General features: G+C 45.2%; 2 protein-coding genes and 2 long non-coding RNA genes across 4 annotated transcripts in view; 2 read left to right on the top strand and 2 right to left on the bottom strand.

The window, feature by feature from the left end:
- Positions 1–22,915: 22,915 nt before the first annotated feature.
- Positions 22,916–29,241, bottom strand: LOC113581798 (uncharacterized). Its single transcript, XR_003411104.3, has 5 exons — positions 29,161–29,241; positions 28,134–28,235; positions 27,505–27,635; positions 26,123–26,253; positions 22,916–24,737 (listed from the first exon to the last, which is right to left on the bottom strand). It is a non-coding gene; the product is annotated as an uncharacterized LOC113581798 (long non-coding RNA).
- Positions 29,242–29,532: 291 nt separating this feature from the next.
- Positions 29,533–32,155, top strand: chst1 (carbohydrate (keratan sulfate Gal-6) sulfotransferase 1). Its single transcript, XM_027017190.3, has 2 exons — positions 29,533–29,647; positions 30,462–32,155. Exon 2 carries the CDS (start codon positions 30,525–30,527, stop codon positions 31,785–31,787), a length of 1,263 nt encoding a protein of 420 aa, XP_026872991.1. The 5' UTR covers positions 29,533–29,647; positions 30,462–30,524; the 3' UTR covers positions 31,788–32,155.
- A 1,163-nt stretch (positions 32,156–33,318) lies between these two features.
- zgc:101566 (Transmembrane protein 263-B-like) lies at positions 33,319–51,669 on the bottom strand. The gene is made up of 3 exons (XM_027017188.3): positions 51,473–51,669; positions 50,946–51,045; positions 33,319–35,276 (listed from the first exon to the last, which is right to left on the bottom strand). The coding sequence occupies exons 1-3, from the start codon at positions 51,476–51,478 to the stop codon at positions 34,996–34,998; spliced, it is 387 nt and encodes a 128-aa protein (XP_026872989.2). The 5' UTR covers positions 51,479–51,669; the 3' UTR covers positions 33,319–34,995.
- Positions 51,670–67,210: 15,541 nt separating this feature from the next.
- LOC145651759 (uncharacterized) overlaps positions 67,211–72,089 on the top strand; it is a 10,067-nt gene continuing 5,188 nt past the window's right edge. The window contains exon 1 of the long non-coding RNA XR_014117718.1: positions 67,211–67,397. This is a non-coding gene — a long non-coding RNA (uncharacterized LOC145651759). The remainder of the gene's footprint in view (positions 67,398–72,089) is intronic.

Raw genomic sequence — 72,089 nt, 5'->3', positions numbered from 1 at the left:
AAAACTGACTGGGATGCCTTATTTAAGAGTTTGTGGGTTGGTAGGCACTGAAAATACTCAAATATACGTACACAAGCTTGGAAATTGAAATGTTCGTAATATGCCACTTTTGAACCAATGGAACAGTGAAGTGGTGAAAAATAAAGCTGAGCAGAATGTGCAGTTCTAGGTCAACAAATATTCAATATTCAGTATTTTTCCTTACCAGTGCTGATCCTAGAATCTGTTGGGACACTAGGCAAAAATACACAGGGCCCCCTTATGGAATTCAGGTCTCATACTCTCACTTTGGCACTTCTGTGCTTTTAAAGTTTGTCGGTCCTCGGGGGGCCCCCCACTGGCTTGGGGTGCAAAGCAGTTGCCTGCTTCGCCTGGTGGCAAGTGGAGCCTCTGTTCATTTTTTGTAAAAGTATATTTGTAAACGTACTTTGTGTAAATTAGGTAATTTAAGGTATATACTTCGCTGAAATATTGATCCATGTAAAGAGAGTACACTATGGAATTAATTTGGTGGCACATTTAAAATAAAATAAAGTTCAAAGGCAAAGTATTATCAAGCATACAGTAAACACAAATAATGAGAATACAGTTAAAGGGAGAGTTAATGTAAATATAGGAGGGCCTAATAAACTAGGCAATCAGAATATGTTAACTACCTTTCCTGACAGATACCTAAAACATGCTAACTAATAGATTAAAAGAATTAGCTACATGCTAAATATAGTAAGATACATAACCAGAAGATTTATAACATAGGTAACATTTTGACAAAGCAGATGTGAGAATTTTATCTTTTAATAAACATGGTGGCAAATGTTCGATTCATCCACTCTTTCTTCCCATTTTAAGTGTCTTTTCCCAATTATCTAACTGGTAGAGGGCGTGTCTGCACTGCAAAAACCTCACGCTCCAAAATCACTTGACCAATAGAGAGATAAGGTGAAAGTCTTGTGATACGCCCCAGCCCCGCCCCCCCGAAAACGTGTGCCAGAAGTCAGGCGGAAAGGAAAGAGGGCAGAAATAGAAAATAATGCGGAGAAAAGATCATTGTCAAAATCCAGGATAATTTTCCATTTTTAATGGGGGAAAGATCATTGTGAGTGTGAATGAGTAATAATTTCTCTAAAAAACTAAACTAGATTTTACTATATACTATAATACATTTACCACCACGTTTTGATAATTACTAGTTTAATATATCGATGTTATTACTTTATTTGAAACATTTGGCACAAAATTGACTTTGTAGTGTGGATCATGCCGATTGCTCTATCACAAATGTTTTAAATGACATAAAAAAGCAATATGTAAGTAGGCAATGTTATTACCGACGTTTGAAACATTTTCCCGGTACGTCAACACAACACAGCAAAATAAGACAACAGCGCCTGTGATTGTAAGGCAACAGAACAAGCAATGGGACTCTCATTGGAATCCCAGTAAAAGGAGGAGCCCATGCACATCTGGTCGATACCACATTTCCCGCAGTGAACTGGAGCTGGTATGGTGGTCTCTCTCTCCGGCAGGTGTGGGCCCCTGGGCTGCTAATAGCGTTTGTCATAAAAAAATAAATAAAGCGCAGAAGCTCACGTTAGCAGAAACGGCTGAATCCCCGCCTGTGTTTGTATCTGTCCACAGGCCATGCATTCTGCAGCTGTGCTGTTTGGTGCCTTTACTTATTTATTTATTATTCGCGCGAATGTGTTCGTTACCCGTCCATTACCGGTCCATTAGTCTCGTGCGATGGACCAGACGATATGAGTACGCACTCGCTGTGTTGGGGGTATTTGCAGTACTGTTTCTTAAAAACAACAACAACAACAACAAAAACTTAAATAAACAAATAAATCAAATAAGCAAACAAATACATGAGATGACTGATTAGTTAATTGTGAGAAATACTTAGGTGCTGCCTTATGCTGGCTGTGTTTAGACATATCAGTTCAATTCGTTTCAAATCCCTTTTTAAATTGTCTTAAATAATCTTTCAATCTTATTACAGTGTTTTAGGCATCAATAGCAGTTACAATAAAATTTGTTCAAAGACACATCGTAATTCTCTTTGATGCATGCCTACAGGCTATTTATGGAACACATTATGGGACTATAACTGTATGGAACTAATGTCTGAAGACGGTTTAGCTCTCCAGTGGTTTTATAGGCTGTCTCTGATGAGTGTTGTTAAGTGTATGGGATGTTTTGAGCTAGAAAGTGATGAGTTCTCTTTATTTCACATCTCAGGGGATAGTGGTACACACACACACACACACACACACACACACACACACACACACACACACACACACAAAGAGTGAGTGAGAGAGAGGGAGCAACATTTTATATTCAGCAGACAATCTCTGTTTGGTTCATTACCAGAATTTTACATTTACATACATTTATTTCTCAAAATGTATTCTATATAAATCAAAGATAGAAAAACAGTCTGACATAAAATGTTTTATGTTTAATATACTTGGTATTGACTAAATAGACAGAACTAGTAAGTAGACAATAGGTAGCATATAAGGGTGTTTGGGCATATACTGATACTGCCCAGATTTCTAGTAAGTCAATATAAAGTACAGATTGTTGCTTTACAGGTTGGGACATTACAAATGGGGGCAGTGGTAGCTCTGGTTAAAGTACTGGGCTTGTAATTGGAAGGTTAAAGCTCCACCGTTGCCACTGTTGGGTCCCTGAGCAAGACCCTTAATCCTCAATTGCTCAAATTGTATTCAGTCATAATTTTAAGTTGCTTTGGATAAAAGTGTCAGCTAAATGTCAAATTAAGCATTCAACCAAACCTAGCAAAAAGAAAACTAGCCCCAAACAAGTCGTCATTCTCACTTCCTCGTCCCATGCAACATTTCCAGGTTTTTATTGCAGACTGGAGACATGAGTGAGGTTTCAGTTTTATCTCCAGGTGCTGAGAGTGATTACATCACTTCCTATATTAGCTTTCGCCTCTTTAAAAAAGCTCGATCACCAAGGCTCTGTTCTTCAGACTCCTCATGACAGATGTCATCTTCATCGTCTCCTCCTCACTCTTCATCAGTATCCCATCCTGGGGCTGACTCCCAAGGGTGGAAGCTCCACGGCAGAGTCTCTCAGAACACAGCGACACACCGGCGCGCTTCGGTGCCTGTTATTGACCTACTGGGCACTTAAAGGAAAGAATATAAGTTCCAATGAAATTATTGAGAAAAGATATTGTGGTGGAAATAGCAGCACAAAATGATCAATAACTTCCTTTGCTACTATGGGAAACTAACCAGAAATGCTTACAAAAAATGTTTTGAATAGTGTCTGGAAAGAACTGGGTAATACTGGAGGCTTCCTGTTCCAGTTTCCCAGAAGCCTTTCAGTGTTGTGGCTGTATGGAATTTTCAAAAGAGTTAGGGATCATAATGATTATAAATAATGATATAAACAATATAATGGTTTTGTTTTCAGTTTTCTTTCTGTTCTTTATGAGGGATAGTAGCTAATTTTGCTTATGATCTACAGGTAAACAGCTAGTCTACTAGCTCACTCACTCACATACACACACACACACACACACACACACACACACACACAATTGGGGGTGGCTCTCTGTTGCCTGTTCAGTCATGGTTCTCACATGACCACCTTACAACCAGATCACCGTCTGACACAAGCTAGTTGTGGGTGTTTGGTTTTTAACTTCGCCTCTGTGTAAGTGAGAACCTGTGAAAATATTAAATAGGTATGTCACATGTTTCAATTTCAAGTAGTCTACAAGTTTATGTACTGCATTATTCAGACGTTATTCAGATTTATTCAGACTTTATTCAGATCAATTCAGACTTTGTTCAAATTCATTCAGATGTATGTTTTATAAATGCATTTATAATTTTTGTATTCAAATGTTTGCACTCATGCACAAATAGTGAACTTCGAGTTTCATTGAGCATGGTGGGTGTGGAGATGCCGTAAGGAGGGTGCGGGGCAGAGAGATTAACAAAAGAGCAAAGCTAATCATGTGATCACACACTACCTCCATCACCCACGTCAAGAGAAACTCCCCCTGTGCCTGCACACTCACTGGCCATTAAACCGGGTGCACATGTCTGTGGGCACGCACGGTCTGTGCCCCCCTACCCCCATACACAATTCTTCACAGGTCAGTGGAAAAATAAAACAAAACAGGAAACCAAGGTGAAATATATCACATGAACCATACAAAAAATCTAAAAACTGAGAGAAATGCCACCACGTATTGGTGTGACCACAATGAAACTGATGTTACATGGTAAAATCTGATTAACAATGAACAGTCCTGTCAAGGTTTGCGGGTCTCCTAGCCAGAGGGACACGCCCACTCTGGTTCGGGTTCATAGCAAACACCTGCTTCGCTCCAAATAAGCCACTTATTGATTCGTTCACCTGTTCCTTGTTTTGTTTTTCATTATTTAAACCCGCAGGTCCCTGCGGACAGTGCTGCGCATTAGCGCACTAAACCTGAAGGTATCCAAACAGACTACTTTGTTTTTGTCTTTGTATTTGTTTTCCTTTAGTCGTTGCACCATGTGGTTCGCTTTTGCCATGGAGAAAAAGCTGTATTCTTTAGACACGCCTCTTGCTCCCTCCGTCTTGCCAATTTCACAAGCCTCTCAGGTCTCTGTGTCAGAACGATGTGCTGATAATGAAGCGCTGGGTCCCGTTCACACTCAAGCGTGCAAATGAGCCGTAATAATACATCCATTTTAAATGCGTCATTAAATGATGAGCAGAAGCTGCAGCTGTGAAAATGGGCTTCTTGACCTTTCTGACCTTTCTGACCTTTCTTCATTCTAGTCTAGGAGTTGACAAAGCTGTCACCGTCGGGGCAATCGCATGATGTCAGCATCTTGCTATCTATAAATGAGCTGTAAGCAGTGTGGGGGAGGGGCACATTTCCAGGGTGGGGGAGGGGCACGTTTGTTGGGTGGTGGTTGGACACAGGTACAGAATGGGGGTTGGGCATAATTACAGGGTGAGGGAGAGGCGGATACACAACGAGGTTATTATGCCTGCTGCTGCCGTGGCCCATGTGCTATCACAACCAATTTGGGAGTACAGATTGCAGTGCAGGGATGACTGGATGGCCTCCCTGCCCTGTGTGTGTGTGTGTGTGTGTGTGTGTGTGTGTGTGAGTGAGATTACCTCCCTGCGCTGTGTGTGTGTGTGTGTGTGTGTGTGTGTGTTTGTGAGTGAGATGACCTCCCTGCCCTGTGTGTGTGTGTGTGTGTGTGTTTGTGAGTGAGATGACCTCCCTGCCCTGTGTGTGTGTGTGTGTGTGTGTGTGTGTGTGTGTTTGTGAGTGAGATGACCTCCCTGCCCTGTGTGTTTGTGTGTGTATGTGTGAGTGAGATGACCTCCCTGCTCTGTGTGTGTGTGTGTGTGTGAGAGAGAGAGAGAGAGAGAGAGAGAGAGAGAGAGAGAGAGAGAGAGAGAGAGAGAGAGAGGAAATGCATCTAGTCTTGCCTAGTTTCATTAGTTTCTTCAAAAGACACTCACATACACACCCACACACATACACACACTGCATCAAAGGTACCACTGTAATTCATCTCTTCTCCCAGCTGCTGTTAACTGCTTGGTCAAAGGATTGTACAGCAGTCACACTGTAGAGTAGAGAAAGAAACACACACACACCCAAACACACACACCACACCCACCCACACACATCCACCCCCCCCCCCCCACACACACACAAACAATGAAACATGGCCACATTTTATTTGGAACTGCTCTGAAGGAAATCATTCACACTGACATGAAAAATGAGAGGTAGCTAAAAAGTGATCAGTAACTGAATTGTCTCTTGCCAATCAGAACATCAACTACGCACACGTTCCTGATTGAGTCCCAGCATGTGCGGCCCACTGGACCCACTGGAAGTGCCCAGATCTTCTGTGTTCCACAGCACCTCCTGAGCAATGCCATCCTAGACTGTGTCACGCTGAAGATGCAAATGATCTGAATGATTTAAGATGCGTAGCCAAGTCACTGAAGTAGAAATTAGTCAAACTTAGAGAAATTAGTGGATATTAGTCATCCTGTGTGTGTGTATGTATGTGTGTGTGTGTGTGTGTGTGTGTGTGTCTTTGGGCTCTATGTGAAATGCCATTTTACTGTCGTGATTTGAAAACAGTTGTTCTGAGTCATCGCATTTGCTGTGAATGTGTTTGCAGAACATTTTAATAAACAATTTATAATGTTTTTTACCTCCCGCTGGTCACAGTGGGGAAGGTACTCAGTCTCTGCTAACTCATGCGTTATAGTTGGTTGTGGGTGAGCCATTTCACTGCTTTTTCACTGCTTTTTTGTGAGGAGCATTGATCAGATTTGAAATCCATATTTTCATAAGAGCTTCACATGCCATACATGTCAGCCCTCTGTGGCTGCTGAACGTAATTTATTTGTGGAACCTGATACTAATTAGTTGAAGAGGCACAAACAAAGTAATTCTTGTCTCCAAAGTGTTTCTTTTCAAATAGTTTAACAGTGTAGTGGGTAACATTTCCACCGCTGCCGTGAGGAGCACTGGTTCAGTTCTGCACCAGTAAGAGTCCTTGGGCAAGACACCACACCACTGACTACCTGTGTAACATGATGGAAATTGTAATTCCCTTTGGAAAAGCGTGTTTTCACAAATGTAAACCAAACCTTTAATGTGCTAATAAAGAGATAACATCTTCTGATTAGACAATCAGACAATCAGCTGTTATCTTCTCCACCTGAGCGTGGGCTGCCTTCACTGCAGCGGCTCTTTTCAAATGTGCCTAAATGCATCAGTGTGTGTGTGTGAGTGTGTGTAAATGTGTATATGTGTAATTGTGTGAGTATGTGTAAATGTGTATGTGTATACTTTTTGTGTGTGTGTGTGTGTGTGTGTGTATGTATATGTGTGTGTGTGTATATGTGTATGTGTATACTTGTGTGTGTGTGTGTGTGTGTGTGTGGCACTCACATACAACTACACGGGTGAACATTATTAAACATTCAACACTAACGATATTCCCTTAACTACAACACGGTGGGAACAAACACAGACGTTACGTGCTACAGCTACTGTTTACATTAACGACTCACAAAGAGACACAGGTAGCGACAATGACCAACCAAGGGAGCACACGGGGGCAGGGCTTTAAATGGACACACAAGACCTTAACATTAAACCCTATGCACGCGTGTAATCCCAGGGGGTGTGGTTACAAAAACAGAGACACAGTACATTTGTGAATCCCCCTGCATGCGGCGGGCCATACCACATGACTTATGGGGGGAGCAGCAGTCCATGACAATATTGTATGTGTGGATCCTCATGGTGCCAACCCAAGCTGGAACATCCTTCTGTTCTGTGCATTGACAGACCATGACTGTACTCTGGTACAATTCTACAGTATTTCTGAGATTCTGTGCACATTTCCTGTTTAAAATCCAGCACACCAAAAGGCCTTGATGACAGCCTGCTGTTTTAATGAAGCAGCCATTTAAATGGACTCAAATCCACCAACCTGCTCTCCGGGACAGGTACCGGTCTTACATGTGCAAGCCTGTCCTTTGGTTCCCGATCTCGAATCTGAATATGCAAACACGTTATAATTCTGCCACGGCTGCAGCTGACAGGCAGCACCTTGCTTGACTCACCTCTGGCACCTGAGCCAATTTTGTGCTAACCTGCCTTCCCACAGGCCGTAATGGACAGAGATGCATTTAACTCACCTGGAACTATGGCGGCTGCTTTAATGGCAAACCTCAAGCACTTTGCCTGGCTGTTTTGCGGAGACTAAATTTCAGATGCTTTTGTAGGCCACCGTGAGTCCCAAGACAGGAGTATAGCACAGCAGGGACAGGTTCCAGCCTCACCAGGCTCTTCCAGGACTTTTGTAATTACTGTATTCTTCCTTCTCTGGAAAAAAAATAGCACAGATTACAGTTAAAATGAAGCCAGTTTGATTAGTGCTTCGAACAGCCTGATTGCAATCTTGAATGTTCTTTCATGGGTAAATTCCTTTGATTGAGTGCCATACTGCGATGATAATAGCAATAAAAACAGATTATAATCACAGATTCTTTTGCAAAAAAGAATCAGTATCATTCATACCGCCTAGTGACCAGGTAGCTCTGCTTGTCGAAGGAGAGGTCCTCTTCACCTGAAAATCTTCACCTAAAGCTAAGTGGAAGCAGCTTAGCATGATGGCATTGGGATAATGCTAAGAAGGCCCTGCTAGGTTTGGGAAAATATTAAAAACATTACATTAGCATTTTTCGGAAGGGTTTTGTGAAGAGTGCCCACATGCTCACACTGCTTATTGGTGTCAATTGGTGTCAAAGGAGAGGTTGCATTAGACATGGGGCAGCCATATTGCCACTTAAATGCTTGATTCGGTGATGGTTTCATCTTCGTACTGATGATTTTGGGCCTTGTGACACGTATTTCTATGTTTTATGGGGGGTGGAGTGTGTTTGTATTTCTCTGTGATGCTGATGACCCACATAGAGCAAGAAGAGAGAGAAGGAGAGGAGAGGAGAGGGGAGGAGAGGAGGGGGGAGGAGAGGGGAGGAGGAGAGGAGGGGGAGGGGAGGAGGCGGGAGGAGGGGGAGAGGGGAGGAGAGGAGGGGGAGGAGAGGAGGGGGAGGGGAGGAAAGGGGAGGAGGCGGGAGGAGGGGGGAGAGGGGAGGAGAAGAATAGGAGAAAAAGTAAAGAAAAATAAAACGTGTAAATGATGTTTGGGAGACCGAGTACAGAGTAAGGGTTTGATAATGACTGGACAAACAAAAAATTAATACCTTTCTTCTGAAAACACAGTGAATAAATAAGAAAAGGTCAAATAATTCCATGATGGGAATTTACACATGACCTACTGGGGGGAAAAAATTGTGAAAGTTTAACAAGGTCACCTTTCTCCTCTGTGCTGAGTCATTCTGCGCTGCACATCCCAAAAGCCTGACAGGCTTAGCACCATCCTGGCTGCCAGAGGGAGATGGTTTAAATGTAACTCTCTCCGCCAGCATGAGAACACCTCCTCTGCCGTGATGCTTCTGGGAAAATCATTCCCCATTTACCATTCCTGGCAAAATAATTCCTGAGTATTTACCACTTCTGTGAAATGTGTGAGATGTTTCGGTGCAAACGGGTGGCTGATGATTAAAGCTTCAATCAGAAAGAGCCAAAACCTCATCACCCCCCTGGATTAACACTATGCATTTAACAGTGAGATAGCATTATACATGTATATAAAGCATATTTAAACATACAGTATATATAAATGTACATGTAGTATATTTAACTAAAGGGCTATTGTTCTTAGATGAAAGCCTACAGAGTTGCAGTCATGGCTTTAAGTGTTTACCGCTGGACTAGGCTGTTCTACACAGAATGATACACACACTAGCGATGTCTACAGGTGTATGAAACTGCCATTCTGTAGGACCAGTTATTACTGTGCATTAGTTTTGTTACTGCAGCTGCTAGCAGTAACAAAAAATAAGTGTGCCGACACCTACAGTGTCGAATAAACACCTACAGTGGTGAATGGTTACCTATAGTGTCGAATGAACACCTACAGTGTCGAATGAACACCTACAGTGTTGAATGGTTACCTATAGTGTCGAATGAACACCTACAGTGTCGAATGAACACCTACAGTGTTGAATGGTTACCTATAGTGTCGAATGAACACCTACAGTGTCGAATGAACACCTACAGTGTTGAATGGTTACCTATAGTGTCGAATGAACACCTACAGTGTTGAATGGTTACCTATAGTGTGGAATGAACACCTACAGTGTTGAATGGTTACCTATAGTGTCGAATGAACACCTACAGCATTGAATGGTTACCTATAGTGTCGAATGAACACCTACAGTGTCGAATGAACACCTACAGTGTTGAATGGTTACCTATAGTGTCGAATGAACACCTACAGTGTTGAATGGATACCTATAGTGTCGAATGAACACCTACAGTGTCGAATGAACACCTACAGCATTGAATGGTTACCTATAGTGTCGAATGAACACCTACAGTGTTGAATGGTTACTTATAGTGTCGAATGAACACCTACAGTGTTGAATGGTTACCTATAGTGTCGAATGAACACCTACAGTGTTGAATGGTTACCTATAGTGTCAAATAAACACCTACAGTGTCGAATGAACACCTACAGTGTTGAATGGTTACCTATAGTGTTGAATGAACACCTACAGTGTTGTATGGTTACCTATAGTTTTGAATGAACACCTACATTGTTGAATGGTTACCTATAGTGTCGAATGAACACCTACAGTGTTGAATGGTTACCTATAGTGTCAAATGAACACCTACAGTGTCGAATGAACACCTACAGTGTTGAATGGTTACCTATAGTGTCGAATGAACACCTACAGTGTTGAATGGTTACCTATAGTGTCGAATGAACACCTACAGTGTTGAATGGTTACTTATAGTGTCGAATGAACACCTACAGTGTTGAATGGTTACCTATAGTGTCGAATGAACACCTACAGTGTTGAATGGTTACCTATAGTGTCAAATAAACACCTACAGTGTCGAATGAACACCTACAGTGTTGAATGGTTACCTATAGTGTTGAATGAACACCTACAGTGTTGTATGGTTACCTATAGTTTTGAATGAACACCTACATTGTTGAATGGTTACCTATAGTGTCGAATGAACACCTACAGTGTTGAATGGTTACCTATAGTGTCAAATGAACACCTACAGTGTCGAATGAACACCTACAGTGTTGAATGGTTACCTATAGTGTCGAATGAACACCTACAGTGTTGAATGGTTACCTATAGTGTTGAATGAACACCTACAGTGTTGTATGGTTACCTATAGTTTCGAATGAACACCTACAGTGTTGAATGGTTACCTATAGTGTCGAATGAACACCTACAGTGTTGAATGGTTACCTATAGTGTCAAATAAACACCTACAGTGTCGAATGAACACCTACAGTGTTGAATGGTTACCTATAGTGTCGAATGAACACCTACAGTGTTGAATGGTTACCTATAGTGTCGAATGAACACCTACAGTGTTGAATGGTTACCTATAGTGTTGAATGAACACCTACAGTGTTGTATGGTTACCTATAGTTTCGAATGAACACCTACAGTGTTGAATGGTTACCTATAGTGTCGAATGAACACCTACAGTGTTGAATGGTTACCTATAGTGTCGAATGAACACCTACAGTGTCGAATGAACACCTACAGTGTTGAATGGTCACCTATAGTGTCCAATGAACACTTACAGTGTTGAATGGTTACCTATAGTGTCGAATGAACACCTACAGTGTCGAATGAACACCTACAGTGTTGAATGGTTACCTATAGTGTCGAATGAACACCTACAGTGTTGAATGGTTACCTATAGTGTTGAATGAACACCTACAGTGTCGAATGAACACCTACAGTGTTGAATGGTTACCTATAGTGTCGAATGAACACCTACAGTGTTGAATGGTTACCTATAGTGTCGAATGAACACCTACAGTGTTGAATGGTTACCTATAGTGTCAAATGAACACCTACAGTGTCGAATGAACACCTACAGTGTTGAATGGTTACCTATAGTGTCGAATGAACACCTACAGTGTTGAATGGTTACCTATAGTGTCGAATGAACACCTACAGTGTTGAATGGTTACCTATAGTGTTGAATGAACACCTACAGTGTTGTATGGTTACCTATAGTTTCGAATGAACACCTACAGTGTTGAATGGTTACCTATAGTGTCGAATGAACACCTACAGTGTTGAATGAACACCTACAGTGTTGAATGGTTACCTATAGTGTCGAATGAACACCTACAGTGTCAATTGAACACCTACATTGTTGAATGGTTACCTATAGTGTCGAATAAACACCTACAGTGTCGAATGAACACCTACAGTGTTGAATGGTTACCTATAGTGTCGAATGAACACCTACAGTGCTGAAAGATGCGGGGGGAAACAAGCATGTGCAGTCAAGGTACAGTGCGCGTGCGCTGTTTCGAACTCGCTTTGTTCAGCGTGTACACGTCCGTGTGTCTACACATACTTTGCGAGGTCGTCCTGTTTGCACGGGTGGCACTTTCTCTGTGATCAGTAACGTTATAGTCTGTGTCTGGCAGGTTATTTTTAAAATCTCCCTACATTTCAGCAAAAGGACAATGTGTAACCCATTATCGCGTCATCCTGATGTCCAGTCAGTTCACTGTCGAGCCAACTGGTGAAGAATGGTGGTGGGTGTGGATGGAAGGACCATAGTGGATACTGGTGGATACTGGTTCCGTGGTTGGTAAATCTGTCTGAATTATGAGTTTCATAGCTAAGGAATATTTATGGACTGTCTAACTATGCTTATCTAGCTAGCTGAGTATTTCTGATATCTGCCTCCAAAACATGGGCTTAGTTTGTGAGGATTCAGAGCTTAATTAGTACTAACCGGTAAGGCAGGATTTGTTAAATTAATGTCCAGCAGTATCTTTACGTAACATTCACATGTGTAAAGTTAATACTGCAAACCTTCTTAATCAAACAGTAGCATTTACCTGATGCTTTTATCCAAAGCAACTTACAATCATGACTGAACACAACTGGAGTATTAAGGGTCTTGCTCAGGGACCTAACAGTGGCAGGACTTGAACCAGCCACCTTCTAAACACAAGTCAAGCACCTTAAGCACTGAGCTACCACTGTCACACTAGCACACCTCAAAGCATTAGTGATGGGATGTAACATATTGTTCCTGACGTTGTGGGAAAATACATGACCACAGTATACAAATATGTACACATATGTATCTTTTTTTCTGAATTTATACAAACACACTTTCCTTTTATACTATATTCCCTTTGGCTGGTTTGTTTATGAACAGAGACCTAGAGATGCAATATTGTAAAGAAACTCATTGGTGGTTTAAAGCAAGTTGGAACTAAATTGCAAGTAAACCAAAATCTTGAACCGAAACTTTGCTTGTTCGCAAAATGTTATTTCTTAGCTACTTGGTTCCACTTAATGAAAATTGTTTGCCTTCATTGTTTAGTGTTTATGATAATTTTAGTTGACATCAGTGATGTTCTATTAAAAGACTTGTGTACCAAGAGGCTCAACAGGTCTGAGAAGAGGTAAACCTGAGCTCTGAACACCAGCGCAAAGAGCCGTGGTGCTGGTCTCTATCTCCCCCAAATACCTCAGTAAGACCTGTTCTTTCAATCATCAATGACTCAAAGAACAAACACCACATCTCTCTCTCAGAAGATGGAAATTTCAGCAGTTGTGAAGCATCCTCCCATGTGTGGTTGTGCTGCTAAAGTTTAAGGTTTAAAGTTTGAAAGTTTAAGACTCAAGGATTAAGAAGTCTTTACAGTCATCGTACTGGTGTACAACAAAGCTCGGTAAAGTGAACAGTTGCAGTTTGTATGCCATCTGTTGGCACCCACAATCCATCCTCCTATCTCCACCATGTTCCACATGGGTACTTGGGTTTATAAGCTGTTTCACTCACACATCAGAGCTGCCAGCCTCAGGTGCTGCCCTCGTCCAACAGACGCACATGCTGACAGCTCCTTCGGCGTCTCAGATTGCCTAATGGTCTGGGCTTCCTTGATCAAATACAACAGAGGCTTCATTACCCAATCACCTAGTGTGAAATGTCATTCAAATATTATTCATTTAAATATAAATCTCTAGTGTTGAGTTTTAAGACATGTTCTAATCGGATAACATGGATAGCTGTTAAGGTAATGTTTATATTAAATACATTTAAAGGCTTTCAACTTTCAAATTAAATCTTGTATTTCATGGAACATTGGTTTCAATAGATTCAATATCCAGGCATAATAGAATTCAGTATATGTTTTCAGTTGTAAGCATTTGTTCACCCAGTTAAAACACATCTGATTCAGTCGTTGGTAAATCAGCGAAAACAAGCCCTTCAAAAGAGACGATATTTGTTAGGAAGTGAACAGGAAGACCGAGAGACAGGGACATAGCGAGGAAAAACAGACGCAATTAATACCACAAAAAAAAAAGGATTAACAGGACCAGCAGACAGCACATTACATTTATTCCTTCCGTTTGAAAATATTGACTCATGCTCTGTAGTGTTTGCAGGGTCGGTCAGAATTTTGTCTGTTTACTTGGCTATTCTTTCAGGCAGCCAAGATGATTTCAGACCCCCCCATAACAAGGCTTATGTTTCTGGTACAAAGCACTGTAAACATATTCAGACCTTGTGCAACTATGAGATGTTTCATAATTCATTTAATCGCTTAATCATTTGGTGACGGGGGAGTCAGTCAGTCCTAATTCTCATCAAGTCAGTAATGGCTGTAATTTGTATCGCACTTCTGCTTCCTTTAAACATTGTTGGTGGGTTTTCACCTGCACATTTCAGACATCCTGGAACCTGCGATGCCTGAAGGTGGAGTGGCATCCAGGACAAGAACTTTGTTTCTGACTGAGTGACAGACAGACTGGCCCCATAAATGCCAAGATGACTGATTGCTCAGCTATAAGACACATCATCCTTTCATGAAAACAGTTTGTATTTTGTTAGGTGATTGGCCCATTGATTCCATCCATGCATAATTTCATAGTTGTAAATATAAACATGCAAACATCTTGAAGTTTTAGGATAATTAGGTCAAATCAGCAGACACCCTGAGTGGTTTCTCCGCTCATCCTAGGCTGTTCATCTGGAGTTTGGAAGTTTTCTCACAATGGTGGAAAAAAGAAAGAGATTAAATATTTATTTGCTCCTGGATTGTATTTGCTCTTAACAAAATGCAAACTTTATTTGGGAAGCTCCTGCTTGAAACGAGGTGCTTCACTTCTTGCGTTTGAGCCAGAAAAGCCCTAACGCTTTCTCAGTAATAGTTTGGTTTCTTACTTATAGTCACCTTACAGTAATCTGTCATTTCTGTTCTGCAGGTGGTTCTGTTAGCAACTGATTCAACTCCAGTCTCCTTGCTGTCCTCAAATTCCTCAAAAAGAGATTTAACTCTTCAAGAAGACCAACAGAGCTCACCTTGTCTCTGAGACTGCTTTAGGTGGTGGACTGTCTATCAGACATGTCAGATGGGCATTAATACAGTCCAGGGTCACTCCGGGGCTTCAGCCATAATCCAGCCCAGACCAGGAGCGACAGGAAATCAGTGTGATCTGACAGCAGCGTGGCTGCCTGTAGCCACGGGGACGGGGGGGTGCAACAGCCCCTCCCTTCACAACCGACCTGGCGCTTCCACGGCGATGCTGGTTTCACTCAGTACTCAGCCCATCACACAGCATTAGCATGCAGACACTAACAATGCCAGGACTAAACAGGCTTCTAGATCGAGGGCATTTGCATAGCGTTTTGCATATTCTAACATCACGAACAGGACAAAGAGGACTGATGCAAAGCAGATGCAAGCAGAGACGGGGGGAGACAGTGTGGATGAGCAGAGACGGGGGGAGACAGTGTGGATGAGCAGAGACGGGGGGAGACAGTGTGGATGAGCAGAGACGGGGGGAGACAGCGTGGATGAGCAGAGACGGGGGGAGACGGCGTGGATGAGCAGAGACGGGGGGAGACAGTGTGGATGAGCAGAGACGGGGGGAGACAGTGTGGATGAGCAGAGACGGGGGGAGACAGCGTGGATGAGCAGAGACGGGGGGAGACAGCGTGGATGAGCAGAGACGGGGGGAGACAGTGTGGATGAGCAGAGACGGGGGGAGACAGTGTGGATGGGGAAGGCCAAGATTTCAGCCCTCGTCCTTTTTGTTTTCGACAGAGATTACAGAGGCAGAAAAGGTGCCCTGTCATCTTCTGAAGTCTAGCACATTTCAGAGCTGGGAGAAGTGGAGAGCTCGGGCTGAAGAGGGTTTTCTGCTGGACTGGCACTCTTGCTGGGGGATCTGCTGTGGGGGTGTGTGAAGGGTGAGTGCGAGTTTTCTTTAAGGGGCTTTTCTTCTACATGTAGTTTGTGTATTACAATACATAAATGAAGTTCTGCTAACATAAAAACCATTTTGAAGTTCAGTAAACAGAAAATACAGTCATACAGTATATACATATCCATGTGCAGGCACACAGACACACACACACAGAGCATGGCTGCTTTTTGACAGTTCCACTCTGCTGAAAAGTGATGAGCAGAGACAGGTGTGCCAAGTGGAAAGCAGCAGGAGAAGAGCTGGCCACACACACACACTTGGACAGACACACACACACACACACACACACACACACACACACACACACACACACACACTTGGACAGACACACACACACACACACACACACACACACACACACACACACACACATCTTCAGAGCTGTAAGAGTGGCAATCAGGTGAGCAGTAGCACCTCCGTGACCCTGTTATGAGAGGAGCCAACTCCCTCTTCTCCGGGCTCCGCTCTGCTCTGACCCGGTGCGCTCGCTCTGTTGTGAACTCTGACCCCTCGCCTGAAGAGGCACATGCATGTCGAGCATTTAGACAGTCCACCCATGTCCAACGAGATGCACCCCAAACACACACCATATCTCAGCGTGGACAGAAGATTCTGTGTCCTTCCTTCAGATAAATGACTGTCATAAGGGTATGACAGTTTTCTGTTTGCTTCAGACATATCAGAAACTGTAGCTGGCCACAAGCCAATGCCAGGCTTCGCTTTTCGCTGCTGCCATGTGTCTTGCCAGCTGTTCCCCTGCCCCATTTCTGAGCCCCCCGGTGGACCAGCTCCAGGGCCTTCCTTTAAAAAAAACTCGCAGCTGAGAAAAAGGGCTGTCTTAGCTCAATGCCAGTGCATTGTTTTACCACTTCAAGGGTGTTTTTATACAGGGATATAAAAAAAAAACCAAAAAAAACCCCCACAGCTATAAATGTCTCAGCACTTTGTCTCGGTTATGGCTCTTGGAGGATGATTACAAGGCATTTTCTCATGGATCAAAGTCTCAGAGAGATCAATAAGGATCGCTTCTGCTCTCCTCTCCTCTCCAGTGTGGCTTTTTGAGACTGTTAATTTGCACAGGCAGTGTGGATCTCTGTGGGGGTACTTAGCAGTCCACAAATCGACCCGCCCTTTAGATTACCTTATTCTGTGGCAACTCGGCTCTCGGGAACCACGAGGCGCGAAAGGACACCCTCGCCTTAGAACAACTGGGAATAATAGGCCAGAAGTGGGAGGAGATAAAACAGGCCATTGATCTGCTGAATTTCGGATAAGAGCCGTATTAAAGTCTCGTTTCTGCCACCGCAAAGAGAGATGGGCACACGCACTTCAGTCAAACTCGCTGCCTCACACAGCAAGATTAGTGTCATTATGTGCAGAGCTGTACAATCACTGCTTTGTGTTTTCACTATGGCGCTCGTCAATTTTCCTCGTCATGCGTCTAGATTCTATAGACACGGCAGCTCTTGGTGAGGAGGCATAAGAAAATAAACTGAGGACGTGTCAGTGTTTTTTTTTTTGCATATGTATTTTTTTGTTTGTTTTGTGTGATAATGCCAGTGTCAGGACTGCACCTCTCTGCATGCTGTGGTGCTCTTTGGTGTTCTCTATGTTCTTTGGTGTTGTCTCTGTGCTGTGATGTTCTCTGTGTTCTGTGGTGTTCTCCTTTCTATTTGTTAATAGCTCTCTGTCTCTTAATTCCTCTCTTTCTCTCTTTATCTTTGTTTTCCTTTTTCCTCTCTCTCTCTCTCTCTCTCTCTCTCTCTCTCTCTCTCTCTCACACCCTTTCTCTCTTTCTCTCTCTTTCTCTGTCAAACCCACGTGTTTGGACACGCTGTGAATCAACCTTCCCTACATGAATCTGTGCTGGCTCACTTAGGCGTGCATCATCCGCCTTCTCTGTGAAATTCAAATGAACCATTGGAGGCACAAACACAAAAGAGAACACAAATGTTTGCTTGTGTTGTTTTGTTTTCTTTGTTTGTTTTTAAAAACTTGGACCCAACGTGTGCGACATGTGCGGCAACTCTGCAGCTCTCTACAGAGCAGCTGGCATACATACAAACAGAAAGCCACGTCACTTTGAATTGTACATGTAGTTCTGGGTAATAAATAGCTTCGGATTTTTAACTTGACACACTAATGTAAATTCAGTGTAAGGAGAACATGAACAACGACCAGAACACATTTGTCTTTCGGGGTCTTTTGAAAAAGGCTCCTATGCTTTCCTCAAGAGATGGCTGCCTCCTGCATATGTTCTTCAACCAGAAAACAACCCTTCAGCTCCCCACCCAGGTCCCACTTGGACAGAAATGCATTCATAGCTACAGGAATTATGGGCCATTGTATTGGCTCTCTGACACAGCCTTACTGCTAATAAAACCAGAGTCACTGGAGAAGACTAGCCTGCTACGGGAGACTCGGGCATATCCGGGCATTACTGCGTCCCCATCTGTCTCCTCGGTGGCTGTCCATGCAACGGATGCGCTGTGGTCGCTGTTTCCGGGGGTCGTTACCAAGCTGGCCGGAAGTGCACAGATGCAGCATGATGCATTTAAACTGAGGTTTGGAGCCACAGAAAACTGCTCAGTACTTTAATTCGCTTTTTTTCTGCCCGCTGATGGAATCCCAAACGCCATGCTGACCACTCGTGACCAGACAGCATTGTCTCCATTAGTCTTACTGATAACGCTGCCTCACCGAGACACTTCCTGCTGCGTATTCTTTACCGAGCCAAATTTTGGGATGACTTGCATTTGTAATACTTTATAGGATCATTTGGTTAAGTAATTTTCAGTTCCCGTTTAGTTTATTGGGACCGCTATTCTGGGCAGTACTGTAACGTAGCAGGGCAGGATAACGGAGCTGGAGTGGGTGATTAATGAGGCCTATTACATCACTGAGTGTGGTAAAATGGAGCTGCCGCCTTGCCACTGATTGCTTGTGTTATTCTGATCTTTAATTGACTGCCAGCTTCAGCATCAGCAACGTAACGCGCAAGAGTTTTTCGCGCTTCTGAAAGAAAGCGGAAGAAAACAGGCTCATTGTGATTCAGACTCCAGAATACTTGCGCCGTAGCCCATCGGCACCTGCCGGTCCTGACTGTGAAACCTTTGCCTGACACATGGGACACATTACTGAGTACTGAAAACAGCGGAGCTGATTCAGAATCCTGTGTGAGTCGTTCTGTTTATGCATGCATGACAGCGACATACATCCCGCTTGACATCAAGGCCATGGGGATAGGGGACAGCGATGAGTGGGGTGCGTAGTGGTGGTAGGAGCTGGGTGGAGGGGTATAGCTAATACTCTTTTAAAGCCCCAGAATACGCTTAAGTGCCACACTCACGGGCTCCTGGCTGCAGTGGAAAAGACAACAGAGAGAAGTAAGATGAACCCATGGCGGTGAAAGTGATCAGTCACTGGGGGGAATAGCATCAGGGTTCAATCTAACAAGCCTCCAAGGGTGTAGGCCCTCCTCCCAGTGTCCCTGACAGATGAGGAGTCCTAAGGCCTGGATTGCTATGATTACAGTATGTTTCTACTACACATGCACTAGTGGGACACATAGGTATATTTTCAAGCACATTCATCCACTGTTGCGAGGTCAAACTTAAAATACGTAAATCAAAATAAAGAAATAGCTTCATGTTCGCACTGCCAGTCATTCAGCTGATGGCTGATATCTTGTAGAAGTGCCGTCGCCAATCATTCTCACCCTCTGCTCTGATCTGGGGGCAGCGGAATGTAATTATGGAGAAGCTTCAAGGCAGGTTTGCACTGGCTGCCATCTGCCCAGGAGAGGGATCATTAGTGGACCAACTTGCGAAGACTGGGGCGTTTTGGCGACGGAGCCCTACACAGCATGTCATGGTGATGGTAGGAATGAGAGGAGTCCAGAGGGGAACCAAGTCTTCCGCTCAGTAACCCACTTCGGCACTGTTAATCATCATTAACGTCCATCCCGGGAATCTTGCGCCGACCCCGATCTCACGCTCCAAGCTCTATCTGGATTATCCTGCCAATTCCACTCCAGCTGGCTGTGGAATTCTCTATGCTAATAAGCTCCAGGCAGCAGTGGGGCGTATGCATTGGAGTAGAAATGGCGGAGTGCTCTCCAGAGCCCCATTCTTCTGCTAAAATGCTGTCACTGTGCCACAAAGCAAAACAGACTTAGGGGCAGCAACACGAGTGGTAGCACTTACACGTGGAGAGCTCCAGAGCTCCAGGCTCCAGGCCAAAGCCCTGGAATCCCAGCTTGGCAGGCTGGTGAACAGCCACAGCCTCAGGGTGGCCCAGATACCTGGGTCTGGGCCCTGAACCCTTCACAGTCCCCCTGTGTCACCTGGAGCATGTCCTGCTTCTGGACCCTGCATTCTTATTCTCGCCTTTGCTTTTCCAAGGTTAGAGGTGGACATATAAAAATCAAGCTTTGTTGCTTTGTGCATCAGTAACTATTGAGAATGCAAATAAAAACGTACCCTACAAGGTTAGTTTACAATGGCTAAGTATAGCACCAGATTTCTGGAAAAAAACAATAAGAAAATTCTGGGATTTACGCTGATTATGGTGTGAGGGTCACCGGGAAAGTCATACCCGTTGAAGCTGATTCATACCTGTTGCAGTTGATTCATGACTGTTGAAGCTGATTCATGTCTGATGAAGCTGATTCATACCTTGTTGAAGCTGATTCGTGTTTTGTTGAAGCTGATTCATGTCTTGTTGAAGCTGATTCATGCCTGTTGATGACTGATGCCAACATTTTGAAGGTCTTTGAACTTCATTCTTTCAACATGTGGATGAGACTGCATCGGGGCTTTCAAAATATCACATAAATTCTAATGTTCTGTTCAGAATTTTGATGATGATGATGATGATGATGAAGCGATCACTGTTGGAAATAACAAATGACACACGCAGTCTATGGCAAGGGGCAGGTTTTCTGACCGATTACCGTACATGGTTATATGGCAGTCTGTTGGGGAACAGTCTGCTTCTGCCCTGTGTCTCCCCAATGGTGACATATACAAACTCATGAGGAATGACCAGGAAAAGAGGTATGTTAAGCCTCATTACAACCTCTGTTTCAGAGGTTCTTGGCTCTGTCCTTGGAGAACTCCACCCAGTGCAGAGGTTTCATGTATTCGAGTTCCCATAACACCTCATCCAGGTAAGCAACGGCTGAGAAGCTGCTGAGCACTGCAGGCCCAGGTGTGTCATGGATCTGGAACAGAACTGAGTGAAAACCCTTTTTTTATTGAGACTGTATTCATTGAGCTCACTTACAACTACAAGAAGCACAGACAATTATAAGCTCTCAGTGTGTGACATCTTCACTCTTACAGATGCTTAGGAACAATCTCAGTTTGAGTTCTGCGTATGCCCCTCTCTACAAAAAACAGCTGAGCTATGGGACTCATATCCGAAAAACAGCTCTAAGGACCCATATCCTATAAGCAGCTGAGTTCTGGGGACCCACGTCCTAAAAACACCTGAGCTCTGGGGACTCTGATCCTCAAAGGTAGTTGGCTTATTGGGAGCAGGATAAGGGCACAAAACTGCAATAGAAACAGTACTTAAACCTGACAAGCCACTCAGGAGTCTCAAATTACCATTGGATGATAGCATGGATTATTACCATAATTATAATACAAGAGCTAAATGCAAATAATGGTTTTTTGCTGTAATTATAAGACCAAAAAGCAGAAAATAGATTATTACTGCAATCATAATATAAGACCTAAACACAAATAGCATAGAAGTGCTTAAACAGCTGCATCTTTAAGGGCATTTCAAGTGAGAATCTAGATTTAGATGGTGCCTGGTTAGAGAATAAGAACATGAAAATGTTAACAAAATACAAAATACTGTACATATCCTCAGTATTTGTTACATTCTGATGGTTACAGAACACACAAACACACCCACCCACACACACACACACACACACACACACACACACACACACAGAGAACACACACAGCGACACACACACACACACACACACACACACACAAACAGAATAAATACTGTTTAAGCTTTGCATCTGCCTTGCCTAACCCAGGTTGAAATGAAGGAGCTGTTTGTATAGCCTGATGTTTGGATTAGCTGGAGTTTGGGTAGGCTGGCGTTTATATAGCTTGATGTTTGGATGGAATGGTGTTTGGTATTAGGAAAGCCTAGTGTTTGTGTAGCTTTGGTTTTGTGTAGCCTGGTGTTTGGGTGGGCTGGAGTTTGTGTAGCCTGGTGTTTGGGTAGGCTGATGTTTGTGTAGCCTGATGTTTGGGTGGACTGGTGCTTGTGTAACCTGGTGTTTATGGTGGGCTGGTGTTTGGGTGGGCAGGTGTTTGTGTAACCTGGTGTTTATGGTAGCCTGGTGTTTGGGAAGGCTTTACAGATCAAGACTGTGCTTTTGTGGTCTCTGAGCTCAGCCTGTACACAGACTAAGGGTTCGTAAACTCACATTGCCTGAAACAGGACAAAAAAACAAAACAGAGGGAAACTACGAGGGAAATATAGCAGCTCTGGAGACCGTGGGCTTGTTGTTCAGAAAGCCTTAACAGAACAATAACGATGCCCTTCCAGAGCTCAGCTCAGTACCCTTGTGTAATTTACAGCCTCCAAGCCCTCTGTTACACCCCAGCATTGTGGATCCGCCGCTGTGTTGTTAGGGACGTGTTATCTTCTTATTACGTTGTTACCCTGTACCTGTAGGAGCTGTAATGCTTGTATCGGAGATTTTCAGGAATATAAAAGCTTATTTAACCCCACAATGTGTAAGCAACCAATGTTCCACAGATGGGTTATACTAAGGTGTTTTTTCAGTTGTGTTAATGTGTTAATGTGTTAAAATATATCCTGGTAAACTCCCCCAAAAAGAAGATCTCATATGGACAAATGCTACATTTTGATTTATTTTGATTTTATTATGATTTATCTTTATTTATTTTCACTTGGACTTCAATAAGACATTTTTCTCTCAATGGCACTTTAATGTTTATTTGCAGTTATATGTTTAATGTCTCACCACTGGGACGTCAGTAATGCCAGCCGTATTGTCTACCCACTGCTCACTGCCCTGCGTCTCGTCTGCTGTTGCTCAGAGGTTGTCCAAGCCTCACATAGCATGAAAACCCGGAAAGAATCATTTCTGTTATACACACGTCACAATATGACAATAAAACAGACTCAAGTGGAAAATTTTAAGCTTCACTTCACACTGTAGACATAGTATGCCCTCAGTATTATCTAAACAATAACAACAATGGTCGTCTAAACACTGTATTTGTTCTTCAGTTTCCCTCTGTTAGAGTTGTATAAAGGGCTTTATTTGTGTGTTTTTTTTAAGAAAAGCTGCATCCATTTCAAATAGATATAATACAATGGCAAAATTTAACATGGCTCCAGCAGTAATACATGGATACAGTGTAGGTAATCTGAAAAAGACACCAACAAAAATAATACTGAAGGTTATTTTGAAATGGCATTATAAATGGTTTGGTTCCCATCAAGTATAAATGACTGTATTATCCACTCATATTTCAACAGCTCACAAAACAGCCTCTTCATCTCCGTCACACAGATTCACCCTCCTTTTCCCACAAAGCATCGAGTCGTTATGGCTGTATAGGTTTTTATGGCAGTATTGGGGACTATATAGCTTTCAGAATAATCCACTTTCAATTAGACCCAGGACAGCCTCAAAAAAACCAAGACAGCAATTTCTCACACTTGAAAGCGATTTGCTATGTACGCATCATTCTTAGAGGCGGTAAAAGACACACACGTTAAGGACTGGGTCGTGTTGAGCAAGAAATAATATTTCCCCAGTCTGTAATTTATATGTGACCCGAGTGTTGCGATGGATCCACTGGGTTAATTAGCATCAGAGGAGAGGCTTCAGTTTTAATCATCAAAGGTGCTTAATTAAACCTCATCACTTGGTGCAAATGTCAGTGTAATCTAGAAATCTGCTTCCAATGAAGCCTGCCAGTCGAGTGACACCACCCTGCATCCTGTACCAAGAAAAGCAACTTTCCGCTCCCGCCGTGGGAGCCTGGTAGGGCGTTGAAGGAAGTTTGGACTTTTGGGTTCGGTTCTGACTGCGTTTGCTGCCGCTTCCCCCTTCTCTTGGGCACGGAGAGTCCTTGCTTGTGTTGTGATTCCATGCAGGCGGAGGTGAGGTGTCACGACTCCCCAGGTTCCTTCCGCTCATGCACTTTGTTTCTGAATTATTCAGCACCATAACCCTGAAGTCTCCGCTGCTCCTCCGACCCGCTGCCCCTCCCCGCCGTATAAACACTGTACGCACTGCCTACCCAGACGTGGCGCGCTATTATTCACCTGCCGTGCGCCTCTGTCTGTTTAGAACGCTATCAGCACGTCGGCTAAAACCGTGACACTGTGCTTAAATGAGGGCGCGTTGTGTTACACAGCACCGTTTAACTTACCTGGCTTTCCTCCGCCAGGCTGGGCGCACATAAGCGGCCTTGACCCCGAACTACCGCGCATACTAAAGAGGACGTCCCCCTGGCCTGGATTGGTGCCTGTCCTCTGGGGCGAGGCGTCTGTTCCCAACACGCCCCGCACCCCAAGCGTCCCGTCGTGCTGCCATCCGGATCAGTGCCTACGTGGCTCCTGCAGCCCCTGCTGACGGCGCCCTTCCGGGGAGGGCGGAGAAGATGCTGCAGGCCAGAGAACGACAGAGACGCTAGGAGAGGTGTCAGACCAAGTTTCCCTCCTCTGGAGCAACATATGGTGCAGACGTCGGCCTTGCAAATGACAGCACACTACAAAAAAAAAGATTGAATATACTTGACCGCATCACATATTCAATTTGGTAAATATATGTCTAAAAAAACAAACCAACCCACACTGTAAAAAATAAATAAATCATATGAAACCCAGTGCATTTCTTTTCACTTTGCCGTTGCAAATTTATATGCAGTGGAAAATCTTTCCTAAGAACAGTAATTATCACTGTAAAACCTGTTTTTAAGTTAACGGCTCAATTTCAAGTTAAATCAACTCATGCAAGTCCCGTGGCTTGGCATGACGTTCGTACGTCCTGCCCATGCGGCCCAGACACGAGACCCTGCGGACAGTCACATCTCACCCGGGGGAATGCCATTCCTAATACCTGTTAGAAATACACCTTCATCAAAGTCATTTTAAAGTCATTAGCAGTTGATTTGCAGTCAAATTACTCCTTTCCAGTGCTTAACATTTTCATAAACCGTCGCCTGCTTCTGTACGTTCCTCTAACATCTCAGTAATAACTGTGTGCACTCTTAGATGGACGTGATCTCTGATCTCTCGTTGTTGGTGTGAGCGCGTGCGGATAGGAACTGTGAGCAACAGCGACATGTGTCAGCAGAGATGACCAAGAAAACATTCTTTTAAGGTCCCGCACTGAACCGTGGGAGTGGATATTATTTTCAGAATATCTTGTCTGCGTGCTTGCTTGAGTCTTATTTCGGTTCTATTTTTGTCTTCAGAAGGAAGCAGCCAGCCATGACCATGAACGTCTGCTGAAGTATAAGAACATCGAGACCTTACAACCCCAGCTTGTGATCAGCTTGTATGGTAAACCGGCTTGTATGGTAAACCGGACGTACATCCATGACAGCTGTTAGCACAAACATTGTTCAAATGTTGCCTGAATGGACTGAGTTCAGAGACTGTTTAGTTGATCACAGTCTGCCAGCATATATTAGTTTTGATTAGACCCATTATATGTGACATAATTCGGAATAGCAAGGGCAATGTGATTAGATAAAGCATATGTGTAGACAGTTATGGTGTTGTACTAACTTCTCTGTTTCTGGGTTCACTGCCTGTTCAGTAACTGATTTTGTATTTTGTATTAAATCTTTTCAACCTTTTCAGATTGCGCTGTATTGTCTGTATTCATTTCTCCTTTGTCGGCTACGTTCTGGAAAGCAACTTCTAAAGCCAAAACCACACAGGATCTGCCTGAGCAGGGCTCCAAGCACTCCAGCAATATTGCTTTGAGTGTACTAGAACACAGCATGGTAAGCATATCCACTGTGTCTTTTAGAAAGTTCATACCGTAATTGTTCCTTCAAAGTCTTTTATTGTTGCATCACACAAAACCAGTCTGTCAGCCGCTCCACTGGGGAACCAGGCCTGTAATGGAGAATGTTACATGTACCTTTAATGGGGCTGCTTCTCTGTTTCTCCAGGGCGAAATCAGTGGGACACTGTGCTGTGTCTGCAGTGCCTAGTCTCTCCTTTAGTCCAGTCTGGATACCGAGTCCTCTGTCCACGTCCTCTCCAGGTGTCCTGGAACACACAACCCCTCCTGTCTCAGTGAAGCGTTCCACCTGACCTCAGAAGTCTTTTGCTACAACTTCTCACTAATACAAACCCATTTCAGTTACACGGAATCGAGCCGGCTGGCTCATTCCGGCAAATCCGGCGCTACTGGAGGAAGAAGCTTGACCTGGTGCGACCAACATGCATCTGACTCTAAGTACAGCAGTAGAGGCAGTGGAAGAGAGCACAAGCACTTTACAGGACTGTGTGAGTGAGTTCCAGCTTGGGAAGAAGAGGCACTTTGGCTAAACACTCTGTGAGCCATGAGCTAAAACTTTAAGCTATACGAGGAGAATGAAGCAGTCGGACCTCATATGGAGTTTTAGGATAACAGAAGCCATGAAAATGATGACGTCTGGCACGTCTTTCCCTCCTTGGCTCAAATATTCCCCACTCCATACCACCATGCCCCAGGACAACTGCCACGCGTCCAGCTGTGTCCGGGCTCCACCCGCACACTCCTCATATGGGTCTTCAGTAGAACTGGCCTTCCATTGCAGAGGAGAAGGCAGGCACAGCTCCCAACACTCTCTGACTCTGCTCCCATCTCTTTTATATTCTCTCCTCAAACCATAATCCATTAATTGAAGGCATGGTCTGTACTCCCAAAAATGTCAAGTAAGCTCTATGGAGAATGTAATGTCTGATATCTGATTGGTTCTTTTCTGAGAGAGCCTGCACCTGGTGGCTTTACGCGAGAATGTCACAGACAATACATTTAAGGGGAGTCTCATTGCTAATTCTAACGGTGGTATTTCACTACAGGGACTCGATGGACATCACTGACCTCAGCTGCTCACATGAATTCAAACATGACATGAGCAATGCAGAACCCCCCCAGTGCAATCACACACTCTGAATAAAACTGACCTCGGAGATGATGGTGCAAATAGCAATGAACTGATGCTTAATTGTCTTGACTTTTAATCTGAAGCAGATCGCCATCCTCCTGACCTCGCAGCCAGGCTCAGGGGACGGCGGAGTGGAGCAGACGCGACCGGCTCCGTCGCCCGTTCCTGGTGTAGCGCCGGCCGCCGTTCCGCGCCTGGATGGATTAGGAGGTGCGCACCCATTCTCACACCTGTGCTTGTACTGTGTCTCTCCAGAGCACAGGGCCTGACATTTCCCAATGCTTGAGCACATACGCTGATTGAAACCGAGGGCGCATTGAACACACAAAGATAAAACTGATTTAGCTAAAGCCAGCCATAATCTCACATTTGGCAGCCTCCGTGATTGCGAGACGGCGCGGCTGAGAGAAAAACCCCATTTCAGATGCAGGAGGGCGGCTTGGAGCAAACGCGTCAGCCAGAGGAGAACCTTCCAGATGAGGGAGGCAGAAAGCAGGTCTGGGAAGGGAAATGAACGTAGAACACTTTGTACAGGAAAGGTGCAGAGTTTCATTTGAAATTCTAAAGGCTGAATTAATTAGGGGAAATGTATTCCCTTCCTTTTAGGATCATTTCTCAGTGTCATTAAATGATGAGATAGCTGGCATTTTAATCTGATATCAGTTCAAATGCTTAAGGCATAAAAAACATGGAAAGGAGTTTGATTACAGTTTATATATAGGACATCAGGTTTAGATCTGCCTTCTTAAAAACACAACACTATATACTTAACAAAAATACCCATTACCATTAAACATTTTGTTATAACCCTTCTATTTTTCTTGTATTGAACATATGATTTCGTATTGTACATTTTAAAATTGATTTTTGTCATTATATTGTTTGGTGTTCAAGTTTTCTTACCATGACATTTCTATGGTTTAATAATGGTTTAGTCAAATGTTTTCGCTCCAGATCTCACGAACATTTTATCCACACGAAAGGCTTGTTACTTACCTGATGAGATGAGTCCAGTGTGTTGGGAAATGCGTATGTTAGGAAATGCAGTGTTGTTCTTCCACCAGGAATGCGATCACTGCTTTCAGACTCTTTAATCCACTGAAACACAATGAACGCTACCTAAACATCACCACAGTTCCGTGTTTTGCCCTCTAAAGTGCAAGTTTTCATTATTGCCTAACGAATAATAGTACTTTAAAGAATAAATCGTTTCATTCATCACATATCACTGTTATACCTCCACTAAAGCGTTTATTGTCGTAGCGCAATAAGAGTTTTGAATATTTTTGGACAAACCTTGCACACCGACCAGTCACTCTTTCCTAATCTAGCATTCTCGATAATATTGTCATATATTGAGTATAATATCGGCTAATTGTCGATATCATTATCCCTTTTTAGTTTAGTTTCTGAGTCAGCGGTGCGCTCTCTTCTCTTTGATAAAGGAGCCGACTGGACTCATAAAACCCTTTTTGTGAGCTTTGATGTATCTACGCATTTCCATGAGTTTAAACACCAGGACAGTATTCCCTCCTGTGCGTTCAAACGCACTTTTTAAAAGTCACACTTTTGTTCTGAAACACCGAAGGAACGTACACGTTTTGCTTGAGAACATATCGTATTGTATCGTATTGCACATCCCCGGCGATTCAGTGGGTCGGTCCGACATTATATTAAATGGGTGCACATGGAAACTGTCCGCTGAGCAACCAGGCCGGCAACAAATATACCTGCAGAATACCTGCAAATGATGAGACGTAATGCAACTACACAATTACGTCTGCCTCAACACGGAAACCCGCGCCATATTCCATGAGCATTACGCACGGCTGCACTGAGAGCATCTTCCAGTCTGCTCTTCCGTGGGCTGAAATCTAACAACCGCAAACTGGAGATGGCTGCATACTGAAAGAAAGCCGCTTTGCACCGACCGATCACCAAATCGTCACCAAATCAATCGCCACCCTGGTCTGCAGTATCGAGCACAAAGGGCCTCCGTGGGCAGAAGAACGATGGCATTTACCTTCCAAAGTTGGGATTCTTCTTCCCCCCACCAAACCTCTGACAAGCTTTTTTTTTTTTCCAGGGCGGGGGATATTAGTAGCCTAGAGGGTTTGGGGTGGTCTTAGAGCTCTTAGAGCTCGCGCTGTCTCGCCCCACTCCGCCACACGCTCCAACCACCGACGGAGCTGCGCGCGAGTCAAAGCCATCTATAGCTGTCCGGCCAGCACGGGAGATGTTTCACTTCGCCCGTGCACTTTAAAGATCGTCCTTTTTCGTCCTGCAGCCGGCGACCTGCAAGGGGATTTAACCGCTTTCGTCTGACCGTGCGGATGGTTCCCCAGCGAGCACAGCCCTTTTTTGGCTCTTCACGTTCATTCATATAACCAAACCTCGCAACCTCTGCGACTGGTCGTGCCAGCGTCCACCAGGACGTAAAGGAACCGGCGGATCCTTTTCTCGCGTCTCCGTCTTGCCCTCGTCCGGCTCACCGAGGCGAGTATAACAAGGTGAAACCTTTTCTCCTGCTTGTACGTTTGCGAAGTGGTGTGCTGCACCGGTCCCCGTCGCCTCGCGTCTCTGCCGGTCTCAGATGAAGGCGCGTGCCGTTGCACTGCGGTAAAGCAGACCACAACGCGCTGCCTCGCTTGTTCCAGACATGTGCATGTGTACAGATAATCTAAGTATGCGCAAAAGACCATGTCTGCCTAAGAATCCGTGATGTATAAAAGAAAAGCCTTATTTCAACCTGAAGCAGATATTTCAACCTGAAGTTGAAATAACGGACTTTTCGAGAATTCGGCGAAGATGTTCTACGTTAATGAAAGGCATACCCTGTGCTACGTGTTTCTTAGATAGTCTACAATAAAATGGTGCAGTCCAGCATCCGAAGTACACATCGAAACTGCATATTTCCGAGAGTTGAGACTCTTTAAAATGCTATTCCCAGCTACTCGTTCACTCCAGCAAGTATGAGACACGAAGTTTTTGCGCTTCGAGGTGGTATGGAAACCGATTTTCTACGCTAATTAATTTCCCTCTGTAAGGAGAGCATGAACCTCTTTTGTATAATCGTTGTTTTAGGACCTATTTTGTGTAATCTGATCAGTACCACGTTTAAAATGATCGCTGGGAGACTGATGAGCTTACTGGCATTAAGTAGAGATCGCCTCGTAGGTGTATTTCGGGACCAAGTGGAAATGTGTCGTTTTCTGAATTCGTGTCTGTCTTTCATCAAACGAAATGTTGTTTGCTTGTCAGTTGGCTAATTAACGAAATCTAAAAAACAAACCAAACTTACGGATCCTCTCTGTTAAATCTCAGCTGTCCCTTCGCCGATGAGCACCAACAAATCGGACCGCGTCACCTAAATGAAGCTACTCAGCCATGCAATGTTCCTGGAAGGCAGTGGTTCTGCTAGGCCTGGCGTCGATCGCCATCCAGTACACAGCGATCAGGACGTTCACAGCCCAGCCTTTCCAGATCTGCCCCGTGCCGAGCCCTCTGAACTGCGCCCTGAGCCAGGAGGTGGAGAGCTTTGACCGCTCCTGCGACGAATTCTCTTTCTTCTCCTACAACGCCTCTAGGAAGACTCACGTCCTCATTCTGGCCACCACTCGCAGCGGCTCCTCGTTCGCGGGCCAGCTCTTTAATCAGCACTCGCACGTTTTCTACCTGTTTGAGCCCCTCTATCACGTGCAGACCACCCTAATGCCACACCTCTCCCACAGCAGGGGCAGTGCTGATCGACGGGTGATGCTGGGAGCCAGCCGTGACCTTCTACGGAGCCTGTACAATTGCGACCTCTATTTCCTAGAGAGCTACATCAAGCCTCATCCCACGAACCACACCACGGACAAGCTCTTCCGCAGGGGGGCCAGCAAAGCCCTGTGCTCCCCGCCGGTGTGCGATGCCTTCAGCCCGAGCGAGGTAAACATAGAGGAGGGAGACTGCATCAGGAAGTGCACCTCGCTCAACCTGACCCTGGCAGCCGAGTCCTGTCGGGAGAGACGCCACGTGGCCATCAAGACCGTGCGAATTCCAGAGGTCGGCGACCTCAGGGCGCTCATAGAGGACCCCCGGCTGAACCTGAAGGTCATCCAGCTGGTGAGAGACCCGAGGGGCATTCTGTCCTCGCGCATCGAGACGTTCCGCGACACGTACCGCCTCTGGAGGATCTGGAGGGCCACGGGGAGGAAACCATACAATCTGGACCTGAGTCAGCTGACCACCGTGTGTGAAGACGTCCTGCGGTCAGTGGGCACGGGCACCAGCCGGCCCACCTGGCTCCGAGGAAGGTACATGCTGGTGAGGTACGAGGACCTGGCGCGCAGGCCACTGCAGAAGACCCGGGACATCTACGAGTTCCTGGGCCTGTCCATGGAGAAGGCTGTGGAGGAGTGGATCCGCAACAACACCAGGGGCAGCAGCGACGTGTCGGCCAAGCAGAAGTACGGCACAGTGAGGGACTCGGCCGCCAACGCGGAGAGCTGGAGGCTGAAACTCTCACACCACATTGTTGATTACACGCAGACGGTCTGCCAGCAGGTGTTAGAAGAACTGGGTTACAAAGCCGTGAGCTCACCTGAGGAGCTGAAGAACATGTCCATCTCGGTCATCGAGGACAAAACATTTGTACCTTTTTTGTAACGAAAAAAAGCGCGCCCACGCACAACTATTTTTCTAGATTTCTACTGTTGCCTTAATTTGACTCATTTGGACCGTTTGCACTATGAACTTTGTAAAGCTTGCAGTGACACTCTGAACAGCACAACAAATCAAACCAAAATGTTCAGTGGAAATCCCAAGTCAATCTCAGTAAACGCAATCAAATGAGGACTTGTTGACTGACATCTTACTTGTTTTTTTGGTTGTTTTTTCTGTCCACAAACACCATCTGGTTAATTAGTTCCTACATATTTTGCCATTCCTTTGATAAAGTTCTGAAACAATTTTCCAGAAACTGCAAACACAAATACAGAGGTGTGAAACACCATGCAATAAACCTGTGAATGTGGCAGTTGGTCTGAAATTGTGAACGTTACTCCACATGAGCAGACTAAAATGTCAAGCTGAAGTGCACCGCTCAGTTTTATAGGTTTCAGAATGATGTGTGCAAAGGTTTAGCCTGATTATTTATTATTAAAAGTGTGACTTTCACTAATTGACTTTCATGGTGATTGGAAATGTCATGGAAAATGCAGGTGTTTTTTGTCTTTAGTTATGCCTTTACAGCAGGGTATCAGGATTAAGTTCTTGCACCCGAGTGTGTGAAGCACGAATGTTAGTATAGCGCTCAAGACAACACACACATTCTAGAGCTGCACGACATGCGAGTGCAGTTACTACAGTTGTGATGTGCCTTACCAATATTCAACAGTGGCGAAAACGTAACATGATTGAAGAGCAGGTGCTAATTAGAGTAGCGCTGGGAGTAGCTTTTGGTGGACTCCTCTACACACACACACCACTCATCCCCCTCATAGCACTCATATACACTCACACTCATAATACAGGTCTCAGGACACTCACAGCACAGTAAAAATCTGGACATTTGTTGCAGGGTTCATCTGCAAACAGCAGCCAGCTGCATATTCACCACTGAAAGGCTGATTAATTTACTAACTATTCTGCAGTCTATTGTGTGTCTAACTCATGTCAGAATCATGTCAGAATTTAAGTGCTACTGTAAGCAGACAGATGTTCATAAGAAATAATTGGTGGCCATAAAATGAATATAGATTAAAGTAAAACAATAAATATAACTTGAACATCTTAAATGAGAAATCTATTCCCAAAACATTTGGACGACACCCGAGTATATTTTCACTTACCGTAACAAATAAGTGTCATCTTATACAGGAGCCCTTGTTAGAGTTTGTCAATATCTTCCTTTGTCAATGGGAAACAGTGTAAATACAAGACCTTATCATGCAGCTACATCTTACATGAACTCTTCACAATGCTCCCAGGTCTCAAATGATCCCATCTGGACGCCCATGGCTCCGTTAACCATTAATAGCTACTACTGTGCAAAATGAAATCAGAAATTATTTCACTGCTCTTGCTCCAAGCAGGTTATTAAACCCATTATTTCTAAATAATTCATCTTAGCTAACTTGTACAGATTATAAAGGATGAATAAGACCGAAATATAATAGAAAAAAAAACCCAAGACACATTTCTAAAATACAGAATTGCTTTAATTGTAGAATACAGCATCAATTTAGCAAAAATAGTTCTATAATAGAGCAAAAATCTACTTTTTTTTTTCTTTTTTCAAAGTCCAGTTTATAGTAACAGAGTCTCCAAGACAACAGATCACCCACTACGGTCATGAAGATGGATAAAAATAACATACATAATTTAAAAGCACAGCATGTGGAGAAAACTACATGACAGCATGCAACATACCAGCATTCAAGGACACCATGCCAAGCTAGGAACTGTCTGCATTGAAGAATACCAACTGTAAAAACAACAATAATAATAAAAAGAACCCAACAAATGCACACAAAGCAGTTAAATCAAAGGGAAGAGAGAGAAAAATGGAATACACTCAGGTAAAATTTTATGTGCACATCTTTTGGTGTTATAATTCAGACCTCTATATGAGATGTAAACAGCAGAGAATGTGAGAGGAAAAGAATACATTAGTGAAGGGTACATGGCACACTTAGGACCACGCAGTCTAATTCCCCAAGCCCTCATGGAAAATGGAGGCACGTGAATATACATTTAAATGCAGCAGACAGTTCATGGCTGAACTCTGGCTGTGAGCAAATTTGACGGCAGGTTCTGTTGACCTGCATTATGGATCGGTCAGCTGCTTGGAGCAAGTCTAAGCCCAGCAGACCAATAAAGAGACGTTAAATGAATAATCTCAACAGAACTTTCACTGTAGGCGTTGGATGAGAGAGTGTGATTTCCTTTTCACGCCAACAGAAGAACAACAGAAGAACATTTTGGGCCGAGCGGCAGTTCTAGACCTCATGGAGCCACAATGCTAACTGTGATGGCTAAAGGAATAGGAAATGGAACTCCATCTCTGGGAATCAAAGCGCATTCGTCTCGAGTGGCTCAGAGACTGCAGCATGTGAAATGAACCCCGTCTCCATAACACCCCCTCACTCAGTGTGAAGACCAGTCTGATGACGTAATCCAAGGACTGGAGTGGAATGAATGACAGTTTAAATGTGACATGGGTTTGGAGCAACTGTCGCTTTCTGTAGGGTTAGGCAGGAAAGCTCAGTGCGTGACTGTGTGGTTTCCCTAGTGATTCAGCTCATGACAAGACAAGCAGTCGATGCAGGCGTGTTAGAGGAGAGAAGCCAGGAACTACAATGGGCTGAGAATCACTGCAGTCCAGCCACTTGAACAACTATGAACTCATAGGGTCTAATACTTAAGCAGTTTCACACTGGCTGGTCCAATTTCTGATATATTTGCATCTTCTTAATGAAGGTGTGCTTTCAACGTGGAGCTACGGTAGGTCTCTCGTCCAGGTCAAGCATACAGATGGAGTCCTGCCCTCCCAACTGTTACACAAACAAACCGAAAGACAAAAAACTAAAAAACACACGCACACAAACTATTAGTCAAACAAAAAGCATGAGATCCCAGCTGTGAAACCTACACCAGCAGAAGCTGCCCCCTTGCTCCGCTCCAAGATGCATTTTGCGGTCCCTCTTCTAGTGCTACCAGGCGAAGGGTGGTTTACGCTGGCCCTGATCTAGTGCAAGAGGGCAACTTCTGCCAGACACCGGCACTATAACCACGTCTCTTAGCGTTCCAAAAAGCCTGCACCCAAGAGAGTGAACACACCCGCGTGGACGGGAGCAGTGTGCCATTAGCAAACCTAATCTGACTTGTCCTTTTTCTTTGGCGTAACTTTACTAACCACCGCTGATCCTACTGCCCCCACCCCTCCTGTAACCATGGAAACACTGCCCTTGACCAATCCCACGCCGGCTGCCGGAACGGTCGTCACTGCAGTTTTGGTCAACTCGAAACTTTTGCTGCCCACCCAAGCCACACCCCCGAGGGTGGCGCCCACGGCTCCTCTGGTTAGGTTGAAGAGCCCACCCGTCACTCTCCAGACCACGCCCCCCTCGCTTTTGGCATGATCCTTCTCCAGATCTGAAAGAGATAAAAGGTACATTTTCAATGAATCCTGAAGCTGGTGCTAAGAATTACAAAGAGAACATGAAAGTTCTTGAAGTGCCTCCACTATTTTCCTGCACTGCCTCTCTTCAACTACCCTTCATCTGTCTTTCAGAGAGATTATCCTGTAGTAGACTTCAATGCGTTTTTATTTCATAGACCTTTTTGTTTAGACAATATCTATAAAAGGCATCTATAATATGCAACTATAACATCATGAAACTCAATTGGACCACCATTTCAGTATACAAGTTAGATTCAGAATTACCTTTAAAACTGAATTCCACCAATTTTGAACTCAATTCAAAATTGCAATTCCTTTGTAATTTTTCAACTCGACCCATGACACAAATACTGACAGCACTTTACGTCAGCATCCAGCCGTCATATTCTGAGTAACGAGTCAGATCTGGTCACGAGTAGATAGAGTGAGTTAAAAGATGGCACATTAACGTGTCCAGCTAGCTAGCTGAGGCCTGGAGTCCAGGTGATGCAGCTAAAACAGACTCTGCTGTCTTGTTCTGTAGCAGCGACCCAGCGGCGCTCTGAACAAGGACTCGTCTGTCTGCCAAAACTGAGAAAATGTGAAGGGAGGCAAAGGGCAGCCGTGCAAAATCCTTCTCTCCACTTCCTGTTTTGTAATTTAAACGTAGCATCTGCACGAGAGGAGGACGTAAAGCTGCCAGGCCTGCGCCGGCCAGCTTGAGACGCGAACCCAAGAACACGAGATTAAGAACTTCGCTCGAGGACATGACAACAGCTTTCTGAGTCTTGACATGCTGCAGTATTTAACGGCTTGCTGAAAGTCTGGAAGACATGTCCACTAGAAAAGGATGCCGTTAGCGGAGTGGGTACCGCACGCTTAGAGACGCGCAGCATCTGTTACCCATAATTACACATTCACACGCTTCAGGCTGTTCTGTAGGAACTGCTTATGGGGAGAGCTGGGTAAAACGACACTGCGTACACGGTGAGTAGCAGACCCCCCCTGAGTCCTGATTTAGACCCTCTCGAGCAGACAGGTCTGACATACAGCACAGGGTTCAGCATCACACACGTAATGCTAAACGAGTGTGCTGGAATCTGAGTCCTGTTCGGAGGTCAGTTTCTCAACCACAATTGAGTTACAGCTTCAGTACTTCGGCCTGTGGTCTGCTGGATCAATCATGGGGACATGGAATCATTTGTGTGTCCCATTCCCTTCCGAGCTATGTTAAAGTAACCCAGAGTTACACACAAAGTACTCAAATCAAACTTGGTCATATTATAAGATGCACCAAAGAACAGAAATGTGTAAGATGAGTTGATTTAATTATTTCCGTCTGCCTCTACTAGGTCAGCGAGGGGCTTATGATGTCATGACCAGACCAATAATCCCCCTGCCATGTGCTGCTTCTGCCAAAACCAAACACCGGTGGGATTTGGGTCAGACCACAGGCTCAAACCGTCAGCCCTTATATGGTTGCTAATAGGCAGAGGAGATGCAACCACACACCTCCCAACCCACGTGAGCGTCGTGTCAGTCTCTTAAGCTCACCTGGAAGCAGTACATCTTCTGCCAACCCTCGCCAAAACATGATGACGCCGTCGCCCGTAAACAAACCTGCATCTTTGCACACGATCGATATGACCAAAGAACTGAAGGAGGGGTGTGTGTGTGTGTGTGTGTGTTACTGATCTACCAAAGGGGGCCTGAGAATAACTACACCTTGTTGTCTGATGAATGAGAGGATCAGAAAACTGTCTTCTGGAATCACGTCAGTGATCCTCGAGCCCTTCGGACCCCAAAAATCCTCTTTATTCCTCCCTGAGCTAGTGCGCACCAACAAAACATGCCATGCATCAGCAGTGATGCCTGACAGATGACCTCCGGTAGTGGTGATGCCCACTAAACGCCCTGCGATTGTGAAAGTGCCAGGCGGGTGCTCTCCGTTACCGGTGATAGGCAAGAGTACTCAGACGTGATGGCGATGTCCAGGAGTGGCAACATAACTGTAAGGTTAACGTGACATATCAGTTTAGCCCAAATATACCGTTCACTGATTGTCAACATAATCTCTCCGTGCGTGCAAAAACACCTCGCTAAATATCTTTCCTCTAGATTCTACTCTGACTCAGCAGATGGAAATGCAAGCTTTTTCCCTTATAACACGTGATGTTTGCTTCCTACAGGCTGTAAGATGCCGCAGTGTCCCCAGAGGATGCTGGGTAACGTCCAGTCCACAGCCGCCGGGTCTCGCGCTCCCTCACTCCTCATTACGGGACAGGGCTCAACTGGGGTGGTGCCAACAGCTAGGGTAAATCTCACTTCTCCACCTGTGCTGGATGCACCATGCAATTAACAGCAAGCTCTGAGGACCTGGGCCCTGACGAGCAGTAATTATGCGTTTCACTAATGTCAGCCACAGGGTGCCTGTGTGCTGTTAAAAGCTCGGAATAGAGAATAGAGGTTTAAACCAGGAGCATGCGCTATTAAGGAAAAAAGCTGAAAATGGACATTTATCTTCTGTCGAATACTGCGGTACTGCTCGCTGCCAAGCACACAGGAACTAAACGTGAAGTCGGAAGGAATCTGTGCCATGGCACAATTGCGGAACCAAAGGCATAATTAGCGTTATGGCCACTGACAGGATGTGAGGTGCCACTAGGCGTGGGCACACTTCCCAGGTTGATGGTGGATCTGGGCACCCGCTCTACGAGGAGCCCAGGCTAGAGATCTGTTCTCACCGTCAAGTCTACGGTCTAGAGTGGTCCATGCTGATTAGGTTTTGCAGAGAGAGGTCCTTTAATCTCACCTACCTGATTACTTATTAGTGGCCTGCGGCACCAGGTCATAAAGAAAGCAGAGTATAGCAATCAGAGAGAGAGAGAGAGAGAGAGAGAGAGAGAGAGAGAGAGAGAGAGAGAGAGAGAGAGAGAGAGAGAGAGAGAGAGAGAGAGAGAGAGAGAGAGAGAGAGAGAGAGAGAGAGAGGGGGGGGGGGGGGGTTAGGGAGAAAACCAGCAAAAAATAAAGAGAGAGACAGAAATAAAGAGAAACAAAACTAGAGCATGTCAGAGGCAAATAGAAAGTTTGACTAACACATACAGGGGAGCATGTATTTATCCACATTAACATAAAGTGCTTTAAAAACAAGAAACACAGTCAGTGAGTAGAGGGGACACACAGAGGCCTGTACTACTAAACTACTGCATATGAGCAGACCAGTGAGAGGACATATGCAGACCAGCGAGTGGACGTGTGTTCCAGACAGCTGAACACCTGAGCACTTGCCTCATGGCCCAGAGTGACCAATTTGCTGGTTCTGACAGGAGCCTTAAAAGATCGATGCAATTCTGCAGCAAAGCGGAAAATGTCGCTCTTCTCTCAAATTCAGACTACAGAAGCGTGACATTTGAACGCTCCCATGAAAAGGTTAAGATATTCCACTGGATATTTTTTTCATCTAGGAACATGGAACTCCCAGTCTCGGGAGGTTAGCATCAGTTGCACGGGGAAATGAGACCTGTGGATTAAAGTGCTCGAGTGTTCAAATCAGCAGAGACGAAGGGTGATGAGCGAGCAAGTTCCTACTCACCTTCTCAGGTTCCATTACAGCCAATACAAGTCAAACATGAGGAACAAATAAACATTTAAAATGCAGTTTAAATCATTACTAAATAACATCTATAATAATAATCATCATCATTAGTGAATCCACAACATAGACTCAAATGGGCCTCGTCATTGGACCACAGAAGATGGATTTAAATCACGTAACTGGACGTTCGGGTTAATCAGTGCGCACCTGTCTGTACTGTGTGTGCTCCATTTAGACGTAAATTTAGACTGCATGTCTCCGAGAAATACCCAGACCCTCCCCTGCCTCCAGGGAACAGAGTACCTGTGGAATCTGGACACACCTGTGCCTTCCACACCTGTGTACTCTGCTAGGAGCTCGGTCTTTAGTGATCTTACAGGTCTAGAGTGTTACAGCCTGATTAGGTTTCGTTGAGCAGAGAGAGAGAGAATATGCTATCCACACCCATGCTGCACATCTGATGCTGCCAACCGCATCCAGCCGGACGATGCGTTTGAGTGAACGGGGTTGTGCCACGACGGCTCCACAAGGTCACGTAGCAACCAACCTGAGTTCTTGCACAAACTCCACAAAACGAGCAAGGCCGCCATGGTGTTTCCCGCGTCGTGTGCATGCAGACCCACAGGACCGGCCCGGAGCCGGGTCAGAGGTAACCGTGGGGACGTGACCAGGCTGTGGAAAGGACGCGGGCTGCACTCGACGCAGACAGCGTACGGATGCCGCCGCGAACGCCGCACGCCCTGCGCGGAGGAATGCCGTGAGCTGGGAGAGAGAGACGTGAAACACACGTCAGGAGCGTGGGAAACACAAGGGCAGGGGTGATGCAGGGAAAGGGTCCGTAGCGAAGAGGAGGTGGGCGATTACTGTGCAGGAGAGGAGATGAAATGAGATGAGATGTCTCCTCCAGTCACTTATTATGTTCAGGTGTTAAAAGGCACACCAGATCCACGATGAAACATCTTTACCAGAGACGTCCGCTCGGCAGGCTCAAAGGTGAGATCTCAACACAGGTTCCTGCAGTTGGATGAGACGTTCCAGACTGGTCGCCACTACCGTCACCGACAGGGATATTTACACATTTTAACCAAGCACATACTAATTTTTGCTGCCATTTCTTCCAGTACTGAAAGCACGTTTGATTTAAATTAGGAAAGCCGAGGTGCGTCTGTTCCTAAGCAATCACCCACCAGTGAGCTCCTGCGTGAGAGGCAGTCAGCCAGCGCGCCCCAGAAGTGCGTTCGGCCACTGGATTTACGACAATCTCAAACCCCACATCATCTCTAGTGAGTGCAGAGGACTAATGGGCAAAATATTGTACTCCTCACCTGGCACTGAGATTTACAACATACAGGAGGATGGAGAGAGTGTGTGTGGGGGGGGGGGGGATAACAGCAAAACAGCAAAACGGGTGGTGAAGATGAGAATTAATGAGAGATGTGAGTGAAAGAAAGAGGAAAAAGGAAAACAGAGGGAGAGAGAGGCAGCCGAAGGAGGAGAGAGCAGGATCAGTTCTTCCCCAGCGACGCGAATCCTCAGTGGGGTTAAATCCTCCACACTCACGAGCAGGAACTGTGTCAACCGCGTCCCTGCTGGAGACGCTATTTTTAATCCGCGCCCCCGAGACGGCGGAGAAGCCCGGGGCGAGACGCAGCGTGGGGTCAGAGCGAAAACGAGGCCTCCTGCGACACAGAGGCGGGAAGAGGCCGCGTTCTGCTCGACGTTTGGGACACTAATGGACCACTGCGTTTGTTGCCGCGTATGTTCACACCACAGGCCGCCCCGACAGGCCACTCCGTCTCCTCAAACCCCAACTCCGCCAGCGGCGTCAAGCCAACGCTCCTTGGTCCCCAGCAGCAGTGCCCGGGTCATCCTCAGCTAGTCGCACCGCACAACTGGGACCCGAACCCGAACCGAAGCTATAGAGCGCGTTTGTGCACTGCTACACAATGACTTCACTGGGGATCCCCCCCAGGAGACACGAGAACCCGTTTAATGACCCTTTAATGACGACGTCTGATGGTGAGAGCCAAGTCAGAAGGCTGGCTGCAGGAAGATATCCGATCTAAAAAAATCTAAATAAATAAAATACAAAACCATCACAAGTCTATTCAGCAGCTCAGGGACGTACGGGGCAGGAGAAGGTCTGGCAGGAGAAGGTCTGGAGGGACAGGCATCTCACAACGGCTCCTTTGTTCCAGGCCTCCAGAAGCAGCCTACTGTCCTGGCAGCGGCAGGAGCTACCTACTCCCCATGCAAGCGAAACGCCTCAATCCTTGGCCCCGTCCGCCCCGAGAAAGTGGGCGAAAGGAAAACCTAGGCCAAACGAAGCAGCGATTAGGAACGGGTCCGGGAGATTACGGCAGTCGCGAGCGCAGGCTCAGACACAGGAGAAGGAACCGGTGGGGAGACACTTAATGGAAAGGTCAGCGTTTGCCTGAGGCGCTCCTAGCCAGTTCGCCGCTGACCTATTCCAGGGGAGGCGGGTAGAACACGCAGAACTCCGACACGCGGCCATGGTACCCAACGCGGGGGGTTTCTCCCCCCCAGGTAGCAACAGGTCCGATTACACAGACGTGCGAGGAGGCTTGCGAGGAGGCGTGCGAGGAGGCGTGAAGGCTACGTCCCTCCCCCGGCAGCAAACTCAGCCCCAGACGCCCAGAGGGAGACAAAGAGAAAATCACGGAAAGGCTGATACGAGTCACGGCAGCGTGGCTGAGGCTCTCGGGATGTCCGTGGGCCAACATCAACAGCCTCCGTCAAAACACTACAAGTCACCTCTATGCGCCGCAGTTAACACCGCAGACCCTCGGCGGGGGAGGATTTGAATCAGGGTGTCCCTGAGGAGAGAGGCTGGAGAAGTTGGAAGGTCGGAGCCAAAACACCAGCTTGAAATCCCGCGAGGCTCTCAACATTCAGAACAGATGACCTTTTTGCTTACACTGCATCACAGCATCTATTTAAAATTCAGCAAGGTAAACAAACCAAAGCGTAAAAGTAAACAAACCAAAGCGTAAAAGTAAACAAACCAAAGGAGAACTGCGGGAAGGTGCCGTGTCGGCAGAGCACAGGAGGCATTTTTCTACGAGCGCTTTTATTTCCCTGTTCCAGCTCAGTTTCGTGCGTGTGCTTAAGGCCCTGTGAACTCCACAGCCAACACACGCGTATCCCTCGCTGCTCCCAGAGATGTGGCTCAATTGTTCTCAAACTTGCAGAATGAAACCATTTCTCAAACTCTCTCCAGCTTCGCGCACGTTAGACTTTAGCGTCTGGGTCAAGGCACAAGCGTGGCCGATTTTATTCTGGTGGCTTTCGGAAGCAGGCGATGAGAGAGGAACGGGGCTGGCCTAGAATCAGGCTTGTCCCCATCCACACTGTTCTAAATCACCCTAAACTGACCCAGAAACAGTATGCTCAATGTGAGATTACTGCACTGCAATTAAGAGTCAATAGTCTGTAAAATATACTGGATGTGAGTGAGAAAGAGAAAAAGAGATGAGGAGTAGCTACGTGCTGCCCGTTTGGACACACACACACACACACACACACACACACACACACACACACACACACACACACACACACACACACACACACACACACACACACACACACACACACACACACACACACACACACACACACACACACGCCCTGAATCTCTCAATAGTGCATGAACTTCAGGTGCTCACGCAGGGACAGAACGAGGGAGAGAGAGAGAATGACGACGAGACAGAGGCCATGAGAGAGAGCGAGAGAGACATCAGGGAGACTGTATGCACACTGCCTGTGGTCAGGCAGCACACCGAGAGCCTGCTGTGATGGGTGGATGACACCCGTCACTTTCAGAGGAGAAAGCAAAACCTCTCCACCTCCTGCCGTTCCCTGCATCATTCACGGGGGTTCAGAGAGAACGACAGACACACCGAGGAGCATCTCCTCTTGCGCCATTATTAACCTATTCAAAATCTAAAATATTTCTGTCTTATAAATATATTAGTGGTGCACAGACAGTTGTAAGGTGTGAACCTGCATTAGCATGCGAGTAGCATGTGCGCTAGGAAACCTGCTGAATCAGGCTGAGTGGGGCGCTCTGACTTCCCCAAGAACTGGCCCAAGAACCCCTCACTGTACTGCTTACTGTAACACTTAACGCAGTTTAACTTTTAAACTTGCTTATTAGATATTATCTTAACGCATATTATTCAGACCTACTGCAAACTATCCAATAACTGTTATAGATATGATGTTCTTATTGAACGAGAGGTACGTAGCAGTCACGCCAGCAGGTCTGGGGACAGAGCCACTTTACTGAGCTGATCCACACCCATCTCTCCGAGTGGCGAACTCTCAGCATCTCTACTGAGTTAAACATCAAAGACGACGGACTTTAGCGCCCGCCACACACGGCCCAGTAATTCAACGTTGCTGCCGCTGTGTCTGCAGAGTAGAGATTTGTCTGGAGTTTTCTACTGCGACCTGCTGACGAGCGGGAGTCTCACGCCGGATGGAAACAGCGCACTCATCTTCCAGGAGGTCTGACCGCGGGGCTGCGTGCACGTGCAGGGCGGGCAGGCCATGCACATCTCAGCCACTCATCAGCTCCCCTCAGCTACACAATGCTAATGCCACCCAATCTGTTTCTGGCATTAAGCTCACATGCAAATGCGCACACGCCACTCCATTGCCTGTTTGTGCACATGTTGCTGGAGTAAAGGCATGGGTTTAGCTGACCACTACTGCCAGCCATGCTGCTGCTCCTCATTAGAAGACAACAAACCACTCCCCACACACACACACACACACACACACACACAGCTTGCTACATCTCAGTGGCTTCCCATGGGATTGAGGCGCACACGCTCACGCGCTGTGAGTGTGTGTGTGTGTGTGTGTGTGTGTGTGTGTGTTTGTGTGGCAAGCACAGCACAGAATGACAAACATGGACCAGCTCCAAAAACAGCCAAGTAGCTGACGCCTCCATCCAAAGAGACTTACAATCATGACTAAACACAACTTGAGCAATTGAGGGTTAAGGGTCTTGCTCAGGGGCCCAACAGTGGAAACAAGGGGGTGGTAGGACTTGAACTGGCAACCTTCCGAGTACCTTAACCGCTGAGCTCCCACTGCCCCAGAGAAGAACCTCCACAGCAGCCCTGGATATGTGCCCCCCAACACCTCGTAACAGCTCGCCGTACACTGGGGGGTCACAGGGCGGGACATAAGAGAGAGACACATACACCTTCAGGGAGGGAGGGAGAGAGAGAGAGAGAGAGAGGGACAGACACAGAGAGAGAGGGAGAAAGAGAGAGAGACAGAGAGAGAGACAGAGAGAGATGGGGTCAGCAAAAAGAACAGCAAAGGTCAGCAAAAGAACCTTGAGAAAGAGAGAGAGAGAAAAGAAAGAAAGAAGAGAATGAATGAATAAAGTTATATTTATATATTTATATAGCACCTTTCAAGGAACCCAAGGTCACTTTACACACACACACACACACTTTTCCATCCAGTCATATGCCGGTGAGAAGAAACAGCCAATCGCACAGCGTACTCTCAACCAGAAACCTCAGCATCCTGACACACACACACACACACACACACACACACACACAGCGTACTCTCGACCAGAAACCTCAGCACCCTGGGACACACACACACACACACACACACACACACACACACACACAGCGTACTCTCAACCAGAAACCTCAGCACCCTGACACACACACACACACACAGCGTACTCTCAGCCAGAAACCTCAGCACCCTGACACACACACACACACACACACACACACACACACACACACAGCGTACTCTCAGCCAGAAACCTCAGCACCCTGACACACACACACACACACACACACACACACACACACACACACAGCGTACTCTCAGCCAGAAACCTCAGCACCCTGACACACACACACACACAAAACTTTATTAGACATGCAGACACACAAGCATCATTCACACTCAGAGAAAGGACAGCAAGCGAGAAAAATACACAACGAAAGAGAAAGAGAGAAATGGAGAAGAGAGGAGAGACGGAGCAACAGAGGGAATGAGAAGAAAGAGTGAGGAGCAGCCGGTCAGCGACAAAGTGTCATGACTAGCGAGGCACTCCTCTGCTCCAGTGCGGTGAGCTGAGAGACCGAGAGAGACGTCATCATCTCTGAAAACATTCCCATACGAGAGCATTCCCTCAGCCCGTCTCATTCCCACCGTCCCTCCGATGGCCCAGCAAGCAGTGCGCCATGGTAATAAGCAGTAATTGGACACGAAAACCCTGGATCACGCTCAGCGTGGCCAGGTTGTATTTTACGAGTGGTCGGAGTTTGTGTCGTGCCGGCGTTCCTCGTGTGGAGGCGCAGAGCGGCGTTTGCACGGTTTGATCAGACGGCTTGTGCTGTCTCCGGGCAACGTCCCGCGCTCCCAGAGGAGCAGACGCTACACGCATCATGGCTGGCTGCCTGAAGAGAGGACGTTCAGCCACAGAAACAAAGCTTTTCACTGCTCTGATGGGAAGTCAAGGGTGAAGTCAAGTTTACAGACAACAACAACAACAACATAAAACACAATAGCTGCTCATACAAAGTCTGTTATTTGCTTTCAATAATTCACAAGTCAAGACTATTCATTCCCTGAGGTAGATCCGTCACTGACTGAATACCAAAGCACGCACGCGCACCTTCCACTAAATTAATGGGTATCCTTAGGTAAAACAGATCCTCGGGACTCCAGCCTGAATCTATTCCCAAAGCCTCCGTGTGCACACGGCAGCTCAGGGAGGCAGTTCTGAGCCCCAGCATGTCAGAGAGCGCGGACAGTAGGTATGGCTGATGGGTATCGGCTCTGACACGCTCTAAGCCTCGGCCCTGAGTGTGTGTGACACCTCAGCGTGACAGTACAGCTAATAGGCAGCAAGTCGTGCGTTTCCTTGGGTTTGAGAGAAAACACGGGAATGACACAGACTTCCCCAAATCCTCCAGCTCGGCTCACCTCACAGCAGCACTGGGCAGACTGGACCAGACACACGCGCGGAGGGGCTCAGCGCCGTTTGTGCTGTTTTTCTGTAGTGATGTACTACAAAATTCCTCCTTTGGTGACAGCGTGAGGCTCAGAATAGTCTTGTGCACTGCGCATATTCTGACATTCTCCCATTACTATTGCAACCTGTATAAACGTGCATGTATCCACTCTGGTCCTGGTTTAACAGAAGCTGCGTCAATAAGATGAGTCTGTCGGCTGCACACAGGCTGCACTTTCTGTCCCCTACAAAGGAAGGTGTTTGAAGGAAGCCTACTCCTGCCTGGCCATCAAAGAAAACGGGAGTGAGACGCTTGGCTAGCGTTCCTGTGGACGTGGCGGTCCCAGCGGCTGATCAAACCACTGACAGTAACCCAGTCCGCAGGTACAGACCCCTCACCACGGCTGTCACAGGGCTTCCGCACAGCCTCCAGCCTCCAGCGTTGTGAGGAAACAAACACGCCGTGCCAGGACCAGCGCCCAGCTGACGGCCCATCCGTCAGTTTCACAGAAAATCATACACTCACGCACACAGACATGCGTTCACTCACACGCACATAAACACACACACACACACAAACAGACGCGTGCGCGCACGCACCTACACACTCACGCCGCCATGTGCACTGGATGTGTCAGAATGATGGAACGGCTCACAGGGCCCCCAGCAAACAGGGCTGAGGCAGAAAGAGTCAATAAAGCCTCATTGTGTCCTATTAATAACTCCTGGATGTGCCTCCTCCTTCTCGGAAGGCCCAGCCAGTCGCGTCTCTGACAGCGGAACTTAATAGTTCACGAGCAGAACAAGATCAGTTTACTGCAGCTGGTGAAGGAGGACCTTCAAAAGGAACAGCTCGGCAAAAACAGGCTTGACAAAACACGAAGACGTGAAAACATGGCTCAGTGTGCAAAATTTTGCTTCCTTACTTTTGAACTGGAACTACAATGCCAACATAGCTAACAAGGTTAACGTTCACCAGTTTGCGTGTTTAAAAAAGTGCTGAAATCACCGCACGGTTTGCTGTGCCCTGGCCCCGAGACTGCATGACGGTGACAAACTACTAGAAACAATGGCACGAGATCTTAAAAGTGGGATAGTCTCTGTGCTTGGGAACATTTTTACAGGTAGGCCCAACTTCATGCTACACACGGTCAGAACCTAAAGAGTGGGCCACATTTTACTGTCTGCTTGTGTCCAACTACATTTGGGATAAGTAATGAAATACAATGAAATAATGACGATATGATTTTTCACCAAACTGTTCTGTAAATTTCTACCAAGTTAAATGATGTTACTAAAACATCAGTTGATGCTAATATGAGGCTTGCTAGTCCTGCATAATTCATTTATTAAGGCAAGCCTCCTGCCTCTCTGCTCCAACCCAAACCAGCGGATCTACCAGTGGGGGACCAACGGATCTATATAAGATTTTGGAGAAGAATCAGCAAAAGTAACTTTAGCTGTGAGACTATATTCAGCATTTAAATGTCAGTTAACTACTCCTACTCAGTGTGTTAGTGGCAGTTGGTGTCTTTTGGACAGATACATCCATGAAAAGGCACCTGAAAACATACTGAGGCTACATGGGTGGTAAATTCACCAAGTCCATCGGCATGTTTGGAAAACCGCAGCATTGAAGTCACAGGAAGTGAGCACACAGGAATCTTGGAAATTTCTGCTTCTTGCTCAGCAATCGGTGAGGTGAGTCCAGTGTATGGATTTTTAGGCACACACAACAGTGGTGCAGATACATCGATTGCACATGCTGCACCTGCATAGCACAACCATACAGCTTCATAATTTCCCACAGAAATAAGTTCTCTTTTTCTTTAGTAATGGTAAATGTGGGGCAAAAAAAAAAAAAAAAAGCTTCAGAAGCCCCTTGCACCACAGTAAAAGTGCAAACCTTGCACCAACTGAACCACATTAAGGTGTCCCATTTATTAGGCTCACTGTAATTTTCCACAGACACAATAGCATAAGGCCTGGTCACCGCGGCAACGCTTCAGGTAGCCCGTGCGCACAGCTGACCTGAGACTCCATTCCACCTGCCGTGTAAGGTGGGGGGTGGGGGGGGCAGGATTGTGCTTCCTCCTGATGAAGACTCCAACCCCCCATCCTCCACCATCACAGTCTTGTTCCCACGGCGTTCCGAAGCCGACCTGGTCCTCTCCCCCCGTGGTCACACGCAGCTACAGTAACACAGCAGCCCTGCTGCCACCTGGTCTGAGATCAGAGGCTGTGCCCGAGGCCTGCTGCTCCATTCACACAGCCAGTGGCACCGCGACTGATCTAAAATCAGTCAAATCTAGTAACCATGGATGCACCAATAACCAATGCAGAATTACAGCCAATAGGAATTGTTCTTTAATCATCAACATATGATACTGAGTGCCCAACAAGTCCTGTTTCTGAAGTAACCGTTTTAAACCCAAACTGTATCCCGCACATGCTGAGCTGTGGCACTAGCGACAAAAGGTTAATATAACAGCAAGGTACCCCTTCCTTCCCTAATCAATACTGACAGGGCAGTCTGCGCTGAGCGAGCTGATCTCCACACAGGAACCGCAGACAGTGCGGCTCTGTGTCACCCTGTAAGACAAAGCCAGTCAGACAGACATACAGCAGGACACCCTGGAGGTGCTTCGTAAACAAACACATCTAAAGCATCACTGCTGAATTTCAAACATGCCACCGTTACATAACAGTTGCATGATATCAGCTGTGGCTGCCAACCAAATTTCCATTAAACAGCCATTATGCAATAAATACACCATTTTATATTCAATTAAATATATGCATAACGATCTATGCTCTTCGACAGTGGACACAGCGACGGCAGCGGCAAGTACACCCATAGCACCAGGGGGTGTTAAATAGTCAACAGAGGATCACACAAAAAAAAAACCCCAAAACGAACTCAGCATTACTATACGACTGGTGCAGCGTTGCACAACCGCCGGGCACTAGTCCACACTAGAGGGGCTGGAGGAGGAACGTGCGCCTTACACAAGCCCCATGCCTGCTCACCTGCTCGCACGCGTTAAGAAGGGGAGGGAGCCCGACAGCTTGTGTAAACGTGAGCAGGGCCACGCGGAAGGCCCACGAGCGTGAGGAAAGCCCATTTTCATGATCAGTAACGAACCAGAGCAATGGGAATGTGGAACAGGGTGGACCTTTCATCAGGAGACGCGTCAAAGGCACGGTGCTTTCAGACAGAGCAATCGGGCGCCCCGTGGTGCCCAAGGAGAGGTTAAACAGAAAAGATAAGCTGATCAATTATAATATTCCATTTTATGCATTATCTCCACAGGAATATACGTATTGTGTCAACGTGGGCGTGAATGCATACAGGTTAAGGCATTAAGGCTGCACGGTGTCATGAATTGGAAGATATGCACCATTACTTAGGCCTAATGCACCACTTATACATTACCGACTAACACGTCATTTAGCGTTAATATCAAGCGCGTTAAATCTGACACAGCTGCCTTTTAGTGTTTGATATGATGATCAGTACTAAGTTAATCGACATCAACGTGCAGCATCTTAGCCCACAATTTCCCCCATTTAAGCAGTTCACGCACTTTGCTTTGCATGCGTTGCCTCTTTAGACGACCACTGCCCCCTTGTGGCCACTGCTTTAATACGTCTTTTTCCCTTGTCCCCTTAGGTATTTTTTGGCATTTTTGGTCAGCATTAGTCTTCATAAAGAGAAAACCAGACAAGTGCACCGGAGAAGGGGAACAAAAATACTATAGTGTGATTATATCGCTAAATACTGTGATCATAATATGCCTTCAAATATATTGGAGTCCAGTGAACCCTTCACGCGTCATAGCTAAAGGGTCGCCTGGATTATTTTGAACAAAATTGTTGGATCCTGTGATTTATCAGGAACACACAGCAGGAATTTCTGGCATTGAGCAAGAGGCTCGCAGCACAGTAAACAATGTCGATTTGTAATACTGGATCAATATCGCAAAGGCCAAAAACATGATAATTAACAAACGACATAATGTGCCAACACTCATCCCAGAAAGCCCTGACGAACGATGTCTGCGCCCTCTGCAGGCCAAAGGGGGCCATTACAGCATCTGAATACAGCAGACTACGGCGTGGTAATGCAGTGTACTGTGGGGGCAAATTACGTGAAACTGCGAACTATAGAGAGTGTTAAATCGGTGCAGATGTCATTATCAATCATAAACAGCAGCTTGGGAGTAATAAAGGCTAGTTCTGCAATGTACATTAACAAGTTTACAAAAAAACCTGAGCACATCATAAAATTGCAGGGAGTGACTCTACACTGGTGACTCACAGTACCACAGAGTAGGGGTTATTTCTGTAAGTAGATGCTTCGAGCTTATCTAACAGACTCCCCAGATACTTGGTTAAAATCACCCAGTAGGTGTACAGCCAGAGCTGATATTCCATCTGTTGCCTTTGGCAGTCTGTGACAGTGAGCTTCCAACATGAGAAGTGGGCTGGACACACACACACACACACACACACACACACACACACACACACACTCAATGTGTTGTCAGTGTTACAGCTGTGTTGTGAATTGTCCACCACCCAGACATTATCTAGGCAGCAGTTGCACCATAGATAGAAACTGACTCGTATTAAACGGGTTACAGGGTGGCTGACAAAGTCCACACTGCAGGCCTTAGATGGAATAATATAGGTCTAATCTGCAGGTTTTGGAAAGGATGAGATGAGAGCAGATACACAGTACAAGACTAATGAAGAGAGTGAGTGCATGTATTCACAGGCAAACTAAGCAACTGTTATTAGCCCTGATTCACAAAGCGGCATTCTGAGGCCCGGCTGTTTTACATGTCAAGTGACCGAACCTTCTATGAAATTGTGACCACGTGATCATGCCCTGACTGTTTATGCTTTGTTAAGTTGGCAATTAAGAACTCCCGAAAAACAAAACTTGAAGACAGGAGACTGGGAGAAAGCATTTCGTTCTCTGTCTGTCTGTCTGTCTGTCTTTCACTCACTCTCTCTCACACACACACACACACCTTCAGGTGGGTCTTCACGCAGGTAGGGTGGAAGTTCCTCGTCGCTGACATCTGCAGGTGAAGCGTCCTCCTCTATTTCATCAGCCTTAGTGATGGGGCCCTGGGAAACGATTGAACAGTGCACACAAGGGGTTAACACAGGCCATCTTTAAAAACAAACCCCACAGGACATCACTGCAAAAGGAGCATCTGCATGAGAGACAAGGGAAAAGGCCAAGCCAACAGCGCCGGCGGTCCAATATTGTCGCAACTACCGACATGGTTCGCGCTTGCGAAAATGCGCGGAATATGCCATATCTGGCGAGGCGGGCTGTTTATGAACGAGAGTCGTCGCCGCCCCCCCCCCGTGCAGATGATCTTACTGTCCATGCAACAGCCCTGTGCTACATCCCACGCCACAACAGAACACGTTATGCACACAAAACAACCCCAATGCTGCACTTTCCCCCCCTCACTGCGTCAAGCGCCACTGACGTGCCGAAAACAAGCCTCGCGAAGGCGGACGGAACGGGCGCGAGTCGACTCACCTTCATAGCTGACGCAGGAACGGACGGTGTCTCGCGGCGCTTTTGTTTCGCGCGTGCCCACACGATCGCAGGGAGAACGCGCGCGAGTCAGCGCAAGGAGCTAAACGACCTAGCTTAGCACGTGAAATACCGAGTCTCGAGACCTCCTGTGTTTTGCAGCGTTAACGTAGCAGGAAATGACGTTCGGGATGTTTACGGAGTCTTCGCGGAGGTTAAAGGGATTCTTTAGGGTCACTAGATGGCGGCAGTGTTCAATCTTCAACTATAACATCCGTTCTGATGCATGTATTTTACTTTATACATTATTTTAATGTTCTTAAAATAATAAGTGTCTTCTTCTTCTTCTTCTTCTTCTTTTTTTTTAAAATCCTTCAGCTGTATATAAAATAGCAGAAATACCACTGTGCTTGCCAGACAGAATATGCGTGTGTGGTTTTCCTGTGTGCGTATTTTTAAGGCCAAATTGACTATATTTTCCATTTGTTACTGTTTCGGCTGTTTCACGTAAGTCCCACACAAGCATACATATAAATCACAGCCCTCACTAATGAGAGCGAATACTGCGAGGGCTCGATCTCGCTCTGTCTGGTGTAGGAGATCACGGCCTTTTGGAGTGTGGGTTAAGACATAAGTCATGAGACACGCTTAGTATTATTACAGGCCGGACCAACAGTCTGCGCACAAAATTAACAGAACTGCAAGTCTTAAAAAGTTATTAGAAAATATTACATTTCAGTTCGTGATCACGGGACAGGCATTTATCTATGGAAAGAAAGATTAAGACAATACATGACTTGTATATACAATATTGTAAGCAATTTACAATCATGACTGAGTACAACTTGAGCACTTGAGGGTTAAGGGCCTTGCTCAGGGGCCCAACAGTGGCAACTTGAACTGGCAACCTCACAATTACAAGCCTAGTACTTTAACCACTGAGCTAGCACTGCCCTGTATAAGTGAATCATCTATTGCAGCATTTTAAACCTTTAGTTAGTAATCTATTACTATTAAATACACAAAACATTAGCAGTCAACCCCATAAATGTGACATAACGCCCAGTGATGTGACGCGACAGGATATTCAAGCTTGTGGACAAAAATAAAGATAGTAAGTGTATTTGTGTAAGAAAAGTGATGTACACCATTACATCAGTAAAATATTGCTAAAATATCATTTTTAAATGACAATGATCAAAAGGCAACTTTGAGATCCTTATGAAAAGACATTAAGAAGATTCTGAATACATAATGTTACTGTAAACCTGGCAGCATAGAACTACCACTGGAAGGTTAAGGGCCTTGCTCAGGGGCCCAGCAGTGGGCCCAGCATCTGCTGGAGGTGGTGGGATTGAACTGGCAACCTTCTGGTAACTAGTCAAGTACCAACTCTCCACTCAAGTGAAAGTCATGGGTCTGTAGTCTGTAGCGTGTGGAATTATGGCATCCTGTGGAATGAAGCACCCAGTCAAAAAGAGACAGCCACATCCTTCCTTATAGTAACACCCCTTCACGAACACGTCACACTTGCTTAAAACGTTTATGCATTTTGTGATATTGCCATGGACACTGTGAGCAAGAGATAGCACCTGGGACCATGCTTCAGGCGTCAGCATGTGAAGGCCAGTTTTTTTTGCCTTCATGAGTTTGAAGCTTGGTGTGTTAAATGTTAAATGTGCGTGTGCAGGCGGTCAGGTGGCAGGACAGAGTGCTGATTTTGTGTCTTTACGCTTCGCTCATATGAGCAGGAAGGGGAACAAAGCTTACAGGCTTCCCAAGATTCAGAGCTTTTCTGAGGCAGTGGTGGGGAGAGTCGTGCAGAGCACATGGGACATGTCACATGGAGCCTTTACCCACAATGCATCCTGAGAGTGCAGGTGGAAGTTTGATATTTCCTTGATCTGAAGCTTCAGAAAAAGTTATTTCAGATATTTGGCTTTATGCAGGTAAAATGTAATCTCACGTCTCGCAACAGACAAAAAAAAAAAAAGGAGAAGAGACTAGCTACAGTCGATTTTGTGTCGATTCTAATGTCAGCATTATTGAATTCAGTCACAGGTCTAATCATGTCTAAGCAAGCTCCATTCAGTTTACCGTTATCTCTTTTCAGTGCCATGTCAACTATATTCAGTGTCAGACTACTTTAATGCAAAATCTATTTCAATTTCCACAATAAGGGGGATAGCTAACGTTCATCTCATGTTAGAAGTTCAGTAATATGCCACTAAGAAGTTTTTTTAATCTTGATCAAACCCCTTTATGTACCTCATCTATGTTGTAAATGAGATCACCATGGCATATTCAAAAATAACTAAATAAATAAATCTCCATTTTTTTCTAAAGCTCTTTGCAAGCACTGCCACTTGCAGGGCTTGGTCTATTCATAGTTGGAATTTTTTTGAGATCAGCCATCCCATGCCTAAACAGAAGCGCACAGATGATGCTGAACGATTAAAAACCGTCTAACTCTCACATAACTCACATGAGCCAGTTTCTGTCGTTTTTTACCCTGAGCTCTTCCTTACAGTATCATCTAGCCCTGACTGCTTGCAGAAGCAGTAAAGGTAAACCGCAAAAGGAATTATCTTATACCCTTTTGAATGTTCTGTTTACATATTTCTTACTTATTCCTGTTTTGTCCCATGTAACGTTTCTCAGTGTGACGGCCAGAGTGCCGCAGGGCGCGGAGCAGGACACACAGACGCCCTCAACAGTGACAAACGTTTATTAACATACAACGGTGGCACTCACATACAACATAAACAGCAGACACTAACATTGACACTGAACAGTAACAAACGTAATGCGAACAGATGTGAAGACCGACAACTAAGCGCACGCCTACAGCGTTTTAAATACGGCCATCATAACGAGGCTAAACCAGGTGCAGGTGTGTGCTAAACAACATGGGCGTGGTTACAAACGAGACAACCAATGAACTCCCACAGCACGCGGTGGGCCGTACCACGTGACAGGGAGAGGGGAGCGTTCTGTGACAGTTTATGCTTTATTAGTTTTTGCACACCTGGGACCATGTGATCATTTCAGAAGTAGCATTTTATAGGATTACCTGCCCTTTCACCTCACTTTACAACGTCAAGCACTTTCATTGCCACCTAGTGACCCTGACCAGGATGGCAATATCCAGCTGCTAGCTTTAAATCTCTCTCTCTCTCTCTCTCTCTCTCTCTCTCTCTCTCTCTCTCTCTCTCTCTCAAATGTTTTCAAGGACCAGCACATATGAAGTAGCTTTACAAGAAATGTCAACAAGTGCAAGAGCAGAGTCAAAGCAGGAGAGGACCCGAGTCAGAGCAGGAGAAGACCATTCAGGAACAGAGGACCTCAGTCAGAACAGGAGAGGACCAATCAGGAACAGAGGCCCCGAGTCAGAGCAGGAGAGGACCAATCAGGAACAGAGGCCCCGAGTCAGACCAGGAGAGGACCAATCACAAACGGAGGACCTGAGTCAGAGCTGACAAGGACCAATCAGGAATGGAAGACTTGAGTCAGAGCAGATGAGGACCAATCAGAGTCTCCAAAGGAAGACCCGTGCTGTCACCCACATTTGCTTAGCTCCTCTTTCTCTGTGGATTGAATTAGCTCTAGTGATCTTGTTGAGTGTACACACAGTAGTACACACTGCCACCACCTTGTGAACACTTGTGTTATAAAGCTCCCAGTGAAACTTTCACACACTATAAACACCATTGTCACCCTTTAACTGAAGGGGTCACTCATCAGACAATGGCGCCACAGCAGAGAGGCCTGCTCGTGGAGTCCCAATAAAAACATGTGCTTGGTTGCCTAAGTCAAGAAAAAATATTGGATAGCATTTTGTGTGTGTATGTGTGTGCGCGTGCGTGCGTGCGTGTGCGTGTGTGTGTGTATGTGTGTGCGCGTGCGTGTGTGTGTGTGTGTGTGTATGTATGCGTGTGTGTGTGAGTGTGTGTGTGTGCGCGTGTGCGTGTGTGTGTGTATGTATGTGTGTGCGCGTGCGTGCGTGCGTGTGCGTGTGCGTGTGTGTGTGTATGTGTGTGCGCGTGCGTGCGTGCGTGTGCGTGTGTGTGTGTGTGTGTGTATGTATGCGTGTGTGTATGTGTGTGTGTGTGTGTGCGCGTGTGCGTGGTTGTGTGTGTGTGTGTGTGTGTGTGTGTGTCTGTGTATGTATGTGTGTGTGTGTGTGTGTGTGTGTGTGTGTGTGTGTGTGTGTGTGTGTGTATGTGTGTGTGTGTGTGTGTGTGTCTAGGGCTTTCCAACCTCTGCAATGAGAAATTCGTGCCTGTTTGTGTCTTTCCCTTCAGTTTGCATCTAGCTTTTGACGTCTGAAATATATATTTTTGTTTATTTATATTTTCTGCACATGCAGAAGGCCTGATAACGTGTAAGCTCACTCATAAAATAGTTTGGTGTGGAACCTTTCAGCCTGATTCATCTGTATTTGTGCTGATTAAATTAAGGAGTGCAGGCACCAGGAAGCGTTGAGTGCATGAGCGCCCGTCTAAGGCAGAGAAGTTCAGAAATGTCAGACAGTGCTGCAGAGAAAAGGGGAATGTGTAGGCACTGCATTATTATAGAAATTCATGAGAAACCCATTAATTCCGGTTGTAATAATGTACAGAAGATGCTTTCCCACATGCTGTAGAGCAGAGCTCTCATTAGCCAGACCTGTGGCTAGAACACTAGCACCCCATTTCACTGCCTTATAATGTTAGAGCTCCATTTCACTGCATTAGAACGTTAGAGCTCCATCTCACTGCACTGGAACGTTAGAGCTCCATCTCACTGCATTAGAACGTTAGAGCTCCATTTCACTGCATTAGAACGTTAGAGCTCCATCTCACTGCACTGGAACGTTAGAGCTCCATCTCACTGCACTGGAACGTTAGAGCTCCATTTCACTGCCTTATAACGTTAGAGCTCCATCTCACTGCACTGGAACGTTAGAGCTCCATTTCACTGCATTAGAACGTTAGAGCTCCATCTCACTGCACTGGAACGTTAGAGCTCCATCTCACTGCACTGGAACGTTAGAGCTCCATTTCACTGCCTTATAACGTTAGAGCTCCATCTCACTGCACTGGAACGTTAGAGCTCCATCTCACTGCATTAGAACGTTAGAGCTCCATCTCACTGCACTGGAACGTTAGAGCTCCATCTCACTGCACTGCAACGTTAGAGCTCCATTTCACTGCATTAGAGCATGCAAGTGTGAAGGAGTTTTATTTAAATATTCCTAAATTAGATCCACTATCTCTACCAGAAGAGCAACTGGAATCTCTAGTGTTTGCAGTTATCTGTGTGCATATCTGTGTATATATTGGTGTGTATATCTTTGTGTATATCCCTGTGTATATCGGTGTGTATATCAGTCTGTATATCTGTGTGTATATCCATGTATACATTCGTGTGTATATCCGTGTGTATATCCGTGTGTATATCTGTGTGCATATCTGTGTGATATACTGCCTGTAGCACTACTTTCTATGTATATCATTTGTGGCTCGTGTTATCATTCCTTCCGTCTCCGCGTGTGTGTGTTGTAACACAGCTATGCCTGTTTGTATATGGCTGTCTGAGCTGTGAACCTGTAGGGGGAGCCATTTGCTTTGTGTGCAACCCTCACTGAGAGCAGACGTACATCATCCTCACCCGTAGTAGCAGCTTTGGGAAGATCTTTTGAAGGCCTGCTATCAGAGACAGTCTGGTCACCGCTATACCCACACTCACTCCCCCAGGAGGGAAAACCCATCCGTCAGTGCTCATTATGTCTTAATGACCACTGCTCACCTCATTTCTAGTTGCCCTGGCATGCCATTCACTGACCTGTCGCTTACCCCCAGTTCCTGCCCCTACTGTAGCCTGACCACCCCAAAGGGTCAGCAATTATCCGCTAACTTTACGTGCAATTGTCCGCCACCAGCCACTCATCCCAGAAATCCTCCTGCTCGCCGATGGCTGCCTACTTTGTATGTGTGTGTGTGTGTGTGTGTGTGTGTGTGCATGTGTGTGTGTGCACCTGTGCGTGCGCATGTGTGTGTGTGTGTGTGTGTGTGTGTGTCTGTGTGTGTGTGTGTGTGTATGTGTGTGTGCTTGGGGCACATCGCCTCCTAAAAAGGCCAGAGTCTGCACTGTGCCATTACTCCTCTGGGAGGTATTTAAATACAGGGAGAAGGTAAGAGAGAGGTTAACTCTGTCCCTCTCTCTCTCTCTCTCTCTCTCTCTCGCTCTCTCTCTCTCTCTCTCTCTCTCTCTCTCTCTCTCTCTCTCTCTGTCCCCCCTCTTTCTCTCTCCCCCTCTCGCTCTCTCTCTCTCTCTCCCTCTGTACCCTCTCTCTTTCTCTCTCTCTTTTAATCGCATTCTCTTTTGCTCTTTTTCTCGGGGGAGCTGATGTTCCAGGCCTCTGTCTCTCTCTCCTGGGGGAGTCTCTGCTATCGGCGTTTCTCATTAAGCTAATGGTTTGTACTCTGTGCAGCAGAGACGCAGCAGGTCCAGTGACTTCCCCTCTCTGCCTGCAACGGAGGTGCAGTGAAGGAACATTACAGTTTTCAGCTCAAACGCTTATGTTTTCCAAGTAAACTCTCCCAAGTCATGAGGTCTACCGTGACATTATCTCTTCAACTTTTTAGCTGCTAGGCTTTACAAGGTTGTCTTGTTACATGTAAATAATGTTGATTCATTAAGCTTGGAGAGAGTTCAGATTTGATGCAAAAAAATCCAATGTCTTTATCTGTTCTTATTTAAAAGAAAAGGATACTCAGAGTACAAACATTTATAACATTTAATAATACTTCACATTATTTATTAATTATTATTATTATTCATACTCTGCTTTCTATATATGCTCTGTATGTATGTATTTGTGTTTTTCTCTATGCCACTCTGTTTTGTGTGTGTGTGTGTGTGTGTGTGTGTGTGTGTGTGTGTGTGTGTATAAGGGTGTGTGTGTGTGTTCGCCCACTCTTCCACACTCCCAGACCTTTCTGCTCAAGCTGGGTCTCCTGTGTTTCACGTGGCTGCCGGCGTCTAACAGCATGCATCTGTTAACCTGTCACATAGTGCCTGAGTTCTTTAAAACTTCTAGAAAAGACATTAAAAAATAGAATTAAAAAAAAGAATAAAAACATTTTTGTCAGAGATTATCTCATGAGGAATGTTTGCAATGTTTCCTAGACAATAACATGGAGACTATAGGTTTGGTTAATGGTGCAGGCTCTGTAACTGGGTAACAGGGTAACTATTAAACAGACTCAGTGGTGATAAAGTGTATTTCCTGCCTGCTAGCCTGGCTCTTCTCTCTCTAGCCTGTAGGTGGCGACAGTGGGTACAGGCCAGAAAGACAGCTACATAGGAGACAGGGTCCAGAGCAAGAGAGATATCCTCACCTTCAAGTCCTCAAATACCCCCATCAAGTGCAGCATCCTCACCAACTGGGAAGAAATGGAGAGGTTGTAAGAACACAGGTTGCTAAGCACAGAACCATTCAACAGGTCCCGGAGTTCTACCAGCATGGTGCCGCTGGGGTTACTGGGTGGTACTCCAGGACCTGACACACCCATGCCTTAAGATATATGACAATCTTGTACAAATATATCTGTAGTAATGAATGATGAGTGATAATGAACATAAATGAATAATTATTATTAATAATTAATGAATAATTTTATATATAATAAATAATTAATGAGTTCTAATGTCTGGAGTACAGATCTGGCACCCACAGCTTCACTCTGTCCCCTTGTCAACAGGGTGGCAATGACCCAGGTCACCTCTCTGAAGCCACCACCTCACTCCCACCTGCTCAGGCAACGGTGAACAGCTGGGCCATAAGGTTCCATCTGGCCTTCAGTGCCTGACTTCATAAGATCTGTGTGTTTGGCCAAGCTGTCAGCAAGTTGAGGAGAGTGAGGGGCCATGTAAGAATGTCCTCAGACAAGTACAACTTTCAGCCACGGAAATTAATTCTCATTTGAGGAACTGAGTGAAATAATGGAAATGTGTGTGTGTGTGTGTGTGTACGTATGTGTATTTTGGGGTCTGTGTGTGTGTGTTTGCATATGTCTGTATTTGCATATGTATGTGCATTTTGCTATGTGTGTGTCTGTGTGTGTGTGTGTGTGTGTGTGTGTGTGTGTGTGTGTGTGTGTGTGTGTGTGTGTGTGTGTGTGTGTGTGTGTGTGCGTGCACGCAGGCAGGACACCACAACACACAGCAGGAGAATACAGGACAGGGCAGGACATTACCGGACAGGGCAGGACACTACCGGACAGGGCAGGACACTACAGGACGGGGCAGGACAATACAGGACAGGGCAGGACAATAAACCTCAAGGCAGGACACTACAGGACAGGGCAGGACAATAAACCTCAAGGCAGGTCATGTGTTGCCTTACTGTTTTTCTCACTTATATTGCTGCTGCCTGATGTTGACATTTGTGTGTGTGTGTGTGTGTGTGTGTGTGTGTGTGTGTGTGTGTGCCTTCTCCACAGGCATCCTGCTGGATGCTGATAATGATGTGACCTCCAGCATTCCTGTATGAGTGTGACGTTCTGCTCCCTGCCATCACAAGGCCGGACCTTCTGACTGTCATCTCACTGACCACCTCCTGATGCTGACTGAGAGAGGTGGTGTGCTTCTACGTAGGCCAGGCAGATTACATACACACACACACACAAATCTACACTGTGCACTGGCCACAACCTCATACGCAAAGCCCTTCTGTATGATTAAGAGATGAGATTACATCAGAATAAAACATCTATGAATTATATCTGTAATACTGTCTATATTCAAAACAATGCTATGAAAAATAGCTCCTGTTGTGCATTTACATTGACTGCATTAAAACCATTTAATTATTAGAAACACCTTTAATGTGTACAGAAACTATAGCCTGTCTGATGCTGGGTACTATTGTGTTAGTCATCCTACCGCTTGTTTTCAGCTTTTGACACACTCTGCACTCCACAGGACCATTCCTATAGTTCCACTACCATTCCATTACCATTCCACTATAGTTCCACTACCATTCCACTATCATTCCATTACCAATCCACTATTGTTCCACTACCATTCCATTACCAATCCACTATTGTTCCACTACCATTCCATTACCATTCCACTACCATTCCATTACCATTCCACTACCAATCCACTATTGTTCCACTACCATTCCATTACCATTCCACTATCGTTCCATTACCATTCCACTATAGTTCCACTACCATTCCACTATCATTCCACTATAGTTCCATTACAATTCCACTATCATTCCATTACCATTACACTATAGTTCCACTAACATTCCGTTACCAATCTAGTATAGTTCCATTACCATTCCACTATCATTCCATTATCATTCCACTATAGCTCCACTACCATTCCATTACCAATCCACTATCGTTCCACTATCATTCCACTATAGTTATATTACCATTCCACTATAGTTCCACTACCATTCCATTACCATTCCACTACCAATCCACTATTGTTCCACTACCATTCCATTACCATTCCACTATCGTTCCATTACCATTCCACTATAGTTCCACTACCATTCCACTATCATTCCACTATAGTTCCATTACAATTCCACTATCATTCCATTACCATTACACTATAGTTCCACTAACATTCCGTTACCAATCTACTATAGTTCCATTATCATTCCACTATCATTCCACTATCATTCCACTATCATATCAGTGTCACTGCTGTGTTGACAATGATCCATGACCCATATAGTGTTTGGTCAGCAGTTGCCCTGGTCATTACAACATTAGTGATCCAGCATAGTGATCCAGCATAGTGATCCAGCATAACAAATCTTACAACATAGCAGAGAATTCATGTTAAATATGAAATTGTTAAAAGTGTGTCATCAGTTGAGGGAGAGAGTGATGACCTCTCTGCTGACTTATTTGGTTTAATTTAATAATTTAATGTTCTTAATGTGTTAGTTTGGTTAAATTGTGTGTGTATATTCAGTGAGTATTGTTCCATTAGTATTTTAGACATGTGTCCCCCTCCTCGTGTGTGTCTTTGGTCTGTTTTTACCCCAGTGGTTTCAAGTCCATTTTCTGCTCTTTCCTTCAGTAGGAACAACACTCTCTGGTACGTCTTCTGGGCCGAGGCTACAGTCCTCAACTCTTTGAATCTACTTGGAGCCAGAAGTCAAATGATCAAAATTGAATTCAATCAATAGCTCGCAATTGTTCTATCTGTCAGTGGGGTGGCTTGGTGGTGAGTATGTTTGCCGATCAGTGGTAAGGACCCTGGTTTGAGTCCCCCTCTCTGGCTGTAGTCCCAACATTCTGTCTGTGTGTGTTTCCTACAGGATCTCTGGTCTTCTGTCTAAAAACATGGAGGTTATGATAATTGGTTTTCCTAATGAATGACTGTGCATGTTAGAATGGCCAGTAATGACTACACAAAGCTTTGTATGTTAGTTTAAAGGAGCTATATAAATATATCTTCCCTTGTTCACTATACACCTGCCTGTAAGTGCACAGTGTGGCTTTGTAAGGTGGAGATGTGGACAGCACTGCTCCTCCTGGGGATAAGATAAATGAATGGCTCAGTGATTAAAAACATGTGACAGGTTGAGAGATCACCTTTGGAGGGCAGCTAATACTGAATGGCATGACATAACTGGTTCTATTTATGGAGCAGATGTTCTTTGGGCTTGACTCTAAACATCAATCACTGTCTGATTACAGCGAAAGTGCAATTACTACCTGGCTTTCTCCTTTAATGAACTCTTTTAAGGTCAGATTGTCGAAAATGCACTGATGCGTATCGATACCAAGGAAAAGTTAATGTGCTTCTACTTAATGTATTAGTCTGACACACCTTACTGATGCTTTTCTAAACGTAATCAGCACATTATCTGACATGCTGGCCTTTATCGTTGTGCTGTCAATCTGTAGGTATGGATTTGACTGGCATCCATGAAACCATGCATAACAGCATTATGAAGAGTGACATCGACTTTTGTAAGGATCTGTATGGGAATAACGTATTATCCAATGGCATCACCATGTACGCTGGCATTGGTTATAGGATGCAAGATGAGATCATGGCTCTAGAGCCCAGAACCATGAGAAGCAAGGTGAATGCCCTGCTCAGTTAGTGGTGAATGCCCTGCTCAGTTAGTGGTGAATCAGTTCAGTTAGTGGTGAATGTCCTGTTCAGTTAGTGGAAAATCAGTTCAGTTAGTGGTGAATCAGTTCAATTAGTGGTGAATGTCCTGTTCAGTTAGTGGTGAATCAGTTCAGTTAGTGGTGAATCAGTTCAGTTAGTGGTGAATGTCCTGTTCAGTTAGTGGTGAATCAGTTCAGTTAGTAGTGAATGTCCTGTTCAGTTAGTGGTGAATCAGTTCAATCAGTAGTGATTCAGTTCAGTCAGTAGTGATTCAGTTCAGTTAGTTGTGAAGGTGCTGTTTACTGCCCTTTGTTATTTTTATTTTGAAAACATTGTTTTGTGCTTTTGTTTAGCTTTTCTACCTGAATAAAAAAAATCAGCACAAAGTCTGATATATCGGAAATATCGGAGGCAATTTCTACAAAGTCTAGTACTGAAAGTAAAAATAATAGGTTTATTTTTCAAGGTATTTTAGGTTTAAAGCTGAAGTTGTTACTTGCTATATCCAGTATATGATATACACCTGCAAGTAATCTTAAAATATCCAAAGTAATATGAGATACTTCATTCACTAGAAGTTAGGGCTAGTGTTAGGGTTAGGGGTTAGTGTTAGGGGTTAGGGGTTAGGGTTAAGGCTAGGGCTAGTGTTAGTGTTAGTGTTAGTGTTAGGGGTTAGGGTTAGGTTTAGGGGTTAGTGTTAGTCTTAGTGTTAGTCTTAGGGTTAGGGTTAGTCTTAAGGTTAGGGGTTAGGTTTAGGGTTAGGGTTAGGGGTTAGGTATAGGGTTAGGGCTAGTGTTAGGGTTAGGGGTTCGGTTTAGGGTTAGGGCTAGTGTTAGTGTTAGGGTTAGGGGTTAGTGTTATGGTTAGCGTTAGGGCTAGTGTTAGGGGTTAAGGTTAGTGTTAGTGTTAGGGGTTAGGGTTAGGGTTAGGGTTTAGTGTTACTGTTAGGGTTAGGGCTAGTGTTAGAGTTAGTTTTAGGGTTAGCATTAGGGTTAGTGTTAGGGTTGGGGTTAGGGTTAGGGTTAGCATTAACATTAGTGTTAGTATTAGGGTTAGGGTTAGGGTTTGAGTTAGGGTTAGGGCTAGTGTTAGGGTTAAGGGTTAGGGTTAGGGTTAGGGTTAGGGTTAGTGTTAGGGTTAGTGTTAGAATTAGGGGTTAGGGTTAGTGTTAGGGGTTATGATTAGTGTTAGGGTCAGGGCTAGTGTTAGGGTTAGGGGTTAGTGTTAGGGTTAGGGCTTGTGTTAGGGTTAGGGGTTAGGGTTAGTGTTAGTCTTAGGGTTAGGGTTAGGGGTTAGGATTAGGGGTTAGGGTTAGTGTTAATGTTAGGGTTAGGGCTTGTGTTAGGGTTAGGGGTTAGGGTTAGTGTTAAGGTTAGGGTTAGTGTTAGTCTCAGGGTTAGGGTTAGGGGTTAGTGTTAGTGTTAGGGTTAGGGGTTAGTGTTAGGGCTTGTGTTAGGGTTAGGGGTTAGGGTTAGTGTCAAGGTTAGGGTTAGTGTTGGTCTTAGGGTTAGGGGTTAGGGTTAGTGTTAAGGTTAGGGTTAGTGTTAGTCTTAGGGTTAGGGGTTAGGGTTGGTGTTAGGGTTAGGGGTTAGTGTTAGGGTTAGGGCTTGTGTTAGGGTTAGGGGTTAGGGTTAGTGTCAAGGTTATGGTTAGTGTTAGTCTTAGGGTTAGGGGTTAGGGTTAGTGTTAATGTTAGGGTTAGGGCTTGTTTTAGGCTTAGGGTTAGGGGTTAGGGTGAGTGTTAAGGTTAGGGTTAGGGTTAATGTTAGTGTTAGGGGTTTAGGGTTAGGGTTAGGGTTAGGGTTAGGGTTAGGGTTAGGGTTAGGGCTAGTGTTAGGGTTAGTGTTACGTTAGGATTAGGGTTAGGGTTAGGGTTAATGTTAGGGTTAGGGTTAGGGTTAGTGCTAGGGTTAAGATTAGGGCTAGTGTTATGGTTAGGGTTAGGGGTTAGGGTTAGAGTTAGGGGTTAGGGTTAGGGTTAGAATTGGTTAGAGCTGTTTGGATATGATTTTTGTTGTTTATTTTTTCTCTACCACACACTGTCAGTCAGATGTTTGGATTAGGGTTAGGGCTAAGGTTAGGGTTAGGGTTAGAATTGGTTAGAGCTGTTTGGATTATGGTTAGGGTTAGGGTTAGGATTAGGGTTAGAATTGGTTAGAGGTGTTTGGATTAGGGTTAGGGTTAGGGTTAGGGTTAGAATTGGTTAGAGCTGTTTGGATATGATTTTTGTTGTTTATTTTTTCTCTATCACACACTGTCAGTCAGGATTTTCCACTAATAGTTCAAAGTCAGAGTCAAAGTCAGCTTTATTGTCATTCATACTACACAACAAGTAGTGCACAGCTGAACGAGATTGCGTTTCTCCAAAGGCCGATGTGCAAATATACAATATACATAAAGGTAATTGCACGAGACAAGACATTAGTTAGCATAGACAAGACATAGACAAGACATAGTACACCGAAGTACAGGAGTTTAATTTCCCCTTAGCCTCTTAAGACTCAACGTATACCAGATATGCCTTTGTAAGTGTAGGAGGACCAAGTATATCTTAGTAAGCAGAGGTGGGCACCATGCATATAACTACTCCACCCATGCAGAATTACTCTGTCTGGATTAGTGGATCATCAAAGATGAGTACGAGGAGGCGGGGCCTTCTATCATCCACAGGAAGTGCCTATGAAGAAGACGCCCTCCCCCACTTCCTGTGAGCCTCTCCTTTATGCATGGTGCACCCCTCCCATGCACCCACAGTGTGGCTTCATGTCAACTGGGAGTGCTGGAGTTGGAAAATTCAAGTACAATAAATGTTTTCTTTCTTGACTGTAGTGGGTTGAATGGGATCACTTCATTCTTTCTTACACTGGTGTATAAACCAAGTGAACCCTCTCCGGAAGGAAATAACTCCCCATGGAAACCACTGGATGGCAGACTTTTGCAGGTTTCAAAACACTCAATCTGCATTGTCCAGTTCTGCTTATGTTACCTGTTTGACAAAGCATTCCAGGTGGTAGTCTCTCTAAGTCTCTCTGCCACTTCATATTATCTTTTTCGTGCTTCCATCATTTTGGAATCTAAGACCAGATAATTGGAGTTATTTCTGCAGCCATTTTGATCAGTGGAAGTTTACCAACAGCTCTGAACATACTGTAGCTCACAGAAACCAGGTCAACGCAATGTAGGCCAGTGAAATAGCTACCACTCCGCAACCAAACTTAAACACGTCTGACACACACACACACACACACACACACACACACATACTCTGTCTCTCTTTCTCACACACACACACACACACACACACACACACACACACACACACACACACTCACACACACACACACACACAACAAGAGATGCCCTTCTTCTCCAAGTATTGTAACATGCGCCAGAGCAATGAAAGAAAAGATCTCCTGATCCTCATTTGTGTTGAATGTCAACACCAAGCAATGCAGACCATGCTCTCATTTCTGGAAGAAGCACTTTCTTCAGAATAGGTTCCTCAAATGGAGGAATTATTTAGCTCAATAAGGAAATCATCTTATACACCAAGGTTGTGTTGCCAAATATACCTCAAAACCAATCCTCATTATAGGGTGAAATCTTTCCACATCTGTCTGGAATAGATGCAACATTGATCAACAGAATGACATTTCTCAAGCAACTGACACTCCCTGGCCATCTACTGGACACAGTATATAAATACATAAGTCTCTTATTTGTATCAATTTTTCAACCACTGTTTCTGTTTTTTGAATTGTACCTAGACAATTCAGCCTCCTCACTGACATGTATTAATACACCACAGAGACCTACTTTTGTGTGTCTTGCACAAAATGTGAACAATATGTCAGTTTTAGTGAAGGTGAGGATAGTTCCAGTGGTTCCACTCCACGTTCCCCCTGTGTCTGACTGTCAAAGCAAGGAGAGACAAATAAGGGTGAAGGTTCAGACACAGGGCGATTAACGCACCTCGACAAATCATCGTATGAGAGAGAGAGAGAGAGAGAGAGAGAGAGAGAGAGAGAAGGAGTGTAAGGAAGGGAGAGATAGGGGAGAAAAAGTGAGAAAATGAGAAAGAGACCATCTGATGGCTATGTCTACAATGAGAGCTGTCCCTACAGCTGGCTAAAGTCCTTTCAAATCTGTCACTTGTGGGAAAGATAAAAAGAGAACACAATTCACTCAAAGCACAAAAGTGCCAGTAATGATCAAACACTGTCATATTACCAGACTTGTATGGCCTTATTTAGGATGAAACGTCTACAGAGTTCACTGTGAGAATGAAATAAACCTGAGCTCTCAAAATCTCAGTGTTGTGTAGTGGATTTCGAGGAGCCAGGAACTTGGTGGGGCAAATTACGACAAAGAATTACCTGAAATGTCAACAGCCGATTGAGTAGTGTTGGCTGTGCGAACTGTGGATGTATATTCCAGCATGATGTATCCTCCAGCTGTAGTCTTTCCCTTGCCGGGGTGTGAGTGTGCTGTGGAGGACGTGGCCGCTGGACTCCGCCTGCGGACACACCCTCCCGTGCTGCCTGCGGGTGGTGTACAGACGCGTTCTTGACTTGAGCATCCATCCTTCCTCATCCTCCCTCCTCGCTACACTCCGTCCCAGATCGATACTTCGCATTTATACCTGTCCGCGGAACACTCCGGTGATATCGCCAGGTACTGCCGATCGCGAGTGCTCACTCCCAGATTCCCAGTCTGGCCGGCGACGCGCGCGTTTTGCTGGATTTCGATGCCGAACCGGAGCCTGTGAAAGTGCCTCGGCTGCTAGGTGGGTGTGCATTCTCCTTTTTTTGTTTTTACCGTGTATGCAGTATTTTTTTGGTCTCATCTGTGTCCATCGCAGTACGTTTAAGTTGTTAGAACACAAAGCTGACAAACTTTGACATGCTTCTTGTACATCCTACCAAGAAGATGCCTCCGAAAACGAATGAGCGCATGAATATGAGAGAGGTTTTTAAGTTGATCGTTTTTAAGTTGACCATGTAGCTGGCTTGTAAGGTGTTGTCGTGGGGTCTCAGGGTCTAAAGGTTACTTTTTTTTAACCTGTCCTTAGACAGCCCGGTGCAGGTTGTCCTGTAAAGCATAGAGGTGACGTTGAATACACTGCGTCTCCGTTGCTGGAACTGCGTGTTCACACTAGGAGACATTTATCTGAATAATAATAAAAGTTACACTAATTGACTATGATAACAATTATGCTTCTAACGACATCTCTTATCCACGGACTCTTTATTGTCATAGATATATTATGTGTTTATAGTAAATATGCAAAGCATCGTCAAATTAATTATTTATATTTTCTATCTAGGTATATGGATAAAATAAAATAACCAATCAAATGTAAGATTTTAAGCTTCCCTCTTTCTAATTTTGCACTGTTCGGTTGAATGACCTACACTGAGCACTCATCTGTTTTGTATCTTTCTTAAATGTTTGTTTTGCAACCACTTTTTTCTCGACGCTTAACCCTTCACTGTCCGAGTCAGTGGTGGAGTGTAGCACACAGTTAAGGAGGAAGGCGAATTCCTCAGAGTCACCTGACCTCATATGCCATCAGTCTAGTTCTAGGGATCAGCGGTGGAGAGTGGAGAGTTCAGGTTCATAAAATAAAAGTCTTCTTCAGGACTTTGTTCCAAACGCCTGGATTTACTAATTGGCTCAAGATAATAAAGATAATATTTCACAATTATTTAATAATAACAATTACTGTCAAGATAATAATTATGCATATAATTATGAATGAAATTAACTGGGTGATACAGCTTCATCACAGATTTCTTTTTGAATGAAAACCTATACAACATAATTGGTCCATTTGTTACTATTGACCATGACGGTGTGGTGTGATTTCCATGCTCAAGGAGTTATAATGACATGAATAGGCATACACCATGGGTTAGAGCTTTTATTTTCTCCAATGGAAGCGATGATGCTTGAAACAAATCTGACCGTGTAGGTCATGCGGTCTCGTGGCCGTTCCAGACTGTATGTGTGGCACTGCTTTGTTTCGTTGCTGATTTTAACATTCACTCATCAGCGGGGCCTTAAGGGGAATCCTCGTCCCCACCTTCAGGGCTGTTTCTTAACTCCACCCAGTAAAGTTTACAAGATGACCCTCCTTCAAGGTTGAGGGACTGACTCAACATAGTCTAGGTGGCAGCAGTACAGCTTTGTGATATAACACAATTCCTACTATAAAGCAGCCAATAAATAAACACTACACAAAGACATTTGTATATATAAGCAAGAGGTTGAAATTCATAGTTTAGTTACAAATATATTTAATTTCCTGCCACCAAACTGGGTCTTCCTATCTCGTTATTCCAGATGCGAGTCATATCTTTTTCTCACAGAGAGTGTGGCACAGGACTTTTCCTGTTCCTGGGTTGTGCGCTTTTGTACTGAGATCAATGTTATTCCTGAAATCTGTCCTTAGGATTGTGCGCTTCTGTACTGAGATCAATGTTATTCCTGAAATCTGTCCCTAGAATTGTGTGCTTCTGTACTGAGATCAATGTTATTCCTGAAATCTGTCCCTAGGATTGTGCTCTTCTGTACTAGGATCAATGTTATTCCTGAAATCTGTCCCTAGGATTGTGCTATTCTGTACTGAGATCTGTCTTGTCATTCCTGAGAGCTGTTGGAACAACTCATCCCATGTGGAGGTCAATCTTGGTGTTAATCTTCCCTCTTACCTCATTTCTATTCCCTCCTTCAGTCCCTGGCATTTCTCTAACTTCTCATATTCTGTCCTTTGGATGTTTACATAACTTGGTGTATCTGTTTATCAAGACTTTTTTTCTGCATCATCTCTACCATCACTATGTCTATTTGGCTCAGCGGGTCGAGATGACTACATAGTTCAGAAGATAATTCCAGAAATAAAAACTGAAATAAATCCAAATTGCCAAGCAAGTTGATTCAGCTGGATACATGCTGCTCTCAAACCTGTAACCCTGACTCCAGAAACAGCAGAAGACTCCATACCTGAAAAGTAACGTTTGTTGCAGAGACTAAGCTCAAGATGTCGATTACCAGGAGAACATGAAGAAATTAAACACGGAAAGTATGAATTATGTGAATTATTAAAATGTAAAAAGGTTCCTTTCCTCACAAGTCAAAGCAACAAGATGTTAAATATGGCTCATCAATATCATATATGTAACGAATGCCCGAGTGCCGAAGGGCGTGGAGCAGGATGCACAGACTCTCTCGAATGAGTGAAACATTTAATAACATTAAACACACAGGACAATGGTGGCCCTCACGTAACATTATTAGCGTACACGAAGACACTTAACGATAACGATTAACATTAACGGTGAGGCACGCACTGACGGGGGTTTAAATAGGCAGACACACACTAAGACTTCACCCCGTACAGGTGCGTGCCTTCACGGGGGTGTGGCTACAAACTAGAGTGAACCCCCCTGCACGCGGCAGGCCGTACCACGTGACTCGGGGGGCGGGGCGTCCCATGACAATATACTGTGGAAAAGTTTCATTGTGATATTTTAGTTTTTGGGATAAATACTTGAAAAGCAAAAAGGAAGTCAAGAATTTACCCAGATAATGTACTGCCAAATCACTCTCACTTTGGAAATGGTGCATCTGAAGTAAAGCTGATTGATATGCACAAATGTAATATATAAATATATGTGCTTTGATGTGACCTGTTTAAATATGGGTCTGCATTACTTTATTTATGCTTGTTGGTGTGAGGCTGGAAGGAGTGAGTGATGAACACAATGAAGAACTCATTGCGACGAGCTGGCCAGTACAATTATAACAATTGAAAACACTGGCAGTATGACTCTGAGTGTTGAGACATAGCAGAGAGACTCGTAGTGTGGCAGGTACAGTGTGTGTGTGTGTGTGTGTGTGTGTGTGTGTGTGTGTGTGTGTGGCAGTGGGCATGTCTCTTGGGCAGGGTGTCTAGCACACTGTGACAGTTGGATGTTTTGAATGGCAGACTGCATCACAACACCCACTGAATAAACTGAAATGTCTAGCATGGGTCAGGATGTTCACAGCACACAATAAAAAAACATTTATTAGAGGGATCATTTAAATACTGCAGATTTCTGCAATATCAAAACTGCAAAGGCCAGCAGTGTGCTAATAATTGGCAAAATATATATTGTGCAAGCATGTTGTGAAAAAAGTATAAATCCATTAAAAATATGCTACATTCATGTAACATAGTAACTACTGCCCATTTATACCTAAGTACATGTAACGGTTACAAGTAACAGAGTCACTACTACCCACCTCTACCTAAGCAACAGCGCTACCATCCACGACAAAGCTGTAGAGTGCATGTAAGCCCCCACGATTACCGTGCAGAATAAGATGCGCTAAGATAGCCTGCTACCTCCTACAAAACTGCGGCACTGTAACTTCTCGGTGCTTTTGTCTTCCAGAGGGCTGTGGGGCCCACCAGAAATTGTGACAGTAATTTATGGTCTTTTTAAAAGAGTTTTTTTGGGTCAGCATTATTCAGAGATGGCATATTATCCACACACACCCTGCCCTCCCTCCTGCTGCTTGGGTAGTGGGTCTCCTGGGTTTTCCAAGCTGTGATTCCATAGCAACGGAAGAGACAAATGCCAACGGTGACATCTTTGAATGTAGTTAGAGCCAGTTCCCATCGCATTAAAGTGGTCAGAATAAGGAATTCTGAGGCAGTTTGGCCCCGATGAGACAGACGGGGCCCAGGGGTCTGGTGGCACATCTCATTGGAGAGTCTTATCTCAGTTTCAATGGAGCTGAATTAGCTAAAGACGTGAACATCATCAAACACATGGTCTCTGGTGTAGGGTAAACCAGCAAAGAAATGTTTAAAGGTTGAGAGCCTGGGGTCTTCACTCTGGGTAAAGTGATGGTTGTAGGTTGGGAACGTGGGGTCTTCACTCTGGGTAAAGAGATGGTTGTAGGTTGGGAACGTGGGGTCTTCACTCTGGGTAAAGAGATGGTTGTAGGTTGGGAACGTGGGGTCTTCACTCTGGGTAAAGAGATGGTTGTAGGTTGGGAACGTGGGGTCTTCACTCTGGGTAGAGAGATGGTTGTAGGTTGGGAACGTGGGGTCTTCACTCTGGGTAAAGAGATGGTTGTAGGTTGGGAACGTGGGGTCTTCACTCTGGGTAAAGTCTTCTGCTCCAGCTGTTCTAAATCAGCTTGGTGATGAATTTTGTCACATTTCTGCCCAACAAATGTGTTATGAAATGAGTTGTCAGTGTCTGTGTTTTTAGCTGAACAAAATCAACCAAATTTTTTTGCCAAGCAGCGCAATTTTGTGGTACCGAATAATTCCCATAAGGCTCGACTCTCCGTGGCCTGGCGATGTGCCGGTTCCCGGTGCAGAGATCGAGAGGAGGAGCGCTCAGTGCTGGCCTCTTTCCTGCAGGGCTAACGAGCGAGACGCAAGGATGCTGGAGGAGCGTCTTTTTCCCGCCCTGGT

This window comes from Electrophorus electricus, chromosome 16 (genome assembly GCF_041902795.1).
Source record: "Electrophorus electricus isolate QZ-2024a chromosome 16, ASM4190279v1, whole genome shotgun sequence".
NCBI lineage: Eukaryota > Metazoa > Chordata > Actinopteri > Gymnotiformes > Gymnotidae > Electrophorus > Electrophorus electricus.
The sequence above is the reverse complement of the archived record's forward strand: the minus strand, read 5'-3'. Positions and strand labels throughout refer to the sequence as shown.

Bases quoted from the DNA above. Each gene is read 5' to 3' on its own strand.
- chst1 (XM_027017190.3), top strand. From the start codon at position 30,525: ATGCAATGTTCCTGGAAGGCAGTGGTTCTGCTAGGCCTGGCGTCGATC.
- zgc:101566 (XM_027017188.3), bottom strand. The intron at 35,277-50,945 runs GTGTGTGTGTGT...TATCTCTTTCAG, and splicing joins GCGTGAAGACCCACCTGAAG to ATCTGGAGAAGGATCATGCC.